At 46.2% G+C, this 62,215-nt stretch overlaps 10 protein-coding genes across 10 annotated transcripts; 4 read left to right on the top strand and 6 right to left on the bottom strand.

Moving 5' to 3' along the window:
• Positions 1 to 6,592: 6,592 nt before the first annotated feature.
• Positions 6,593 to 8,952, bottom strand: DEU56DRAFT_762044 (uncharacterized protein; the record flags this gene model as incomplete). The annotated part of the gene is made up of 10 exons (XM_041350630.1): positions 6,593 to 6,769; positions 6,833 to 6,963; positions 7,067 to 7,169; positions 7,235 to 7,394; positions 7,826 to 7,860; positions 7,918 to 8,152; positions 8,208 to 8,248; positions 8,325 to 8,396; positions 8,435 to 8,698; positions 8,845 to 8,952. 10 exons carry the CDS (start codon positions 8,950 to 8,952, stop codon positions 6,593 to 6,595), a joined length of 1,326 nt encoding a protein of 441 aa, XP_041201176.1.
• Positions 8,953 to 10,135: 1,183 nt separating this feature from the next.
• On the top strand, positions 10,136 to 10,360 carry DEU56DRAFT_692561 (uncharacterized protein; the record flags this gene model as incomplete). Its single annotated transcript, XM_041347163.1, has 1 exon — positions 10,136 to 10,360. A coding segment is annotated over one exon (225 nt), but the record flags the coding sequence as incomplete, so codon positions are not given.
• Positions 10,361 to 10,691: 331 nt separating this feature from the next.
• DEU56DRAFT_762043 (uncharacterized protein) lies at positions 10,692 to 12,270 on the bottom strand (the record flags this gene model as incomplete). The annotated part of the gene is made up of 8 exons (XM_041350629.1): positions 10,692 to 11,028; positions 11,188 to 11,244; positions 11,289 to 11,359; positions 11,448 to 11,495; positions 11,771 to 11,791; positions 11,827 to 11,865; positions 11,940 to 12,043; positions 12,144 to 12,270. 8 exons carry the CDS (start codon positions 12,268 to 12,270, stop codon positions 10,692 to 10,694), a joined length of 804 nt encoding a protein of 267 aa, XP_041201174.1.
• A 5,788-nt stretch (positions 12,271 to 18,058) lies between these two features.
• DEU56DRAFT_762042 (uncharacterized protein) lies at positions 18,059 to 19,922 on the bottom strand (the record flags this gene model as incomplete). The annotated part of the gene is made up of 7 exons (XM_041350628.1): positions 18,059 to 18,532; positions 18,614 to 18,742; positions 18,804 to 18,856; positions 18,929 to 19,058; positions 19,127 to 19,489; positions 19,553 to 19,737; positions 19,898 to 19,922. 7 exons carry the CDS (start codon positions 19,920 to 19,922, stop codon positions 18,059 to 18,061), a joined length of 1,359 nt encoding a protein of 452 aa, XP_041201173.1.
• Positions 19,923 to 22,369: 2,447 nt separating this feature from the next.
• DEU56DRAFT_874374 (uncharacterized protein) lies at positions 22,370 to 26,609 on the bottom strand (the record flags this gene model as incomplete). The annotated part of the gene is made up of 16 exons (XM_041355952.1): positions 22,370 to 22,786; positions 22,855 to 23,205; positions 23,258 to 23,452; positions 23,505 to 23,684; positions 23,734 to 23,830; positions 23,885 to 24,024; positions 24,107 to 24,314; positions 24,375 to 24,571; positions 24,626 to 24,663; positions 24,732 to 24,804; positions 25,609 to 25,776; positions 25,831 to 25,989; positions 26,020 to 26,160; positions 26,348 to 26,421; positions 26,528 to 26,567; positions 26,601 to 26,609. 16 exons carry the CDS (start codon positions 26,607 to 26,609, stop codon positions 22,370 to 22,372), a joined length of 2,487 nt encoding a protein of 828 aa, XP_041201172.1.
• Positions 26,610 to 29,946: 3,337 nt separating this feature from the next.
• On the top strand, positions 29,947 to 30,507 carry DEU56DRAFT_749337 (uncharacterized protein; the record flags this gene model as incomplete). Its single annotated transcript, XM_041349431.1, has 1 exon — positions 29,947 to 30,507. A coding segment is annotated over one exon (561 nt), but the record flags the coding sequence as incomplete, so codon positions are not given.
• Positions 30,508 to 32,947: 2,440 nt separating this feature from the next.
• On the top strand, positions 32,948 to 33,205 carry DEU56DRAFT_749347 (uncharacterized protein; the record flags this gene model as incomplete). The annotated part of the gene is made up of 1 exon (XM_041349432.1): positions 32,948 to 33,205. A coding segment is annotated over one exon (258 nt), but the record flags the coding sequence as incomplete, so codon positions are not given.
• A 1,048-nt stretch (positions 33,206 to 34,253) lies between these two features.
• On the top strand, positions 34,254 to 36,104 carry DEU56DRAFT_919836 (uncharacterized protein; the record flags this gene model as incomplete). Its single annotated transcript, XM_041358340.1, has 6 exons — positions 34,254 to 34,289; positions 34,343 to 34,542; positions 34,592 to 34,991; positions 35,563 to 35,837; positions 35,884 to 35,980; positions 36,033 to 36,104. 6 exons carry the CDS (start codon positions 34,254 to 34,256, stop codon positions 36,102 to 36,104), a joined length of 1,080 nt encoding a protein of 359 aa, XP_041201169.1.
• Positions 36,105 to 44,223: 8,119 nt separating this feature from the next.
• DEU56DRAFT_749356 (uncharacterized protein) lies at positions 44,224 to 45,408 on the bottom strand (the record flags this gene model as incomplete). Its single annotated transcript, XM_041349433.1, has 1 exon — positions 44,224 to 45,408. The coding sequence occupies one exon, from the start codon at positions 45,406 to 45,408 to the stop codon at positions 44,224 to 44,226; it is 1,185 nt and encodes a 394-aa protein (XP_041201168.1).
• A 4,085-nt stretch (positions 45,409 to 49,493) lies between these two features.
• Positions 49,494 to 50,269, bottom strand: DEU56DRAFT_762038 (uncharacterized protein; the record flags this gene model as incomplete). Its single annotated transcript, XM_041350627.1, has 2 exons — positions 49,494 to 49,921; positions 49,990 to 50,269. 2 exons carry the CDS (start codon positions 50,267 to 50,269, stop codon positions 49,494 to 49,496), a joined length of 708 nt encoding a protein of 235 aa, XP_041201167.1.
• Between the last annotated feature and the right edge of the window lie 11,946 nt (positions 50,270 to 62,215).

Raw genomic sequence — 62,215 nt, 5'->3', positions numbered from 1 at the left:
GAGAACTCGACCTAGACAAGTCCTAGGGAGGTCAGGAAAGTGAGTGAATGGTCAGAGAAATATAGGTAATGAATATGTACGTATAGATACCATGAAAAGGATAGAAAAGCATACTGTAGAGGTGAATGATCATATAACTAACACTCCCCCCTGATTGTGCACCTCTCACAATCAAGAGCTCCCCCCTAAGCGCACAAGTCCCATCATACGACAGAACAAGTCCACTTTGACTCGAGGCAGGGCCTTGGTCAGAATGTCTGCAGGTTGCTCTGCAGTGGGGACAAAGACAGGCGAAATTACCTGTCTGTCCACCTCATCGCGCAGCCAGTAGAAGCACAAGTCCAGCTGCTTCATGCGTCCATGATGCTCTGGGTGCTTGGCTACAGAGATAGCGGACTGGTTGTCAATCCTAAGGACAGACGAAGCGCCCGCTGGGAAACCCATTTCCAACAGCAGCTTGCGCATCCACTTGATCTCCTTACCTGCCTCGACTGCAGCGATGTACTCTGCCTCAGTAGTGGACAGAGCAATGACCCCTTGAAGCTTGGAGCTCCAAGAGACGGCACCAGTGCCAATCTTGACGATATAACCACCAGTAGAGCGACCAGTATCCTTGCAACCACCATGGTCAGCATCAGAGAAGGTAGAGAACAACTCAGTGGAGTCTGGGTCAGGCTGATAGACAAGGGAGTGGTCGACGGATCCCTTGATGTAGCGAAGGAGGTGCTTGACAGCCTGCCAGTGCACTATGCCAGGGTTCGAGTTGAATCTGGCAAGGACGCCAACAGTATAGGAAATGTCAGGACGAGTGGTGGTGGCTAGATACATCAGAGCGCCAACAGCAGCAAGGTAGGGCACACCACGCATGAAAGAGACCTCATCAGTGGTCTGGGGCGCTTGGGAGCGAGTGAGACGAAGGTTGGGTTCCATAGGAGTGGTGACAGGCTTGCAATCAGCCATGCCAAAGCGCTCCAGGATGTCAAGTGAGTACTGACGCTGGGAGAGGGATATGGAGCGCTTGGAACGGTCTCTATCGATCTTGATGCCCAGCAACTGAGTGGTGGGGCCCAGGTCACGAAGTTTGAAGTGCTGAGAGAGCTGGGAGATGATCTGGTCGATGGCAGTGAGGGATTTCGATGCAAAGGTCATATCGTCGACAAAGACAGGGAGAATGATGCGGTCATCACCTCGAGAGTAGACATAGATAGCTGCATCAGAGTATGTCTGCCTGAACCCAAGAGACTCGAGCACAGCTCTCATCTTCTTGTTCCAGCGATTGCCCCCTTGCTTGGTGCCATAGATGGACTTGTCAAGAAGACATACCAGTCTCTTAGGATCGCCCTCAGCAAAGCCTTCGGGTTGCTGCCATGTAGACTTCACAGTCCATCTCTCCATTGAGATAAGCATGAGACACTTCCACAGGAGCGAAGATGGAGATCGTGAATGGCAAGCCATAGCAAGGACAATGCGGATGGTGGGCATACGTACAGTGGAGCGAAGATCTCGAAGGTAGTCAAAGCCAGGGCGCGGGTTGTAGCCCTTGGCCACAAGGCGTCCCTTTGTGGCGCTCTATGGAGCCATCAGCATTGCGCTTGACTTTGAACACCCACCTCGACCCTATGACCTTACGGTCTTTGGGTCTTTCGACGAGTCTCCAAGTCCCATTGCTCTGGTGAGCAGCCCAACTCCTCAAGCGCGGCTTGGCGCCCACTGCTCGGCATCAGGGACGACGCAGGGCCTCTGCAAAGGACATTGGCTCAGCAGGGGTAGCCACAGAGTGACATACCTCAAAGCCCACATCAGCTTCCTCCTCATCATCATCGACTTCATCATCTAACTGCGCATTAGAAAGCTTCCACCACTCACGAGGAGGGCGTCTGGCTCGAGTGGGCAGTCTGGCACCAATGCCAACAGGAGAAGCGGGAGGAGGAGCAGCTGGGGCTGCTGGCACAACTGGTACGTGGGCAGGGGGCTGAGGAGGCGCTGGATCAGGCCTCAGAACGCCAGGTCTATCACCAGGATGGACATCTGGGACAGCTGGGTCAACTGCAGGCATAATAGCCAATGCAGGGGGCACTGGAGCGATGGCAGGTGGGACTGGTGGACCTGGTGGACGCCTCTTCCCCCCATGAGTCAGTGCCTCGTCAGAATCATCATCATCAGAGTCTGGAATCACCCTAGACTCGACAGAGGGCAATGGAGGAGGGGGCTGAAGCGCACCAGAAGGCCTCTTTGAGAGAAGTAAATACCTTTCGTCGAAGTCAGCACGCTCTGAGATGACAGTGCGCTTGGAGGTGGGGTTATAGAATTTCCAGCCCTTGTAACCATCTGGATAACCAATGAATACGCACTTTTCCATATGGGACTCGAGCGCAGAGCGCTTGTCCTTCTGCACATGCACATAGGCAGTGCACCCCCACACCCTTAGGTGGGAGACATCAGGTTTCCGCCCGTGCCACAGCTCATAAGGCGTGGCATTATCCACTGCATCAGTGGGGCACCTGTTCCAGACATGGACCAAAGCTGCAAGACACTCACCCCAGAAGGCCTTTGGAAGGCCAGACTCGTCCAGCATCGTCGTGATGCGCTCAGCTAAGACCCTATTGGCTCGCTCTGCAACACCATTCTGCTGCGGACGAGCCCTGACTGTGTGCTGACGCACAATGCCACTCTGGGTAGTGAAGTCAAGGAAAGCATTGGACATGTACTCACCACCCTTATCATCCCTCAGAGTCTTGAGTTTTCGCTCAGATTGGTTCTCAGCATAAGCCTTGAACGTCTTGAACGCCTCAAAGACATCTGACTTGGCCTTGACAGGCAGGACAAAGCGATAACGCGAATAGTCATCAATGAAGGTGACCCAGTAGCGATAGCCACTGAAGGTGCGGTAGGGGAGCTGGTGGACATCAGTGTGCACAAGCTCCAAAGGACGGCTCGCCCTCCACTCACTAGGAGGGAAGGGATTGGCATGCATCTTACCAGCAAGGCAAGGCTCACAGACAGGGTCTGGCGACGCCCTAGAGTCCAGCCTAAGTCCAGTGACCAACTTGTGGTCGATAAGCGTCCTAACACCAGCTATATGGTGATGAGCTAGTCTCCGATGCCAGAGAGCGATGTCCAAAGGACAGGTGGAGGCAGGAGAAGCGAACTCGGTGATAGGAGAGGTGGTACCGTCCAGAAATGCGGCGTTGTGGGCGTTGATAGATGCATAGAAGAGTGGGGAGCCCTTAGGTCGACAGAAGGTCATATGAGAGGCAGATATATCGACGTAGAAGCCGCAATTTCGAGTTAGATACAGAACTGAGAGGAGATTGTTACGAAGATCAGGTACATGCAAGACTCGAGTGAACTCGACCGCTCTAAGACTCTTTACCTCGCCCACAGACACAGGATTAAAGACCACTGACCCCACACCAGCTGAGTAGACTATGGTCGAGTCGGCAAGTCGAATTGGCACGCGTTTTGGGGTATAATTGCGAAGCCAGTGGCGATGGGGGGTCATATGAGAAGTGGCCCCTGTGTCTGCATTCCAATCAGCGTCAGCATCGAGCTGGAGAGGGCATAGAGGACTAGAGGAGTCAAAAGAGCGAAGACTTGCATTACCAGCGAACTCGGACACATTCTGGACGGTAGAGGACACGTGTGCAGAGGCAGGGACAATGGAGGACGATGGGGGAGGGCTGAGATGTGGTAGAGGACGCCTCAGAGGCCTTGTTAGCGTTCCTAGGCCGCCTACCTTGCTGTCCAGACTGATTGGGCGCCTGCCTAGTCTTATGTGCATCCCTAGCACGCTGCATAGCGAAGCACTTGTGCACACAATGACCTGGCTTACCACAGAAGTCGCAGACAGCATTAGCATCGCACTTACAGCTACTAGCAGGCGCCCCAGTGGCAGAGGCAAGGGCAGAATCGCTAGAGGACACTCCAAGAGCATCAGCACGTCGACGGCGCTGAGTCTCCTCAGCGAGGAAAGCAGCCTTGAGCTCCTTCTTGTCCAAGGACTTGAGTAGGATGAGGCTCGACGCAAACTGGGCATAGTCTTCGCCCAGAGCACGGATCATGGCCATAGAGACGAGCTCAGCATCAAGATCAGGGAGACTGTAGGGCTTACTAGAGTCCTGGGGGCGAAGTCTTTGAATCTTGGCCATGCCCTCCTCAATCCTGGCAATAAGGGTGCTCAAGGATTCATCAGGGCGCTTCCTAATGGTGAAGAAGTCGTCCCAGGCGTTAAAGCGAGTGGCAGGGAGCTGCTGGACATGGGTCGATTCGAGGGTAGTCCAGATCAAGGCAGGGTCGTCCTGGACGTCCTCAAAGTGCAGCCTCTGGTCTGCAGAACAGTGGAGGAAGAGTTCACCTGCAGCCTTGTCCTGCTTCTGATCCCACTTGGCCTGCTCCTCAGCCTGAGAGTCTGGAGGGCGAGTCTCCTTGCCAGAGACAAGCAGCCAAAGCCCCTTAGTGCGAAGATAAGCCTTCATCTCACCCTTCCAGGTAGAGTAGTTGGCCTCTGTCAACACAGAAGGTGACTTGGTATAGGTGGTCTCAGTAGACATGGAGTAGGGGCGATGCAAGGCTCAGAGATGGTGGGGATGGGTTGCAGACGATGAAAGGAGGTGCAGAAACGCAGCAGAGGACGAGGGGATGAATGGATAGTGGATAGGGGACCCTTAGATAGGGGACTGATAAGAGATCTGATTGCTGATATGGGATGGATAGCAAGATGGGTGTACTGGGAGCGATAGGCTCGACCAATAGACGATACAGGGATGTGGATGGGGGCTTCCGAAGGCGCAGAATGCGATGGGCAACACCCCGAGTCAGATATGTGATGAATAGACCTCAATATGAGGCAAAGATGTGGAAAGGGGCGCACTAAGGGCCCAAAATTGACTGATCTGCTACTGATCTCCTTATCCCTGATGATCCAGACGCTCTACAACACCTCAGACTCTCTCCAGGGGGTTTTTGAGGTCGCAGAAGACGATGGTGAAGACCGATAAGCCGGCGGGTCAAAGGGTGGAGAGATATGAGGGCAGGAAGTCGAAATTGATAGGGGATATGTGTCAGATCTAAAGAAGGGAGATAAACTCGACCTCCTGAGAGCTGATTAGAGTAGGGAAGACGTAGATGGGGGTAATCGAGGGCAAGGAATCGATTGGTGAAGGAATCAAGTCGATATCTTCAGTAGATCTTGAGCTATGACAATTTTGAAGCGGCTATAGCGCAGGGCTCATAACCTGTTGCAATGGGAGCTGAATGGGCCGCTTCTAGAGGCTCCTGAGTGACCAAAGATGATCAGGACTAGAGTCCAGAGTAAGTTGCCAATGTATTCAAGTATAGTAAAGGTATACAGTACCTAGAGTCCAGAGTAAGTTGCCAAAGAGGCAGGGAGCACTGGACTCTGGGATATGGGCGATGTATGGTAAACAAATGTAAACAGACAAGCCATAACACAAAGGTAAGGGATGACTCGACCTAGACAAGTCCTAGGGAGGTCAGGAAAGTGAGTGAATGGTCAGAGAAATATAGGTAATGAATATGTACGTATAGATACCATGAAAAGGATAGAAAAGCATACTGTAGAGGTGAATGATCATATAACTAACAGGCCTTTACTTCCATTTCCTTGATGTTCCCATAGACCTCCATCCCTGACCTCATGGACTCCTGCCTTGATCCCGCCTGCCTGATATACCTTTCTTGACCCTTGTACAATTAGCAGACCTGCCCTGAAAACTGTAGTCATTCACTATATATAGTCGATCCACTTGTACTATCATTCCTTGAATTGATTCTACTGGGTTTTACCTGAACTATATTCTCTTGAGTTAAGTCTCTTGAGAGTCTGATCACGAAACCTCTATACTCTTGGATCGCTATCCTTGAGTCAATACCTCTTTTCTCTTCACATACTGCAGTCACTTTGCCCTGATAACAGACAGCTGAGGGTGACAATTTCCTCCCACATCAAGTGTTTACCTGATACAATCAAGTGGGCCCATGGTATGTGGTGTAGTAGATGAGCATAGACTTTTCTATTGGCTTTGGTAGATAGTGTATGGTAGGTAGATATGCAGTGTAGTAGATAAGTATGTCAGTCAAGACACGGCCTTCAGAAATCCAAACATCAGTCAAGATGTTCCATTGGCATATACACATATGTCTGGCTTGACATTGAATGTGAATGACTAGCAGTTCTTCGTGTCTGCATGATTGGACGTGTTGACAAATGACAATTGGGGAGTGAAAGGCTGTGTATGCCATTAATCTGGAGTAAGACTGTCAACGATCTTAATATCATAGATGCAGGGTCACTCACGAAAAGATTGTAAGAATCCTCCTCTTTCCTAACAGATTGCATGTTGAATACTTCAGCTTTGGTGGCTGAAGTGAAGAGCGAGGTGAAGTCCAAGGGGTCATGATTTTTAGAGTTTGGTAGGAACTAGTTGAGAAACTCCTCCACTGGCATGGGCTAACAACATGGCCTTTTATCTCCTTGCCCATGGCGCTAAGAGTGTTGATTCGGCATCACACAAGAGTGGTATTGCCAGCCGTGAAGGTCGGGTTAGGAACCAGGTTTTGGCCACTCTCATCATCAATGGCTGATGACCGTCAGACTCCAGATGGTATTTGAGAAGCGTTCCAACTTCATACTTTTGGTGTCAGGGCTGGTGTCCCATTCTTCCCATGATTTTGGTTTTGTCCACGACCATTCCTTAGTTGAGTTCATATGCAGATGAAGGTTGGATCGCCTGAACTCAACATAGAAATTCTGTGCATAAACAGTTCAGGAGCTCGGATGACAAGTCAACAGAGCGAGAACAATTGACCTCACCTTGCTCATCCCCACAATGGGACAGTCATCCAAGTATCCACACGCAATATTCCTCAGATTCTCCATTTCCCAGTCAAGCAGCTTGATTTTTAGGCTGTGGTCATAGGGAGGGAGGCCCAGGATCTTATTGCCTGTGTAATCAGTGGAGTCCACGGTGCGAAGAATGATAGCAGGGGCGAACCACTCCCGTATCTGCCCCTCCAGTTTTTCATTACAGGCAGGTATTTGCCTTACGATCCCTTCGCTGGGCAGCTGACAATTCTCTATTCATGGTCTTGAGCTGCGCTGTATCCTTGAATGTCTGGAGGCCAAGCAGCAGACCCATATTCCAAAGGTCCTGGCGTCCATCCAAAGCATCATCAGTTAAAAGGTGATACCGAGCCAAGTTCAAGTCTAGCTTACCGCAGGTTTTGTAGTGACCGGTGTTGCAGTCATAATCGCAATTGAATGAGATTTCCCTTGAAGTGCTCGGGCTGCAGTGTGGGCCGTGTTGATATTGCATAAGATGTGACCTTCATGGACGGTATTCATGATGTCTTCATGACCAAAGAGGGTATTAGGACTAGTGCGTTCAAAGCGAGGACTAGGCATCAACTGCTTATAGCTGTCCCTGTCGCCTTGAATGTGTTGCAATGGGAATTGAATGGGCCGCTTCTAGAGGCTCCTGAGTGACCAAAGATGATCAGGACTAGAGTCCAGAGTAAGTTGCCAATGTATTCAAGTATAGTAAAGGTATACAGTACCTAGAGTCCAGAGTAAGTTGCCAAAGAGGCAGGGAGCACTGGACTCTGGGATATGGGCGATGTATGGTAAACAAATGTAAACAGACAAGCCATAACACAAAGGTAAGGGATAACTCGACCTAGACAAGTCCTAGGGAGGTCAGGAAAGTGAGTGAATGGTCAGAGAAATATAGGTGATGAATATGTACGTATAGAGACCATGAAAAGGATAGAAAAGCATACTGTAGAGGTGAATGATCATAAAACTAACAGAATGACAATTGTCCCTGCATCGTCTTGAACTGCCTGCCAAATGTAGCAGTTAATTTCATATACCACTAACAACCCACAGCAGTTACTCACATTTGTTGTGGCCAAGATGATGTGTCGTATCGGAGGTTGCTGGCATTGACTCCAAGCCATCGTCCACCACTGTACCTGTGTCACATACTTGCCCGTGTAGGGAAGAACATCAAATGTCGCTCGCCTTAGATACTGTTGTATTTCACTCATCCACTGATGTTGCAAGTTGGGGGGCACATGATCACAATGGGCAAGTCTGGAATGTTGCCGCCAGTCTTTTTGTGATGGCGTTGAGCTGTGGAGAAGCTGTCAGTGCATTCAGCTCTTCAGACACCTGTCATATTGCTTACCAAATTTTCCAGGGAACTTGCCATGCTTCCTGCAGTGTTCCCTGTAGTGCGCAAGGCATGCAATCAATCCGACAGCCTGCATAGTTTTTCCAACCCCGACACCATCCATGAGCATACCGGTTCACAGTCCAATGCCCTGTCGATCATCCTCAGAATGCTAACCAGCTGGTGCCACCGAGGCGCCAGTTTCTGGGTCAGACTTGTTGGATTGTCAAGCCATTGCTGACCATCTTCGCTCCATGGGTCAATGATGGCATTGGGATCAGATTGCACCTGGAAAAAGGGAGTTTCTTCTCCAATAGGCCCAGGTGCTCCCAAAGGTCGTCCTCGCTGTACCTGTTGTATTCTTCTACACCACTCTTCCAGTTGTTCACATCTATATTCTCCTCGAAGTCTACCGCTACCTCATCACCTCCGAGTGGCACCATCGCAGCCAGCGTTGTCTCAATCAGAAGTTCAAGTTCCTTGACCTCCTCCTCAGTGGCCAACCTCTCAAGTGCATCTCAAAGAGATTTAGGTAGCCCTAGAAAACCATGTTCAGCCATTGCATATATGCCAGTCAAGTGCTGGACTACTAATGTGCTATGGGTTCTGCCTTGCTGGGATCTTTCTTGGCCGTGGCCAGCATGGCACTGACCTGTTCACGACATGCTTCGAGCGTTTTGACTGTCTCCTTATCCTTAAACACGCTAAGAAGGATGACCAAGGATTCCAACTTCTTCAGGTAGGCGCGGATGCTGGCCATCGTAGGATTTGCATTTACGATTGTTATAGTTGCACTGGGATTAGCCCCCTGCCCTGAGCGGACAGCACATTCAACTTACCTCACCATTGCTCTTCAGCTTCCTGAGTTTCTTTGTCAATACTGTTGGCCTGTCTTTTTATGACCTTCCGATACCTACTTCAAGTCAATACCAACACGGTGGTAACAAATGTCATGATAGATGGCACAACAAACGATCCATCAGCAAATGAATCATCGCTGAACAATTTAATCGAAACAGCCTGCCTTATCTGCGCAGCATCCATAGTCGGAAACTGAGTGAATGGCTATGTCATGTTGTGAGATAAATATGTCGATAAATGACTCACTTCATCTGCAGTCTTGCAATTCAACCTTGCCATGACCTCATAGGGCTCGCAACCTTTTTCTTACAAGATTTTGTCGACCAGTTTGTTAATCTTCCACTTGTCCCATGACATCTTTACCCAGGTTGTACGATCGTCATATCATATTTGAGATTATTTAGGAAACAAAGGGCACATTCTGCTCTCGTCTGGTTTCTCACGCCCTTGCGCTCTAGCATTCCACGAGGAACGACCTTCATGGTCGTTATCTTTCTGTTTGGAAGCATAGTGTTCAGCTGGATCCAGAGCTATTTTGCAGTTGTTCATGAAGACTTCGATTGCACAAGCCTTGCCCATCATCCATCCAGGGACATGGGTGTTAGTTATATGATCATTCACCTCTACAGTATGCTTTTCTATCCTTTTCATGGTATCTATACGTACATATTCATTACCTATATTTCTCTGACCATTCACTCACTTTCCTGACCTCCCTAGGACTTGTCTAGGTCGAGTTATCCCTTACCTTTGTGTTATGGCTTGTCTGTTTACATTTGTTTACCATACATCGCCCATATCCCAGAGTCCAGTGCTCCCTGCCTCTTTGGCAACTTACTCTGGACTCTAGGTACTGTATACCTTTACTATACTTGAATACATTGGCAACTTACTCTGGACTCTAGTCCTGATCATCTTTGGTCACTCAGGAGCCTCTAGAAGCGGCCCATTCAGTTCCCATTGCAACACATCCTCCTAAACAGCATGTTCAGTGAGCTCATGAGATGTTTAGACACATGAACATTGACTATTCAATATGCAATGCTTTGAATTATCATTCGGCTGGTATAGACTCCTCTCTCATTATTTATGATGTGGGGTGTCAGTGGAGTATTAATTTTTTACAGAGAGTTGCTGAGAGCCAAGGCTTATCCATACCAGAAAATATGCAGATCATCCCTGCGGTTGGAAAATTCCATCTCAGTGCTCACAAATTGGCTTGCTTTGCAAGGTACAGCCTCAACTTTGTTCAAGGGGCTGGACATGTTGATGGGGAGATTTTGGAGACCTTATGGGCACCATTCAATAAGCTGTGCAGCGGGGCTAGGGGTATTGGGAGCAAGCTGTGAATCCTGTGCGTCAATGTCTATCACAATCCCATCGGTTATGGATACCATAGCAAAACAATATGGTTGTTTGTCTGGAATGACATTTCTAGTTTCATCAGAAATATAGTCGCAGGACTCCACCAGCACACAAGCCACTTGTACACTTCCAGCTCGTTCAAAAGGACCTAAATTTCTGTGCCCCTGTGTTTAAGACGGTCCTTTTGAAAGACCTTCAGACATATCAAGCGATCAGTGGCTAGGTCTTGAGCTCCCAGAGCCTTTGCAAAACACGGAAAGGGCCATGTATGTATTACAGCGAATAGATTCGCGGGATGGACTTCTCTGCCGTATCTGGGGATGTGGAGGATTGAATGAGGCCTGGAGGGTTGGGCGACTCCTGGTCAGAACAGTACAAACACTCTGTGTTCATGTTTCCCCAGATATCAGACTGTGGCGGTATGGGAGAGAGGGTGGTGCGCATGTATGGCAGCAGATTCCCAAAAGAGTCCAGGTAACGAGACACAAAAGTAGGAAGATCAGAAGCAGAAGCAACATCTGATGCCAGGTCCGGACTGTGGTTATCCCCAAAGATCTTGGACTGCATAGTTATGGGAGTGATGGGGATGAGGATGGGGTTGAGAGGGGACCTGAAGTGAAGGAGCACTTCGATAAACATACTTAATATGGTAGGGCGACAGCACACCTTTATATAATGAGCTTGAGTTGTGGATGCACCAATTTATAATTGCCTTGTGGACGCACCCTTAAGATGACAGTGTACTGGTACACACTGGTTTGTCACTCACTCAACGGCCTCTACCAATTTGTGAACAAGGAGAACATTGACTCTGTGCTCGCTGGGGCTGCATCGCACAATGTGCTCAGTAGTTTCAGAAATGGAACTTACTCAAACATTAGCACGTCTACAGAACAGTTCTGTAAGCCGTCCAGCAGGGTCATCTCATGTTTCTGATGAGTCTGCAGGATCAGCAGCTATTGGAGCTGTGGCATGCTAATATTAGCTTTACCAGATCTGAGTGTGAGACATTGACATACATCCACTCACAGTTCTGAAGAATAAAGCGGACTCCTGTCCCTGCTGTGCACCTATGACCTGGGCTGATAAGTATAAGTACAATGAGTGAATGGAAATCAGCAATGGTGGATGCCACACTGTCTACAGATGATTCCATGAGTACTTGCAGCTAGCGGTTGAGGCATTCACAAATCCTTATTATGTGCCTAGGTGACAGGACAATTGACACTGGACAATGTAAGTGCCAAAATTCTGTCTGACGCGTGCCACAAGGCTGATTTCACTTGTGTAACTCAGTTGAGTTTCTTGTTCAGAGTGCGTCCAGTTTTCTTGACTTGTCCAGTTTCGCTGACCTTTTGTCTGCCAACAGTAGCCTATATTGTTGATGAACGTACTGTACAATACACACCTGCCCTTTACCAGGCAGTAGAATGATATGTTGTTGTTTCTGATTTCACACGGAATACATCTGTCTACCATGAGCATAGTGTGACCACCGAGCACCAACAATGTTCAGCCTACCTTTCCACATGGATTGATGAAGGTTTGCGTGCCGACGGCCCATCCCATGCACAAAATCATCCCTGAAGGAGGGAGAGAACACTTCCTGGGCACAACAGGAAGGCCTGTCAGACCCGAAAGCGGTCGTAGAGAACCATTTTCACATCAATCAAGCAGAGTAGTCATATCACCTTTTTGGTTGGAAACCCCCCAGGAAAGGCACACATTGTCCAAAACCAAACTCATCAAGCGTATCTCCAGCATTTCTGCCATATCCAATCTCCCCAACCTCAAGGGCCACAGCATCCACATTGGTGGCACCCTGGAATATCTCCTTTGTGGTGTCCTGCATCACATGCGTGCATCTTTGCACGCCTTTGCATATCTTCGGCTTCCGGCTGCTCCTTGATCCCTCTCATTATCAAAGAAATTTGCCTCAGTACCATCCATCCCCTAAGGGACGATTCTACTAGCTCGCCTCTCGAGGTTTATATCCTTGTGACTCCCCAGAGTTTGCATTACTATTTCCTCACCCTCTACAGTTGATGGTTCCTTCATGGCACTCTCTTACCTCTCGGGCATGTTTTACAGCCCCATTATTAATCTTCTTATTAGCCCGCAGTTTAGGACTGCCATTCCCTTTTCTCAACTTGGATACTTTCTAAAGACCAAGAAGAAAGGCCCTTTGAAATTTGCTTTATTATCCAATAATATCACATTGGATTTGCTGCTGGCACATTTTTCTAGTGTTTTTCAAATCAATCTAGAACCAACGGCAGAGAGCTCTGAACAAAAAATATCAGATCTAGAACTCCATCATCCAATTCCCACTCTAGCAGAGACAGTGCAATCTCAGCTGGTTGTTAAGACTGTGTTCAATGGGTCGGACCGGAGGGGCTTGGCTTCAGCTCGTGCGCTGTGCCCTTTACCCAAGTACATGCCCCTAATTTATGAGGGATAGATATCGTCGGCCGAGGGGTAATGGATAGGCCGGATGAGAGAGGGAAGACTACCGGGACTAATGTCTGGGTAGAAACTAACAGGGTACGGACTACCCGAAGGTAGAGACAGAGGGATTTAGCCTCAGGGATATAATCCCGAGGCTCGGAGGATTGGACTAGGATGATAATCCTAAGAGCCGAGAGGACACAGGGAATGAACAGAGTCTAAGTTAATATTCGAACTAAGGAAATACTATGGGTTACAGAGGGTTTATATACTGTAGTGTACCCGATGGATATCTGGCCGAAGCACAGTCTTCGGAACATAGGGCTATGTAGGAAATGTACTAACGGAACATGAAACTACTGTGGACGATTGAGAATGGAGCTGGATATTAAATGAAACAAAGGGAATGAGTTAAATGAAAAGGAAATGAATGGACTAACGGAAGGATCAGAATGAACCCGGACATTAACTGTCAGAAGGATCCTGGCATATAGGGGCAACAAGAAGCGTATACAAATGAGGACTCACATCAACAGAAAGTACTCTTTCCAGTCTTGTGCACAGACCATGTCAGAGTAATGATATTGAGCACATATATTCTATTGTCACTAATAAGTGTTTCCAGACATGAATATAGTGACTTTTTATGATCAGACTATCAAAGGGTATACTATACATACCAACTAATACAGTCCTTAATTATAGAAGGATCTGTGAATAATTGACAGTAGGCAGGTTTAATAGATAAGAAAAAGTTTGTGGGAAAGTCAAAAAGTCCAAACATTGAAAAAATACAATACAAACATCCATGAATGGGTGGTCTCGATGGACGTAAGAGTATGTAACTAGCACAAAAAATAAACAATTACAAACTTACATGGTTGCTCACCAACTCCTATCTCTCATGCCTCGTCCTATCATACCTGATGCTACCTTTGTTTCTCAAGCAGTCATCGAACTCGAGCAGGAAGAAAAGTCCAAGCTGCATAAGTCCACTACTGAACCCCATCCCAAAACCCATCTTTTAAATCCTGTCGCTTGCTGTCAGAAGAAATGGAGTGTGCAGCCTATTGTTCGATACCTTACAGTGAACCAGAATACATATCAGCAACATATAATGAGACATGTTGAGCACAATGTTGCGCACTGGAAATGCAATATTCCACTGTTTTGTCTCAAAGATGTGAGTCTCTAGGCTCTTGAAAAGCAGAAACAAATACTGCCAAAGACTAAGCTTAGGCTGTCATCAATGACATGGTTTCATGGGAGAGCAATGGAACCTCTGGAGTTTTCTAGGACAAAGATGGAAATACCTTGGTAGCCTACTTTGCTTGACAACCGCAAGACAATCTCAGGGTAAGCAATTATTTTCCTTGAAAATTTGTTGACTGGACCAACGATTCCTTCTAGCATGGGACAGTCTCCCGCTTGTCTAGACCAGGCTGAGGCAACAAATTGAGACCACAACACTTCTATGTCACCTTCACCTTCACAGTATATATCAGTATATGATATTTAAGTAGTCTATAATGTATTCTATCTATTTTTAATGAAATCTTCACCCCATAGGTGAAATATGAAAATTGTATGATTGCAGGGTTTGCCACTATATCTTTGTCCTGTGCGAATGTTAACCTGATGGGCCGTTATACAATATCTTAACACCAACTATCATCAATCATTGATCATCAGTGATGCAAGCCACGGTCAGCACAAAGTCGTATTATAAACATCTCTATTCATCAGTCAGCACCAGCAATGTGCTACCCACATCTTGCAACCAGAACAAGATGAATGTAATGTTAGTTGAAGAACTTACCAGTAATGTTTTATGGGAAGAAGCTATACTCTCCATTGATGTCAGTACTCTGACATAGTTTTGAATTATAATGACCATGAGAGGGCTTCATATATGTACCATAAGTTATCTACAAGTAGTTTATATAGGCTGTCTAACGAAAATACAGAAAAAACATTAAAAAATGTGACAATATGCTATAGTGTAGATAGGAGGAGACTTTGGACTGTAGAGAGGGATATTGTCTAAATTTTCATAGGAATATGTCACCTACTATACTGGAAAACCAGAGCTGTAGGAAGATTTTTTTTCATGGAGTGTACTACTAGGAGACAGTACAAACATATTACCGTAGTGAAAGGTCCTGATGTACTTAGCTTCTAATATGTTATATATACATGAAAAGTCATTGTAGGAAGCATATTTACTAGACAATACATCAGATACATGGAAAATATGAACTAGTTTATGTTTTTGAGAGGTATGTATGAATACAACATATCTACTAGTGTAGGGTACTTCAGAGGCTCAACAAAATGATGTAATGTGTTCATTAACACTCTAATATATGATATATAAAGTCAGAATAGCTTCCCTGCTAAAGAAGCAAAAAATAAATAAATTTTTGTTTTTAAATATACATATTATAGTTAGCACTGCAGGTTACTGTATAAGCTCTTAGACAATGAAAAAGCAGTCTATTGTGTCATTATATATATATATGAGTGAGTAAGAGGACAGGCTGTAGTGAAGAAGTAGAGCCAGAAAGGTATGTGAGAATAATAAGAATCACAAAAAGACTCAGAAACCATTAAGCTTAATTGAGTAGGATCCATAGACTACAAACAAACTTACAAAATCACCACATTACTAACTAACTATGGTTAAGCATCATTCTCACAAGTACAGGTGGGTTACAATGATACAACAATATCTAATATGTTACACAGGAGTACAATGATACAAAAATAGCTACCAAGTTACTATAGAGGGATGGAATTCACAAGGAGAAGTTTTATATCCTCCTCATTTTGAGGAATAGAATGATTATTGATATAATCAAATAGTACCTCATACATCAGGGTCTTATACCTGGTCATGGTATAGCCTATCACCTCAAATATCATTGAATCCTCTGTTTGAAGACAGAAATAGAACCTCCTGCTATAAAGGTCCTCTGAATGATGCTAAAACCTCTTCAGTCTTGATTTGAGTAGAGCTTGAGGTTTGGTCTCATGATGGCTTCAAGAGACATGTGAAGCTGTTGTTGTCCATGATACTGGATGCCTCTGTGGGGACACTAGGAAGTGAATACTTGAGGCGGCTGAAATAGGTACTCAGGCTAAGGTAAATATATATGTGATAATAAAGAAATTACACACTGGAGCTCATGGTTCCTCTTCATAGTTTCTAACACGAGATCTTGTGGTTGTGATAGAATCTTGGAGTTGAGGAGACACATCAATTCTGCATAGGCTGTATGCATAATTGAGACTCAGCTACAAGGGGCCAATGTCAATTTGTGAAACATTATCCAATGATAACAAAACTTACTCGTCAAAATCCGTTGGGATCATGCTATACAACTCATCACACCAAGTCAGATATGAATTATAATTATCTGGTGTTAGTTCCCATAATTGACACTCTTTTACAATGACCAGAGACTAATGAAGATGTATCTATGCTGCTGGAAAGTGATAGGATCTGTGCGGAGAATATCTGATTGCTCAGTAACGATATCTTTATAGCAGAGCTAGGCTTAAACCACTTGTTCAACTTAGTGAGAATCAATAGTTGAAGATATGGTTGTAGGCTAGAATAGACTTGGTATGATTGAGAAAGAACAATGAGGCCAAAAGAAAACAATATATACATCACAGTCACATCCTTAGCAGCACTTTGACAAAGTTCTCACAGTATGCCAGACCCCCTCCTTTAGAGCTGAGTAGATCTCCCTTGAGAGGATATATACCGACCTTCCTAGATGTTTCTAATTAAGCCTTAACACAGCATCCTCTTTAAATTTTGCCTGTGTCATATACCATACACTGAGCCCCTGAATCATGTCCAAACTCTCCCGACAAACAATGTTCGGACCTCCGAAACGTAACCAAGCTATACCTTAACCCTATCCATACCCCTCAGCAGGATCTGCCCTGCTTCCCCTAACCTGTTCGACACAAAGTCCGGATCCCCTATACATCGGATCTCCTATTTGTCGGACATTCTATACATCGGACCTCCTCCTCCTCCTGCATACCTTGGATGTCCTAAACGTCGGACCCACTCAGGTCCACTTACCCCCTATTCATCGGACCTCCTATTTTGTTGGATCCCACCCATGTCATCTGCTTGTCCACTTGTCCGCTGGAATGGGCCATGGGGGGACGAGCCATGGGACTCTAACCAGATGCTGGGGACAAACAGGTGGAATAGGGTGAGAACTAGCTACTGACATGCACGAAGTATATCTACTGAGTGCCTCGAGGCCCGGGCAAGACCCCTGGCACCTCTGGCAGACCCCCAAATGAGCCCCTGGCCCAAACCCCCTAACACACCGCTTGTCCACTCCTCCTGCATACCTGAGATCTCCTATACGTCGGACCTCCTAAAATGTCGGACCCACTCGGGTCCACTTAACCCATAAGTGTCGGACCCTAAACATTGGACCTGCTCAGATCCTGAGCCTCAGACCCGTTTAACCCCTCAAAACATCGGACCCACTTCACAGTTCATCTCCGTCCCCATTTCCCGTGATCTGCTTGACAGTTCATTTCCGGTCCTGCTCCTATTCTGTTACCCCATTTTTATAGTCCCCTTGTCCTAACCCCTATATGCCCGGATCTGCTTGACAGTTAATATCCGACTTCATTCTCGATCATATCTCATATGCCCGGATCCATTTGATACTTCATCTCCGCCTCCATTCTCAGTCGTTCCTGTATTATTTTCCTTGCGCCTGTCAGTTTAACCTTTGCGTATGTTCCTCTTGTTGACCCGGATCTCCGCTGACTCCTTCCCCGTCGCACATGTCCATAGTATATAATGTCAGAAATTCCCAAAACCTATTTTAAGGTATTATAATCAATTGAAATAGACATATCCGAGAGTTATCTTGTAATGTCAATGCCATAAAGGAGTCGTATGGCAACTGCAATGCAATGAATTTCATAATGGCGCTGGCAATAGAAGCTCTAATGAAGCGAGCGTGTCCATAATCAGCATTATATTCTCCATTTAGACGTGCATTTCAACTTCTCACAACTTGGCGAACATCTGTCACCATGTTCCTTGCAATAAACATTACAATCCATGTCGTAACAATTGGAGCGCAATGAAAATAATATTTGTATGCTAATTATCAGGACTACAATGAACTAGCGTTGTAATACTATTGCTGAATCTTCTGACGGACAGACTTGCGAGGGACTGCTGCCTGGCCAGACTTCTTCTTCCTCCGTCCTTGAGTATGACTCTCAGGCTCTGCATGATCCTCTGCATGTATAGTCCCAGTCACCCTTTCATTGAGCTCGACGTCACCTGTGTCATCGAAAACAGGCAAGTTCTGATCAACCACAGTAACTGCAGGAGCAAGTGGCAGTATGAGAGGAGTACTGGAGCCGCTGGAAGGTATTTCAGGAACTACGGACAACCTTGGAGTCAATAGCGGAGAATTCAGCGGAGACTGAGTGATTTCGATACCCTGAGCGGAGTCACCTGGACCCGGTGTAGAATCCAAATCCTTGTTGGCATCGTTGGATTGCAAGCCAGCCATTGCAAGTGCAATCTGTGCAGTAAAGTCTTCCCCATCAGGTGCATCGACTGGTAGCTTCATGGCTCCAAAGATATTGAGAGAATACCGTATCTGGTGATAGAAGAAAGATGGCCTGCAATGAAGAATGCTCAGCTCTCAGCGACGATGGGAGCAATAAAATGAACCACTTACAATAGTGGCGCTCCATGCAATTGCTCCAGGTGTTATGGTAGATACTCCCCAAATCTTGTGGTTTCTAGGTGGCCCGCCCTTCTTGACAGATGTAAGGGATGCTTCGCCCATCAAAACTGCTTTCAAGATCTGTTTTGGTGACATTGTCATTGTCAGTAAGCTGTATATAAACAAAGAAATAGCAACATACCTGAGCCAAGGGCTTCCAGTTACCAAAGACAGTTGAATTACTAGTGTCAACGACTGTATTTGGAAAGAGAATGGGAGGAAATAGTGGGTAGGTACAGCTTCTGGGTGTAGTACCTAGCAGCCTACAAAGCTCATCGATGGTGTCTTGTTTTGCGGATGTGACAAAGTAATCAGAGCTTAATCTAAAAATGTGACCACCAACTCGTTGCAACTTGATGAGTTCAGAAGACCGACCAGCTTCAAGTGCTTGTTGCAGCTGGACAAATATTAGTAATCAAAATAGAAGTCAATTACATAATAATACTTATTATAATGTACACGTACAGTCTTATGGAAATGATTTGAGGATATGAGATGGTGCAGGTGATCTGGGAGCACACTACGTAGTTCAGACAATAATGTGTCTGCTTCTGCAGCTGAGTTTGCATAGCGTGCTGGCCGGTCAAATGACAAGCCAATTGAAGGCAGAGTCTTCTTTAGTAGCTCGGTGCTGGGTGGGTACATCTCGTACATGACACCATACTTCTTAGCAAACATCTTCACTTCCTCGTCAAATGCTACAAGTTGGGAGGGCACCTTGGAGGTTTTGTGAGAGGGTTTGTTGGCCTCCAAAATGGTGTTCTGTTCTTCCAAAAGTCGATTGCGCTGCTTGACAGCTTCTAACTGGAGCTGAGCCTCCTTCAAAGTCTATTTAAAGAGATCTGAATGAGTCACTCGAGTATGACAACTGTTTTGATATATCTAACTCACCGTACTAATACGAGAATCTTCATGAGTAGCTGTACAATGACTTGGATTCGAGATAGAAGGTTCAGGAGCATGACGTCGCAAGCTTGCAGCAGCATCAGAGTCTGAATCCTCAGACCTAATATGGCTGTATGGTCCAGGTGCACTCTGAATCATCTTGAATAGTGTGGGACACGATGGAATTTCGACTGTAATGTCGATGCAGATCAAGCTGATGGAAGACGCAGATGATTGGTAGACGGGCATTGAAATAATGCTGGGGGTTAATATATTGTCATTCAAAGTGGGCTAACAAGCAATCAAAAAATGTGTCCTGATGATTCAGATGCACAGCAAGGACTTACTCACTTGAGTGCTCATTTACGTGGGTCATGATGGGAACATGATGGTGACAATGCATGAGGATCTGAATCAGATGAAGTGAGGCACTTGACTAATCGCCTCGCAGCCGCCAGCACTTGACTTGACATGAATTTAATTCTCCTATGTAATATAACATGAGACATGTTACATCAACACTGCCAGATTCTGTCACCTTTCTGAGTCTGCGTTGACTTGAAATTTGCTGTTGCAATCTGATTTGTGGCTGTCAGCCTCGAGTGTTCCAAATCTGATTCAGAATCAATCAAAACACACCACTGAGGTGTGTATTATTATGCTTCAAGGTTGGTTGACGACACATCATGGAAAAGGTGTTCCCTATGATTCAGATGCCAAGCACGGATGATTCAGAGGATTCGGTTGAGCCTTTAAATAACATTCAAGTAATAGATTGTTGACATACCTAATAGGTCATAACCATGATTCAGAATGGAGCGCTCGTGAGCTTCTCCAGCACACCGGGTCCTGGACCAGGCATATTAACAATGATAAGAGGCAGGTAAGCTTCCCAGTCATAACTATGAATGGAGCGCTTAGACTCACCTGATGATTGCCCATGAGCTTCTGAATCTCCAGCGCACCTTGCATATGAGGAAGCAGGAGGATCCATTGATTCCGAATCCAACAACAGAGTTGGGTTCACGTCGTGACTAACAGTCACTTCAGACAACTGTGACTAATAGCAATAAATGTGAGATCATGCATATGAATTGGCGAGTATATGAGATAAGAGAGTGACTATCATGAAAGACTATCGTGAAAGACTAATAAATTGTCACTGCTGCCAGTACATCAACAACACATCTGAATCCGAGTCGCTGGCAGAAACATTGATTCTGACAGGACATTCACCAACATAGTATCATGCTCGCCCCTTGTTGAGACGATAATCATCCACAGCTGCTCACTTGCTTCGAAATGACTTGTAGTTTCCCCCTGCGGCACCACGTGCAAACATAACAGCCGCCAATCTATAATTTGTCAAAATTAACGATACATCAGGAAACCATTTGAAGGAGATAATTTTAAATACCTTGAGGTGAATACACCAATGCACCAGCCACGTCGGACTGAGTAGAACTTCTCAACAACACCAGAGCCTGTGGTAGTAACCGAGGCAATGGTTTCTGAGGACAGTTGTCGTTGTAGTGTGGGCAGCCTTGCATTTTGGTGCAGTTGTTTTGCGAGATCGACAACCGGGGCACGTTCACGATGCTGATTGACAGTCGGGACTTGTTGACGCTGTCGATTTGTCACATTATTAGCGACATCAGAGGGTCCAGGGTTGATACATGGTTGGTCTGTCTGGGCGTGTTGAAGCCTATGATCGGCATTTCAGATATGGCCAGGTAAAAGGTCTGCACACTGTTGCTGTTGGTTTGTCGTGCTACCGACAATGTGGGCAGGGGCACGCTGTGATCAATGATGAAAAATAAGCTATCAACATCAAGTGTGACTACAATATCTGCTGCTGCACACTTGCAGTCTGTTGACTAATGTTAGGTCTCACAGGCTTTTCAGAATCTGATTCGGACGAAGTGTCTACTTCAACACGAATTTTTCCAGAATATGGCTTATCCTGGTGACTTGATGAGAGGCGTCATTGATAGTGGAAAGGTGGTACTGTCAGAGAGTGTATGGGGGATTCAGAAGCGCTGATTACATTAATGGAATTGTGTGCAGAATTCAGAGTCGAGTCGGAACTAACATCATTAGGGACTTGTTGAATGACAGCTGCAGCAGCTAATATGGTTGCCTGAACTGTTCAGTGGTTAATAGTAATAAAATTGACAGTGGATCATTTGAAATTCACCATTGACATGAGGTTGGGACGATTCAGAAACCCCATGTTGCAACAACATGTCTCTTGTTCTGAGGACCATTGTGGTTTAGGGAGATTAAGATGTCTTGAGAAAGCTGAATCTGATTCAGAACATGTTATTTAAATCAATTTTGAAGCGATTATTACAACAAACGTAATAATAATTCTCACATACCGCTAGACTCTGAATCTGACTCGTCATTACAAGTTGAATGCAGACTCAATGTCAAGGCCTCTGAATCTGGGTTTCAGTGTTAGATGAGCAATGGCCGATCGAGTACAGAAGGTAAACGTACTATTATGGCTTCACAGATTCAACCAATAGCTTGCAAAGTGGCGATCCTTCTGAATCTGGGTTTCAGTGTTAGATGAGCAATGGCCGATTGAGTACAGAAGGTAAATGTACTATGGTTTCGCAGATATAACCAATAGCTTGCAAAGTGGCGATCTTTGTACACAAGCAGCAAGGTTTGTTTTTGCGGAAAGACCAGCTGTAGCATCGCGGGTATGGAACATCAAATGTATGTAGTAAATACATAATAATACACTGGCTGTGGGAGATTCAGATCTAGAGGCAAATGCACAAGACCGGACTATTGAACACTACACTGGTGCAATCAGTATATATGAGAGTCTTTGTGAAGTTTCATGCAAAGGAACATATCAGTGTCGACAGAATCGACAACAAAGAAGTCACCAGGCTGCGAGCAATCCTCAAGCAACAGTGCCTCCCTGATAATCGAATCAGCGAAGACAAACTCACTCTTACGCCAAGGTTGAGCTCTAACTTGCCATAACCCTAGGTGCCTGTCCTTCAAAGGCCGATTTTGAATGGGGGCGTCGCAAGGATGAATGAGAGCCATGGGGTAACTTGCATCTCCAACCAAGCACATGAACACGAAGATCAAGTGACTAATGACGGAGTCATATCTTGGCGCATTGTGGAACATCGGGGAGTAGCGGAGGTAGTCTTTTGACGTCCGAAAATCAACCGTCGACTCGAAGTTTGCTTTCAAGTAACAGAATTCTGTCACCTGTTGGTACAGTGCAAATCAAAGTATTAAAGTTGTGGCCGACTCATCAAGAAGAACGAAAATCTCACTGTATCAGCATCCAATTCAAGTGCAACACATCCATTCCGTGTAATGATGGGTATCGTGTTAAGAAAGCGGTTAAGTTTGGTATGAAACTGATGAAATGCTGGGTCTTCGAGGTGTGCTTGCTGAATGGCATTTATCGAGGATATACACTGACGTGAACCAAGCTTGATATGAAAACTGGATTCCGATCTAGGCATATTAACTGTCTCGTCCGGGGCTGTGTCATCTGCATCCAAATCCAAATCTGAACCGCCAAGAGCGCTTGCTTCTTTTCTTGCATTATAGTCGTCAAGATCATTGAGGCGATAGCAAATCCATGCCGATACAAGGCTCCAATGGTCTGCGCATAAGATCTAGTATTCTCGGTAATCAATGTAAGTTTAGAAGTGGTAGCAGATGCCCGACCTGGTCTGCAACTTGTTTGAAATTTGTTCGGAGCTGGTAAGATTTTTTCAGGGGTCTATGTGCTTTCTCGTTAGGTTTGGTGTTGAAATTCCGAGTAACGCCTTTGGCCTTGATATCCTCAAAAAGGTGAACAGATAAGTGATGCTTTGGAAAATTCCAATTTTTCACTTCCGATCCACATTTAGACATATATTTCTATGGATGATCCATCAGCGACTCAACAGCGCTAGCGTAAAGCACAACTTACATCCATGAGTCTTGAAAACTCGCCAAGAGCGCCTCGACCAGCCGCAAGGGTCTCCATGGTGTGCACTTCAAGAGCCGGGAACATGTCTACATCTAAATGGGCTCGAATACATCGAAGGAGGAGATATCCGAGCTCATGTACTTCAGGATCAAGTACGTCATGAGCAACAAACACGATCAACTGCATGTAAAGGGTGAACATCAATTATAATTGAAATTTCGAGAGTCACCTTTAGTATGTCCTCGTACTTTGTCCCATCAGCGAAGCTAATTCCCATTACTCCGTTGAAATGGTTGAGATTCCGCCACCTTGGCGCTGCTGCGAACCTGAGAAACACTTATAATGGATTCAGATGTCTGTGATGAAACGAAAAAACAGACCCTTCATCTATCATAGTCACAGCTTGTCTACTGGCTTCATGAATCCGTTTTTGCAGCTCGATCCACAAGTGTTTCCCCCACAGTCCTTCATGGTGGGTATGGGGGCGGTCGAAACAAAGGGCACGAAAGACGTCCAGAAGCTTTGATAGATAGATTGAGAGAGTTCTGTTTAGTGACACTGTGAACTTGATTCCAGCAATATAATAAGATTCAAATGCTTACTTCAACATCTCTGAGCAACTGAGACTTCAATTTCTTCTCTCGCTTTGCCTTCATGGACTTCCCTCTTGCCTTCCTGAGCAGGCGAACTGAACTGCGGCATGTGCGAAGTGGCCAGGTGTTCAACAGACTATGCAACTCGTCACGGGGAACCAAGCAAATGGGACACAGAAATTTTCCCATGACTCCACGGATCAGGGACATAACACATCTGTACATAATATTAATACACCTTAGCAGCATGATACATGATGCTCTAGACTGTATGCACTGCTCCTCGTAGTCTGCAGACAAGATCGGGACAAAAGGAAAGGAAAGGCATTGAGATTTATCCCAACACTCGACCCATCCACCACGCTTCCTCTTCGATTTAAGACACTTGAGTATTTGCTTGAAGGACTTGTGCCAAACTGTTGCTTTAAAATCTGCGAATTTCTGTTTTCCCGACTTCGAGGCATCATCTTTGACCTTGAAAAATCAGTGTTAGTTAAATGATAGTCAAGCAGGTTGGAGTCACGATACAATGGGGAGCCATGCGACAACTAGACCACCACCAACCCCTTTGCCATTTCAGATGGATGCTGGGAGGTTTGCAATACGGGCAATCACGGGTATCCTTTTTCGCGACCAAAGGAAGACAACTTTGCCTTAACTGCATAGAGGATAAAGGCAAGCGGCTTTGCATGGCCAGGCATAGACGACTGGTTGTATTAAACTTGGGTGAGTTGCTGAAACTAATGTTGTGCTACTTGACACTCACCTGAGCTGTCATATTCCATACCTGAAGCTTCTCGTCCAGTCCAGTCCGTCCGTTCTCTCGGGTCCGTGCTAGAATTCATTTCCCTGAGTCCCCATTTGTATATGCTTCTTGCTGCCCCTATATGCCCGGATCCTTCTGACAGTTAATATCCGGATTCATTCTGATCCTTCCATTAGTCTCTTCATTTCCTTTTCATTTAACTTGTTCCCTTTGTTCCATTTAATATCCGGCTCCATTCTCGATCGTCCGCAGCAGTTCATGTCTGTTAGTACATTTTCTACATAGCCTTATGATCCGAAGACTGCGCTTCGGCCGGATACCCATCGGATACACTATAGTATATAAAACCTTTGTAACCTGTAGTATTTCCTCAGTTCTAATATCATCTTAGACTCAGTTCATTCCTCGTGTTCCCTCGGCTCTTAGGACTGTCATCCTAGTCCGATCCTCCGAGCCTCGGGATTATATCTCCAAGGCTAAACCCCTCTGCCTCTACCTTCAGGTAGTCCGTCCCGTGTTAGTTTCTACCCGGACGAAGTCTCAGGTAGCCTTCCCTCTTTCGTCCGGCCCATCCATACCCCTCAGCCGACGATATCTACCCCCCTGTAAATTAGGGGCACGTACTCGGGTAAAGAGTGCAGCGCACGAGCTGAAGCTAAGCCTCTCCGGTCCGACCCGTTGAACACGGTCTTAACAGAGCCTCCCAAAACCTATCTGCAGTCCAAGGCTCATCAATCAATCTCACAAATGTATTCCCATCAAACTTCGACAGGCGTTGAGTGTCAAAGGTAAATTGGGGGCCAATATAAGGGTCTCGAAGAAGGTCGCATGCCCAGTCCCATAAGTCCCGGTAGTAAAGGGTGAATTGTTGATCAACCCCATCGTAAGGCACTTGGATGGTTTGCTTTTTAAACTATAAAAACATCCTTGTTAAATAAATTAAATCAAAACACCGAGAGGAACTTACTGGAGTTAGACGATGGGAGATAGCACTCCACGCGTTCCGAACATCTTTGTAGTTGCGGAGGGTGAAAGACTCTGAATCCTGCTTCGAGCAATGCAAAAGGTTGATCAGCCGGTCAATTTGAGGCTGGCTAAGGGCAGCTTCATGAGCAAGTTCAGCTGCCTCGAAGTCCAGGCGAGATCAAAATGGCACCCAAGGTTGTGTATCGGGAATTGGTGGGTCTTCCAAAATGTTGCGCTGAAACGTCGAGAATGTTCGTGTTTGCGCCGGGATTCCAGAGTTGGGGTGATATTCAGTCTGAATATCATCAACATTGTGCCGAGTTGCTTGATGCTCTGAGCCATCTACAGATGGTTCATATGGTCAAGGCACACGATAAATATCTATAAAACAGCTGCTGCTAGTTATAACGTCAATGGCAAAGATTTATTCACTCACCTTCATCCTCGACATCCATCCACTGGTCATCCTTGACATCCACGGCAGGCTCGTTGGCGATGCATCCATTCAAACTCTCCACCTGTTGATTCAGATTGTCAGCTTGCTCAGCTGCACGATGTGCATCGATTGGGACATTAACTGCAATTGAGTGTACTGTCACATTAATGTTTGGCATCTCAAGAAAAAATCAGAAACGCACCTGAAGGTTGGTAATAAGTGTTTGCAATGTGATGCTGGTCCTCCTCAAAATCCCTCGCACATTTTGCGCAGGCAGTGCAATGCGTCCTGAAACCATGCGGCTTGAATTATTTACTACAGAGGTCACAGGTCACCTCTGCCATGTTGGTCCCGATGGTTTGATGAATCACGCATCAAAAGCAATAACAGCAGAATCTGATTCAGAAATCTATATTGGTCTGATCCGATTCAATAACATTATAATAGACTCTATCACCGACATTTGTTGTCGCTTGTGTATTGTCAGAACTTGTGCAAACATTACAATATCTTGTAATAATATCACGTGGAATGAGGTACCATTACAATTTTAATGTTATATATATCTCAATGACCTGCCATTACAATGGAGGTGGGAAATTTCCGACAAATACCTTGTAAACTCATAGTAGTTGCCTCAGTTCGAATATCACCTTAGATTATCCTCATTGCTGTTTCCTGGGACCCGGACCTATTTCCATGGGCCCAGGTCCACTTCCCTGTCCAACCTCTGAGTCCTTGGATTGATTCCTTGTGCTATATCTCTGCCTCTCTACCTTAGGGTAGTCTACCTCCGTCAGTTTCTACTCTAGACATTGTCTAGTGTAGTCTTACCCCTAGCTTCCGCATTCTCAGACTTCCTGTTGTCCCATCCCCTCGGACTTCCTGTTACTCCTGTCCTCTTGGACTTCCTGTCTTTCTGTCCTTACACCTGTCTGTTCTGTCCGCCATGTCTGCTGGACCAAAGCCCCTATTATCCGGCAGACTAATCCTTTATGTCAGCTGGACTAACCCTATGATCGGCCGACAAACCCTCCTTACGTCGGCCAACAAACCCCCTTTACGTCGGCCGGACAAACCCCTTTACGTCGGCCGGACTAATCCTCTTATGTCAGCCGGACTAAGCCCCTATTGTCTGGCGGACTAATCCTCTTATGTCAGCCGGACTAATCTCCTTATGTCAGCCGGACGAATCCCCTTTAAGTCGGCCGACAAACCCCTGAACATCAGCCCAACTCTTCCTCAGAAAAGCTTACCAGACTTGTCCCCTCGAAGTCCACCGGGATTCATCATCCTCCCTCGGACTTTGTTTCTAGCCCTTGGAAATTAAGGGCACATACTCAGGTAAGGGGTGCAGCGCATGAGCTGAAGCCAAGCCCTTTGGATCTGCCCCTTGAGCACGGTCTTAACAGCCTGAGATAGATACAAATTCACTTCCCACTTGCTCTTTGTGTGCATTAACTGGTGTAAATCATAATAATATCCCCAGAGCATGGTGCGGCATGTGAGAAATTGTATGTTTTTTCTAAGTGTGGTGAGAGCGGTGCACAATTTGATGATCTCTCGTTCGCTAGCTTTTGTGGTGGCCCAGGCAGTAAGTTCAACTGTACTTAGTGAGCAACAGACAGTCTATGGTGAAGTTCAGGAACACTGTCCTTGGCCATATAAGCTCTGAAGGATGAGAGCACCCTCTTCATCAGGAAGGTCTCGATTGAATTCTAGTAATTTCTGCCAAAGATCACAAAACCACATTATCCGGTGAGCCATGGGACTTGTAAGCTGTGAGGGGCTTCTAGCATACATTTGATCATCAGTCTCTGAATTATGGAAGCCGGGGGTGGCTTCTAGCATACATTCAATCACCAGTCTCCTGCTTGCTGCCCACCAGGTCCTCGCCAGCCCCACTCAGATCAGGTACTGACATATATGGCACTGGAGGAGAATCTACTGATGATGTCAATGGTATTGCCATTCCATATGTTATCACTAACTTGCATGAAAAAACATTGAAATCAGCCGCATCAGGGCAAATGCTCTGCGAGTCAATTGCATTACCAGCTTCAGTGAATTAGCCTTGCATATAACACATATGTCAGTGCCATGAAACATGTATCACCGGAGTATGTACCAACTGCTTCTCCTTTGTCAAGCCAGACCAGTAAATCATGAAATCTGCCAACAAGCCATTCTTCAACCACTAGTACACAGAGAGTGACCTAAATCCAAGTCAACTCTTGCTGTAGCCTTTTGACACATTACACACCTTCCATTCTTTGATGTACCAGGTTGAAAATTTTTACCACTTGCAGACTCGATAGTGGCTGATGGAGGGGATGTAGGGACATTGCTAGGTGGCAGCGTGGATGTGGATAATGAAGTGGTGTAGTGACCACTTACTTACTTTACCCCTATCTCCTTGCTCATGTTGGCATTTGGACTGCTTATATAATAATGTTGGTCTTACCTTTACTATCACTGGAGTGACTTTCATCAGGAAAACCTGTTCTGCGATATATATCTTTATAGACAGTGGCCTAAAAGGGCCCAACAATAACAGTTTTTTGGGCTATAATAGTTCTATAAAGAGCTCTATAGCAACCACACATTCTATTCCTGGCTTTAACAACTTTAATAAATATAACAGTAGCTACTAGTGGCTATGATATTGAGTGACCCTGGTAGACTGTGGGAATATGACTTCAATAGGTTAAGATCCTAGTGAGTTATAAGGAAAAATTCAAAATTGAGGTATTCAAGAAAGCAACTTGACCATGGGAAATTTTTCAATGAAAATCAAAGTTGTAGTCCTTGTCAGGGGCAGTCTATCCATAGTCTAATGACTTCAATAGTTCAAAATCTTAGTGAGTTATAAGGAAAATATTTGGAATTTGAGGGTTTAAGAGTGACAGTGAGGTCCAGCGAGTCGGAGTAGAAAGCCAAATATAAAAGAGGCAGATATAGCTGCAGAGAGAAAATGGAAAGTGTAAGGAAAGAAATTATAACACTTTGTAACATTTTGCAAAATATTTCCTGGCCCGATTTGGCGTGTTGAAACAGCCCAAAACAAATTAAAGCAGTCGAAACATATGTTGCAATCAGAGTTAATTCTAACCTTGTCCCAATCTCATCCATATGGCCCGCACCTATACTTGTGACTGTTTGCGCATATGCAGGGGTACTCTACAAGATGTAACATGTTCACAATGGCGCTATCACACCAATTTCCGTGGTCCCAACACATGGGCACATATATCAGTCCAGCAGCTCTGACAAACCATAGATATACCACACGGGCCCACCGGTGGGGTGGACGACACCTCACATGGTACTTACTCGTCAAGACAGTCCTGTTTCCCCAGACCCTGGAGCTGTCCATCAGCCAGATCTATTCCAGGCACTTCCGCTGGTAAGGCAGATTGTATCTTTCTCATGCATGGTATACTCACAACAATATGTGTACTACTTAGAATGAAAATGAACTGCAACCTGATGCAGGCAATACTTCTGAGCACAGAGAGCTTGTGGTATGACACTATTTTAATCATTGTGTACAGAATAATAATCCCACCATGTACTGATTAGAACAAGAACAAACCACAACCTGACGTGGACAATACAAATGAAAATGGTGATGATTTTGAACATCCTCCTCCTCCCCTTGATGTCGACAAGGACATGCTCATGAATGACATCTACAGCAAAATACAGCTTAATGATCTCTGTACCTCGCTGGCTATGATCTTGGACCTTCAAAGTGCCAAGCTGGATGATCCTGGCATTGGCCTTGGTGAAGATGCTCTTCAACATCTTCGAAATCCTCCCCAATACACTCTGTCATTACATGATCCCATCACAAGGGCTGCCATCAAGACATATATCAACCTTACACACTCAGATCATGACTACGAGTCACAGGGCGAAACTATCATGGAGCTCATGGGCAAGGACTTTCCCTCTCTTTATCTTATTGAAAAACTCGTTGCTGAACTGAGCAGGGTTGAGTCCTTGATGCACAATATGTGTATTGACTCTTGTTACACATTCATAGGTCCCTTCGCAAACTGCGACAACTGCCCAGGGTGTGGCAAGCCACGCTACAAAGATGGACCCAGGAAAGAACCTCAGTGCCAATTTCCAACAATTCCCATTGGACCGCAGATTCAAGCTCTCATTTGTGACCCAAAAAGTGCCGAGGAGATGTGGTATCATGACCTCTACACCCAGAACATATTCACGGAGCTCGCAGAAACTAACAGTCACAAAGAACAATGGGACGGTTTTCTAGACAGATCTGATTACCTGGAGTCTGTTGCAGATGGGAGGATTAAGCCCAAGGACACTGTCCTCATGATGTCCATCGATGGCGCGCAGTTGTATGAAAGCAAAATGTCAGACTGCTGGGTTGGGATCTGGGTAATTTTTGACCGTTCACCCGAGATGCGCTACAAGAAGCGCTATGTTCTCCCAGCCATTATTGTCCACAGCCCTTGTAAACCCCAAAATCTTGACTCGTTCTTATTCCCTAGCTTCCACCATCTTTTAGCACTCATGCACAAAGGTTTTACAATCTGGGACGCTCATCGCAACTTGATGTATATCTCGCACCCCTTCCTAGCCCTTGGCACCACTGATGGCCCTGGCCTTGCTTACTTAAATGGTCTGGTAGGGCATTATGGCAAGAACGGCTGCCGACTATACTGTGGCCTCAAAGGGCAACACAAAGCTGGCGCACCACACTACTACCCCGTCCTTACAAGACCGGACAATTTTGACGTTGATGGTTCAGATCACCCAGACGTAGATACTGCGAAGCTTGGAAGCTGCTCTAGCGAAATATATTGGTGAAACCTTGTCCATGTCCTTCTCTCCCCCACCAAGGCACAGTACCATAAACAATGGTTGGAGACGGGGATTTTGAAACCGACTATCTTTCTTGGGTTCCCCAAAAATCACATCATTTGTGTCCCCAGATGCTTTGTATCTGATATAATGCACTTGGCATCTCTTAATCTGCCTGACCTGCTTATTCCTCTTTGGTGTGGAACCTTCGATTGGGACTCAGAAGATGACAAGAACTCATGGAAATGGGCTGTTCTTACCGGAGATGTATGGACCGACCACAGGAAGGAGGTCACTGAAACCACACCACATCTCCCCGGCTCCTTCAACTGTCCCCCTCAACATCCCGCAGAAAAAATTAACAGTCACTATAAAGCCTGGGAGTTCACATTGTAACTATGGGGTCTATGTCCTGCACTATTACACAACATCCTTCCAGACCCTTATTGGCACAATTTCTGCAAGCTTGTACATGCTATTCGACTTTTATCACAGCACTTGACTAGTTGAGTTGAACTTCGCACGGCTCAGTGGTGCATTGTCAAGTTTAGGAAGGAGTTCAAGGTGCTATACTATCGGTGTCGTCCTGACCAAATTCACGTGGTCTGTCAAAGCATCCATGCTATTGGCCACTATCCCCGAGAGGTTGAGAGAAAAGCTCCTCTAATTTGCGCATCACAATGGACATGGAATGTGCTCTAGGATACCTCATGTCTCAGATACGCCAACCTTCAAACCCCTATGCAAATCTTGCCGAGTGAGTCTTCCATCAAGCAATTCACAATGCCCTACTTGTAATCTTCCCTTGCCTGGTGTTAAGACCATGTTCAACGGGTCGGACCAGAGGGGCTTGGCTTCAGCTCATGCACTGCACCCTTTACCTGAGTACATGCCCCTCATTTACGGGGATAGATATCGCCAGCCGAGGCAATATGGTTAGGCCGGATGAGAGAAGTAAAACTACCAAGAACTAAGTCCAGGTAGAAACTAACAAGGTACGGACCACCCGAAGGTAGAGGCAGAGTGATTTAGCCTTAGGGATATAATCCTGAGGCTCGGAGGATCGGACTAGGATGATAATCCCAAGAGCCAAGAGAACACAAGGAATGAACAGAGTCTAAGATAAGATTCGAACTGAGGAAATACTACAGGTTACAGAGGGTTTATATACTGTAGTACTTCCAATGGGTATCCGGCCAAAGCGCTGTCTCTGGAACATAAGGCTATGTAAGAAATGTACTTAGGGAAATGAACATACTGTGGATGATCAAGAATGGAGCCGGATATTAAATGGAACAAAGGGAACAGGTTAAATGAATCGGAAATGAATAGACTAACAGAAGGATCCGGGCATATAGGGGCAGAATAAGTGCGTATGAATGGGGACTCAGGGGAAATGAATTCTAGACCGGGCTTGAAGAACCGGGTGGACCAGACTGGACGAGAAGGTTCAGGTACGGGATATGACACCTGGACCATGCATCAAGCAACCCACTCTCTAAGTCATCTTGTGATACGGGTAGCAGGTACATCCTCAAAAGCAAACATGAACGGTCTCATCATGACAGCACAGTCTTGGAGGGTTGGGCAATTCAAGAGTACCTGGAAATTGCTGCATCCCCCCGATCTCTAGAATTTACATATTTTCGTGCTGATGGCTGCTTTCATGATTGTTGCTGGGCACGATTACAACTTCCAAATGGTCAAATTAACTGTTCAGTTTGGTGCCTCAGAGAAACTTGCCCCAATGCACAATGATCACGCAATGTAAAGGTACAGATACACGCAGATTTGTTTCGTCAAAATAACATTTTATTAGCTCAACATTGATGGTAGTCTGTGCTTTACTGCAGTACTCTACTTCTTCGAAGCCCATCTGGAATCTGGTCAACCACCTGTAGCTCTTGCAGTAGTTTCCGTCTACGGTCCCCCTGATCCTGCACTCCTGGAATCTTCATCATTCACTGTGTGGTCATGTGAGTATCACGGCGAGGGTGCACTTGCAGTCATTCCAGTCAGATGTATCAAAGCCGTTGTCGCAATGGTCCCACATTCACTTCGAGGACAAAACCAATATTTCGTTGTTGAGAAACCTGGTTGAGATGTGGCAGACATGGGAGGTTATGTTCACGATCCTGAAGATGGTCTTGAGGACAATGATTCAAATACAGACAGCAATAATGTACATGTTCGGGAGCAACAGGTATAAAGAAACTTGCAATGCATAGTAATACATGTGCGCAGCACGACAAAGTCCACAAAAAAGCAAAAAGCATGAGGAAAAGCACCTACTCAATCAGTCACTCTTCCCTTGCATTGATGACACAATGCAGCAGGACTTGTCATATAATAGGTGGTAGTCTATTTCGTCATCCCTGGCTGTTGAAGAGGCTGGGATCATTGCGAACAGTGAGAATTCTGACTTTCTCAGTACAGTATACCCTGCCAGCTACCTCTGGATTGTCTGTGCACAAAGACCTAATAAAAGTAAGCTGATTTTGAATGCATATATCCAGCAGTCTGGCAATAAAGGTATTTTAATTGAAGCTGGTGCAGGAAAATGAAGTTCTTACCTGTTCCTTGAGTGAGTTCAGAGTAAACCAAACTGTGTACATATTGTGATCTGGTGTGACCCCAAAGATATCCATCAGGGTGATATTTCCAACACTGGTAGTATTGCGAGTAATGTCGACAGCTGTCTGATCCAAATGCTGTTCTCAAAAGTGCTCTCAGAGGTGCAAGGCAACTCGAAGACAGGAAGTTGAGTGTTGCCAGTGTCAGTATGTGTGCTGCAGTTGCAGTCAAAAACGTTGGCATCAAGATTGCTCATTCTGTTGGTGATTGTAGTGCACCGTGTGGTCCAATGTGAGTGTTGGTGTCAAGCTTGTGTATGCATGCGGCAGAGAAAGGGAAGGACTTAGATCGAGGCGCTGATGTAAGCTACTGCATGGTATACTTCATGCCCGACCACAATGTCCTCTGAGTCAAGGCACTACAACAACGAAAGGCAGCCCTTGCTGCATATGCCCACCAACTATACTTCTTCGCAACCCTCCTATACATTTGATGAGAATAATATCAAGTCTTACTGACAAGGAGAATATGAATATGACTATTCATCAGAGTCATCAGGGTATGCCTCAGGTTGAATGAGCCTAGACGTTGGGCTGGGATCATTCTGTGATGTATGTAGTCATTTTGTATGTTCCTCAAGCTCAAATACTGACTTGCTAGACAGGACTACTATTCTCACAACAAGTGTTCCATGACCGGAGATAGTTCATCATCGCAAAGTTCTGATTCTTACTACCAGCCTTCGCATACTGCTTATATGTGTGAACTTCGAGTGCAAAAAGAGAATAATGCACTGTTAGAATCTCAAAACCAGCAGCTCGAGGCAAAAATCAACCAACTGGAAGGAGAAGTTGCAAATTCAAAGTAGGTGCTTTGTCATCTCAATTTGATATGTACGATTTAATCCTTTTAGAATTATGTACGATAAACTTCTTGATCGCCTCAACTCTTCTTCCGCTGTAATGAGAACCCCTTCGCCACCTGTTTCAGTCTCAGACCCCTTTTTCATGGTTGTCCAAGTAGCAGTTAACACCGACACTTATGCTATCCTCAACCAAGATGATTATCCTAGTGTTGTGTACTGGGATCATGCCAAATACACTAATGACTATGATAATGGTTGTGGTACCTTGCAGACCGAGTCTAACAATGACTCTAGGAAACACGGAAGGCATGGTTTGCTCCCAAAAGCTCCAGCAGGAGATGCAGGAATACCAGCACCAACTCTGGCATACACTCCGACATTATGGCCATGCTCCGGTGACCTGGACGAAGATCAATTCTCTTGCTGCAGACAATTTCTTCCATTTGATGTGCACAAAATTTATTGAACTTTGCTTGTGCCATGGTCACTGGAAAGCAAACCTCCTCGCCATCCAGCACTATTCACAATGGAGTGACCGCCCACGAATCCCAGAAGCAACTACGCACGTGAAGCAGGAAGTAGTGGATATGTTAGTTAAGCAAGAAGTTGCCCCATCATCCAATAAATGCCCTTGTCGTTGACAGCACCGAAGCCTCTGCTCATGGAGAAAAAGCTGCATGCTTCCTTTGTTAACTCAAAGGTGAAATTGCCACGGTTAATATCTTCAACGTCTTTGCCTCCTCGACCAACATTATTCAGTGCACCCATCATCAAACACAACACATTCAACAATGATCACACTACTCACTCGTCATCAGTGGACAAGCGAGGACCTAACCATGATGTGAATGTCAAAGAATTGATAACAAGCAGTACTAGTATCCTTCCACCTCTCAGGGTAAGTGGATCCGAGTCTACATTTGATGAAATTTAAGTTTCTGACTTGAGTTAATCAACTTGTTAGTGCGCTCGACAATAGATTTGGACAGGACACTTGCACCCCACTGACAGTCTCCCAGGCCTCGTCATCTGCTGATATCACCGAACACCTTGAGAAGACCAGCGTGTCCGACAACAATGAAGATATTGTCCCTCATTCATCGGCATCCCAGCTCATGTTTCTCCACCAACTCTGTGCAACAATGACAGCAACAGATGCCACAGAACTCGACTCCATGCCGTCAACTCAGGCTGCTGTCGCAAACACACTGCTGGTCACCAAAAATGGACAGAATGGAACCAATCTTCAAGCTGAATGCTGTCCGAATAAATTTCACACTGCATGGTGGGTTGTGTCTTCATTACTCACTCAATTACTGACTCGGAATATCTTTCCACAGAAATTTATGTGGCATCGAATGGAAGAAGACTCACAAAAAGATAACTGTGGGCGAGTTTTCTATATATTGGACTTTGTTGGCAGGTGGGGATAGACAAGTAAGTTCCTGTTGTCCTACTACTGTGTAGCTTGCTTATCCACATCTATTAGGACTACAAAGATCATTCTAAGAAGGCTAAGGGGGCATGGGCAGGTGTTTTTATTTCTAAAGCAGCTATCTAATATGGTTTCATAGGCTAAATCAAGCGCATCCACTTCCCTCGGTCCCATTGTGGCCACAATGTTAGCAGATGATGACACCATCGAGTAGTCTCCTTCCCGTTGAAATTTGTGTTATTGTGTTTGTTCCAATAGTTCCTGCTGCCTTTCCTCGCTCGCATTCATCATATTGTTATCCTCACTCGCATCCTCACTGCTATTCTCACTCGCATCCTCGCTGCTATTCTCACTCGCATTCATATTGTTATTCTTGCTTGCATCCATGTAGTCATAGTACTAGCTAGGAACAGATACATACTGCTATGAATACATTTTGTACTTGCTCTATGCCACTCTCTCCAGTTAGTTTGCTAATCTAGGACTAGAGAGCCCTAGTGAACCTCAGAATTGCTTCCAATCCGAGCTCTCTGAGGCTCTTTCTGACAATATCAAAGATCTGCAAATATAGGGTGAGCGAGAAAATGGCTACTATATAGAGCCCCAGCGAGCCAAATTCAAGGAGCGCTCAGACTCGCTGGTCCTCACTGTCGCTCTTGTGACTTTTCACTGGGAATGATGACTTATGCAAATGACACCCTGGGTCTCAACACCAAACCGTGGTGTTATTTACCCTTCATAAACTATTGACCAGTAGCATTTTTGGTTTGTTGGTTTGTTGAAGTTTTCAACAGACACTGTCCACTTAGCATTCCCCTTCGAACTCATTACCAGCTGCATACCTTTTTAGGCTTGGCTTATGCCTCCTTTACATCCACAGTAAGCTTGCTGTTTAGTGCATGTAGGAGCTCATATTTCTTCTCTGCATGTATCAAGTGCTCTGAAAAATCTTGTATCTAGCTGTCTGCATTGCATGTCAGAGTAAATATGGTGGTGAGTGTCCTCTTGCCTAGTTTATTAGTGGCTATGATATGTAGTCAGTGAGCGCTAGTGGTCATTATTACTTAGCTGGTCATTGTTGTTTAGCCAAGAATGGACTTGTAGGCTCTAGGTTAGAAGTAAACATTTCCAGTGATTTTATCTCTAGCTTCTCCTTCTTATCCTAATGGTGAGAGTCAGTGATCACCAATGCTAGACTTGGTTTAACAAATTCTATTGCTTGTTTTATAGTAGTAGTTCCAAGGACTTAGAGTGCCTTTGATGTGTCAAATGTGACTGTTTCAGCACAGTTGGAAAATGTAGCTTTGATTTATCCTATTGAAGAACTAGCACTGGCCATGATCAGGGCAGACAGTAAAAGACACAGATAAGGTTGATGTAGTGAGTATGGCATGCATTGAACTGAACTACATTAGAATACTGTATTCCAAACTTAACTGCTCAATTCATAACTACAAGATACAACATCAAATTTGATAAGCAAGTGTTAAGACCGTGCTCAAAGGGCGGATCCGAAGGGCTTGGCTTCAGCTCGTGCGCTGCGCCCCTTACCCGAGTACGTGCCCTTAATTTCCGAAGGCTAGAAACAAAGTCCGAGGGAGGATGATGAATCCCGGTGGACTTCAAGGGGACAAGTCTGGTAGGCTTTTCGAGGAAGAGTCAGGCCGATGTTCAGGGGGTTAGTCCGGCCGACGTAAGGAGGGTTCGTCGGCCGACGTAGGGGGGGTTAGTCCGGCTGACATAAGAGGATTAGTCCAGCCGACATAAAGGGGGTTCGTCGGCCGACGTAAGGAGGGTTAGTCCGGCCGACATAAGAGGATTAGTCCGGCCGATCATAGGGTTAGTCCGGCTGACATAAGAGGATTAGTCCGGCCGACACAAAGGGGGTTCGTCGGCCGACGTAAGGAGGGTTAGTCCGGCCGACATAAGAGGATTAGTCCGCCGGACAATAGGGGCTTAGTACACCCGGAGAATAGGGGCTTTAGTCCGGCGGACATGGGGGACAGAAACAGACAGGTGTAAGGATGGAAAGACAGGAAGTCCGAGGGGACAGAAGGACAGGAAGTCTGAGAGGACAGGATGTCCGAAAGGACAGAAGGACAGGAAGTCCGAGAGGACAGGATGTCCAAAGGGACAGAAGCTAGAGGTAAGACTACACTAGACAATGTCCAGAGTAGAAACTGACAGAGGTAGACTACCCGAAGGTAGAGGCGGAGTATAGCCCGAGGAATCAATCCCAGGACGCAGAGGTTGGACAGGGAAGTGGACCCGGGCCCATGGAAATGGATCCGGGTCCGAGGAAACAGGAATGAGGATAATCTAAGGTGATATTCGAACTGAGGAAACTACTACGAGTTTACAAGGTATTATATACTATGGACACGTGCGACGGGGACAGAGTCGGCGGAGATCCGGGTCAACAAGAGGGACATACGGAAAGGTTAAACTGACAGGCGCAAGGAAAATAATACAGGAACAGAGACGGAGATGAAGTATCGAATGGATCTGGGCATAGGAGGTGTGATCGAGAATGAAGTCGGATATTAACTGTCAAACAGATCCGGGCATATAGGGGTTAGGACAAGGGGACTATACAAATGGGGTAACAGAATAGGAGCAGGACCGGAAATGAACTGTCAAGCGGATCACAGGAAATGGGGACGGAGATGAACTGTGAAGTGGATCTGATGTTTTAGGGGTTAAGTGGACCTGGGTCCGAAACTCAGGATCTGAGTAGGTCCGATGTTTAGGGTCCGATGCTTAGGGGTTAAGTGGACCCGAGCGGGTCTGACATATAGGATGTCTGACGAATACAGGAGGAGCGGACGAGTGGACAAGCGGACGAGTGGACGAGCGGACGAGTGGATGAGCGGACGACATGAGTGGGATCCGACGAATAGGACGTCCGACGAAAAGGAGATCCGAGGTATACAGGAGGAGGACCGATGCATAGGACGTCCGACGTATAGGATGTCCGATGTATATGGGAAACAGGGCAGATCCTGCTGAGGGGTATGTCCGGTGGAGACTGGGATGCGGAGTTATCCTGCCGAGGGGTAGGGATAGGGTTAAGGTATAGCTTGGCTACATTTCGGAGGTCCGGACATTGTTTGTTGGGAGAGATGGGATATGATTCAGGGGCTCAGTGTACGGTATATGACAGCAAGTCAAGGAATGGGCATATAGTAATTAGTCCCTAAATATATATATGAGATTTACCACTCTGTTTCCCATCATGCTGGGTATGCTTTAGCATCAGAACAAGTCATAACTAATGAAAACATCAGGAAAACATCACAGGCCACACTGTATCAATGATATATTACATACTTATAGTTGTAGAACAAGTGTGATACATTAATTGCTATAGTACATAGATATCTATCGCCCATAGGGCTGATATATCAGTAAATGATCCTGTCAAGAAATTTCCATAACCAGCTTACACCTCTGATAACTGTATTTTTGGCCACCTACTGTGGGAATATCATATTAGGGCCTTGCTATATTATTCTCCCACTCCATATATTTGCACTTTTAACCACCTACTGTGGGAATTACCCCACAACACCTAAAATATCACCCATTTTAGGAATCTCTGCAATATCAATTATTTCCACACTCTTCCCACCTTACTGCAGCTTCACCACTACACTACAATAAATCCCCCTTTGTATCAGAAGATAATGATCATAGGACAAGATCTTCTTGTGTAATGTATCCCTTTCTTCTGGTGGTCTTCCCCCTGTGAAAAGTGTTTCTCTAGAACTGAACCTTAAGGAGTATGGAGGGTCTATTCCTATACATATTTATAGTATATCTATCAAATTTTGATATGTTAATAATATAAGCTTCTTATCAGTAAAAATAGCAAATATACCCATTGGCTCAAACCTCTGGCCTATTCTAAACTGATTGTTGGTATAATATATATATGTATGTACAAGTGATGATATATCAGCATGTTGGACCATGTGTGCAAGGGTAAGATATTAAAAATGTCAAAAATATGAATTTTCCTATTTCTATTTCTATTGAAGGAGCCTATAGGTTTACTGTAGTACCTAGGTGATAAATATACTATAAATATGCATAAAAATATATTCCATACACTCCTGAAGGTCCAGTTCTAGAGGAAAACTTTTAATATAGGGTAAATAATCAGAAGAGAGAGATACATTACACAAGAAGATCTTGTCCTATGGTCATTATCTCCTAATACATTGCTCCTACTGTTGAATTGATGATGTAAATAATTTTTCCAAGTCTATCCACTTTGAAATAGACATGAAATTATCAGGCCTGTACTATTGTAGAAACTACTTCTCTGCTGAGTGCAAAGAAAATATTATCACAATGAAGAAATATAAGGTTACTATAAAATAGCAACTTTTTCTATGTGGGTCTTGCTAAGCCTAGGATAGTTTGACCCTACAGGGGTCTGCTGTTTTAATTAAGAATGCTTGTTAGTGTCTTTAGGCTAGAAGAAAGATACCTTGAAGGTCAAAACATTGGGTCCAAAGGAAATCAGGTAGTTCGATGTGTGGAAAAGTGCAGGTCTGATGCACAAGAACTGCAGGTTTGATGAGTGATGATGGTAAGACCCCAGCATTTTCTACCAAACAAACTTCATTCAAGATGTTTTGGAGATCCAGGGAAGATCATGGTCTTATCATCGAGTCACAATGAAAGGCAGGTGCATAAAGACAATACTATGTGAGCGACAGCTAGTAATCACCATCAATGGCGCTCAGTTTTTTACATGTCCATGCCCTAACATTATTCCCCTATAGCCAAGTTTTTGGTAAGCTTCCCTAGCAATCATTAACCAGCATTCGGAACTCCATCACTGCAATCTCATTAATATGACTAATTACAATAGTATTTTCTGCAAGGCCATGCACAAAAGCATCAACAGCACTATTCAAAGACCTTTCACCATCCTATGGAATGTTCATGTGACAACGAGGCTCTCCAGGACATCTGGATCGGCATCCCTTATCTCATCTTGTGCATCTGTGCAACATATCATATTTTGAGTTCTTCGCAAGCACAATTACCACACCATTGTTCAGAATTTCATCCTCTGGCTCTTCAAGGCATTGCCTCTCATGGCTCTCCCCACCAGAGCTACCCCGAACATCTATGACCTCTTGATTGCTTTTGCATTGTATCTTCAAGAGTTTTTTGGATATCAAATGGGCAGATGCGCTGGCGGAGGCAAACAAGAAGATGGGCTTATAGTGTACTCATCATGGACTCGCATGGCTCTCATGAACCTTCAGTTGTCAGTATGTACTTTATGATTGTTGTCGGATAGGCCCCAGTCAGACACTCTGTATGCAATAGTTAGATGGACTCCTGTGTTGTACTTTTAGAGTAGATCAGTTTACATGCAGTAATTTTCATGTAATGCATAATGCTTTATTGTGTCCTAATTTTTCATAGTGTGTTGTGCCCTTGGTTTCTCATTGTTATTAAATCTGATTCAAAGAATAAGGTCATCACATTGTAAAGGAATATCACCATTATTATGCCAATACATTTGTCCTAAATAATCTGTGCATCCAGAATCTAGTTGCTGACCTAGCCCACCTTTCCTGATCTTTCAAGATAATAACCAGGACATGAGGTGAGAGGATACCTCGTCAATGCAGACCTGCCCCATCTCAACTTCTTGCTTCCTTATGACAGCTGTGGTATGGTAGTCAACATCACATGATAAATTCCCATGACATGTTATTCTCACGGATTATGGTACATGCAACACTGATCCCTACACACAAGTATTGTCTGACATTATGTAATTTTCTCCTCTTCCTCAACCACCATCCTCAAAGTTGTTGCCCATGCTGAAGTCGACGTCACTGTCATGACAGTCTCAATTGGTTGGGTGCACTTGCGCATCTACCTAGTCACTTACAGCCTGGGGATGCGGATAATATGTTCAGACCAACATCTTTGAGAACCACTACACACCTCATGGTCCTGTCACCGTCCAATTGGATAACAAACAAATGTGTAATACTAGGTAAACAACCTAATTGGACAACATCTAGCAGTTTCGCTCCATGAAGGTCACTGATGGCTAAGGATGCACTGGCAAGGAGATAATGTGTATGTCTGAATTGCAGGTGAGTTGGTACTGTAGGTATCTGTACCATGTCTACTTCAGTTTCCTTTACCCTACATGACAAATTACATCATCACTACCCCTAGTATATGCGCTCTTTCTAGTCTCTCAGAGCAGTACCATACTATATGTGCTTGATTTCATCTTTCTTGGCCACTATTATACCCAAACACTCATTAAACGACCTTTATGACTCCTGCGTGTCAGCCTCTTGGTCACTATCCAACTGGCCAAGCACCAATAGCACAGTATCTACATTGTGCAAACCTCAACCTTCTACAGGCCAATATCTCTACTCTAAACTCTGAGCAGAAAAAAATATTCACCACAGTCATGGATGGCACAGGGGCCTTCATCACTAGTGGGGCTAGTATGTACTGTTTCTGAGATGTTATAATTATATTCAAGCAGTCAAAGGCACTGGCAAGACATATCTTATCAGGGCTGCAAATCAAATATAATACCATTGATGATGTAGGTGTCACCTCTAGCACCAGTGTTTCATCCTTGAAGATTAGAGGTGAGTTCCTTGCAGTGTTCTGCCAGTCAATGAACATTTATTAGAGTTAGCGTACATTCAGCAATAAATTTCCCATGAATGCAAGTAAACTGAACCTGTTCAGTGCCAGAAGTCCTGTCTGGATATTATATAATCACTTATGATTGGATGATGAAGAAAGAGTGAATGAACATTGAAAGACTTGCAACATATTCCCTTCTACATATCATCTGCTACAACATATTCGCTATTGGTATTCTCAGTACGGTACACGATGTACATTGTATGGCACATGAAATCAGTAATAAATCTATTCAGCGAGGACATCATCAACTTGAGGCAACTCCAGAACTTCAATTCCTTGAATTTCCTTCCGCATCTTAAGCCGCTTCTTGACAACATTGTTTTGTGCATGCTATTCGTGAACATACATATTGAGTTCTGCGATGAGTGTGAGGGTTTCTGTTGAGAGTCGATTCACGCAGGTGACATAACAGTGTTGTCAGCCAACTGATCAACCAGACACACTGGGAATCATTCTGGCCAGTGGCCCACACTCACCCCTGGTTGTAAGGTTTGACCTAATTATATGGTAAGTACCTCGGATGAATTGACAGATTCATTGGATCTTTGAACACCCTAATTTCGCACTTTGAGCCACCTACTGTAGGAATTTCCTCTACATTATTCCCACACCTAATACTTTTGCATTTTCTGTATTTTCAGCCCCTTACTGTGGGAATTACCTCTACATTATTCCCACACCTGATATTTTCGCATTTTGAGCCACCTACTGTGGGAATTTCTTCTTCATTATTCCCACATTCTGATATTTTCGCATTTTGAGCCACCTACCGTGGGAACTTCCCCACAGCCCTCAATTTGGTCATCAGAATTTCGCAGCTTTGTATGTATGCTACGTTAATGTGACAGCGTGAGAAGTGATGGGATCGTGTATGTGAGGTGGGAGACCGAGTGATTGAGATGTTGCACTTGCGCGGGAATGAGTGTTGAGTGAGATGGGTTTGGGTGTGGAAGATGAGGTCAGTAGGAGCGGGATTGGAGACGACGTTAGAGGAACATTGGGTTTGGACTACGAAGGCTTCGCCTTCGTAGTCGGTGGGGAAGGTCTGGCTTGCCAGACCGCGGCTGAGGACGCGATCTGAAAGGGTTTGGCCCGGCGTTAGGAACGATGAATGATTTTCAGAAAAAGCCGGGCGTGTGGAAAAACCAAACCTTCTGAGCGTGCAAAGGTTAGTCTCGAGATGCGATATGAGGGGAAGTTCAGACAGTGAAGAGGAAAAAACGAGACCACACCATGATACGAGCACGGCTCGAATACGAGTCGAGTTCCTCTTCAAGGAACCCGAACCCCACACAACACGAGACGTGAACGGACAAGAACAAATGTTATTGGCAAAGGCATGAGTACAAAGTGGAAAGTTATACATGAGATAATGCAGTGGAAGGGATGGAATGGGCGCGTTGGTAGTCCTGCATGGATGATCGTAAACGGGCTATAGCAAGCAGAGAATTGATGGCATCGGATATGTAAATTGGGAGAATGGAGTCAACTTCACACCAGTAGTCATGAATGCGCGTGATTTCCAACGTCACTGCATGGCGACCATGTCAGGTGGGATACCTTCTAATAGCAGCTCTGTGGTGCCTCCGATGCAGAAGGCATGACCGGGCATACTGGGATGTCCCACAGTGACCCACACTTCGTTGCAACACTTGAGAAACCATGGCTTGGTGAGAGGGGACCAGGGGCCCATGGCCGTTTCAAATGAAAATAACGGGGCGTGCGACGGGATGTCGAGGTTGCTTTGCAGATGGTGCACGAGAGCATTGAGAGGACATGTGAGATGGTTGCGTCCTGTAATGCTGATGGAGGCGCCTTCAATACCTGTGGTCTTAGACCAGGGGATGCGGAGTGTAGTATAACGTACGTTGTTGGATTCGTGCACTGCGATAGGTAAAATGGAACGAGTGACATGCTTGACAGAATCAAAGGCGTTGGGACCTGGGATGACAAGTTCACCAAGGCTGTGGAAAGACCTTAGGTGGGGAGTGGGGGGAGAAGGAGATACGTACCGACAGCATGCCCAAAAGGCTACGGCGGCAGTTGCGAATACTGCGATGTCCAAGGAGTTGCTGAGATCAAGCCCCCTCGCCAATTGTGTGAGGGCTGCCAGTGTGACGGGCGGACACTTGGTACACTTGGAACTGGGGGGAGTGAGCTTGGAGAGACCTCGACGGATGTGACGAAGAACGTCTGAGTCTGCCCCGTGCCAGTCTGCACCATTGATGGAGTGCCAGTAGTGAAGACCTGCCATCCACGTGTTGGCTGCACTGCTGGAGATAGTGCCCGCTGCATTGGCAAGGAAAGCCACAAGAAGGTCGGAGGAGGCAGGCATACATTCTGATTCTGGGACGCGATGTTGGTCGCAAAATTGAGTGAAGCAGAGGAGGCCAGCACCATAATTGCTGCGCGTGTCCTCGTCTAGGGATTGGATCATGACTAGAAAGATCTTGAGGACGACGGAATCGGGAAAACGGAGGATGAGGTCGTTTTGGAAGTTTAACCCGTGTGGAGTCGTCCAGAGAAGGACATGCTCGCTTGCGAGAACATGGGGACGGTGATGGGAGGGTGTGATACTGGTGTCTTTGCGAGGAGGACGTGGGATACGGACACGTCCGTCTGGACGTATGACTGCCGTCTCATGTATACCATGGAGAGAGAGTCGTGAGAGTTCTGTCGCTGCCTCGTCAGGAGTGTTATGCGGATTGGACATGAGTGAGGAAGGGTTCAAGGTCTTTTGGGAGGGGGGTGCAGAAAGGAATGCGTTGTGAGGGTGGAGGGAGTATGTGCCGTGAAATTGGATCTGCGAGGTTGATACTCGTGTTGACATATATGAGGGAGATGGAGATATTGGTGGATCTGAGGATCTCTTCTGAACGTCTGATGGACATGTTGGATGCAAGGTTGGAACAGCGACCTTTATTGAAGGCGCCAATGACACCCTCGTTATCGCTACGTATGAGAATGTTGGCATCAGAGATGCCGAATAAAGAGGAGACGTGGATCGCGAGTTCAATGGCAACAGTTTCCAACCACCTGATATCATGACCAATGGGTTCACGCCATCCTGCAAGGGTGGGCCACATGTCCCAAAGGCCATTCCAAAGAACACCAACGCCAGACCCGGTGGAGGCATCCACCCAGATGTTGTAATCACGGGTGGGAGGGTGAGGACGGAGGGAACGGGGAGGGTGTTGGGAATTGAGCAGATGGAGCCACCATTCCAGGTCTGATCTGACCGCAGAACACATGAAGCGTGGAGTGAATTCGTTGGGGTAATCGGCGATCCAATGGTAGAGGTTTGATAGGTATGAGCGACCGTGGAGGAAAACAAATGCACAATGGGTGAGCGTGCCCGCGATCTTCTCTGCCTCGCGTTTGGGAACTTGTTTGTTGCGAAAGGATTCGAGGAAGGTGTGGAGACGAAATGCGTATTTGAGACGCTTAGGTTCGGGAAGTGTGACAGATCGGTTGGGGAAGTTGAAGGTGTAACCAATGTAGTCACGTATGTCACCGAAGTCGGCGCCCTTGCTAGGATGCCAAGGGATATTGATAGGGCCGATGTATGCTTTGGCGGAATGGAGATCGTAACGATAGCGATATGTAGTGCCGTTGGAGATACCAATGAAGGAGCCATTGGGGTCAGGAGTGTGAATGACGAAGAAGTCGTCCACCCATTTCCAGGATGGACCGATGTGTGCGTGTTCCCAGATGTCTTGAGTGGCATCGGCGACTTCGCCTTGGAGGCCAGCTGCTGAGGCAGCACCGAAAGGTAGGTTATGATCTATGAAAAATAGATCGTGATAACGTACCACGAGATAGTGTTTGTGGTCTGGGAGGATGGGAATGGTGCGGTAGGCACCTTCGACGTCAAGCGAAGCAGCTTGCGTGCCAGGAGGGGCGGTGGAGACCTGGGAGAGGTGGTGAGTATGGAGACTCGGAGGAGTGAGGAGAAAGACCTCGGATTGGGTCTAGGGAGAAAGGAGGACCGAAGAAGGGAGAATGGAGGAGGGGAGGTATAAAAGGACCTCCCCATGAGGGAGACATGTGTTTGGCTGCCCCCAACGTGCGAATTCCTCAGCGGTGGGTGCCATGAGGTCATAAGCCCGATGGGGTAGCAGGAGGGGGAACGCGGAAATGGAGAGGGTGCAGGAGAGCACGAGGGAAGGACTTACGAAGTCGGCGACTAGTTGGGCTGTGCCCCATCGGGTAGGAAAGTCTTTGGCGTCGATCTCATCATTGATCGAGCGGCCTGAAGGGCCTTTGAAGGAGAGATTGTGACATACGTGGAATTTTTTGGGTTGACCAGGAGCTTCTTCTTTGACAGCAACTTGGAGGGGGGAAGAGCGAAAGGGACCGATTTTAGCCTCTAAGGTGGCTTGGGTGTAGGGACCCAAAAAACGTCCAAGGGAAAGTTCGGCATTAATGTAATCTTGAATAAGTTGATTGTGCTCGAGTGCGCTAGGCAGATTAGGAGGGGCGTAAGTTACATCAATGGGTTTGAGATTGCCAAGAGGGAAGCCGTATTTGATTTTATCGGGGAGCTGTGGATATGCATCAAGAAGGTTGGCATTGTGAAGAAAGAGTTCGAGTTGGTCAGCAACGTAAGGCATGAGAATCTTTGAGAAGTTGGCGTCGAGATCATATGCAGTGGGAATGATGCGAAGGTTGTCTAAATATACATGTCGTAGAGGTACAGGAATAGAAATGGGGTCCATTTCCCAATGAGAGTAAGGAATGAGGAGGGGGTTAATTCCCCAGGCACTTGCGACTGCAAGCGCCGTGGTCTGTGGATCCGCAGAGGGAACATGCGTGGATTTCGCCACCTCGGTGGACACGTCTGGTGCAGACTCGTTTCCCGTTGCAGTAGATGTTGAAGTCGACACAGAATTTGGTGTCGGGAGAGGCACAGGAGGTGAGTTGTTTGTTGACGACCTTCGAGTGTGGTGTCGCACCCGATGGCGTTGTATTGGAGGTGCAATTGGGAAAAGTGTGACCGAGGTTTCCACAGCAGAGACAGATTGGGGGAAGGCGGTCGTTGTCGAGTTTTGGGGAGCTTTGAAAGGACTTGTCTGTGGAAGGGGGTTTGCGAGAAGAGGAGTCGCGGGAGGGGTAAGGCTCGTAACAGTGAGATTTGAGTTGGGATGTGGCAGCGTCCCGAACCTCCTTGAGACATTCTTCTCTGAGGACGCGAGTTTTAATGCTCTCGAACTGACGGTGGTACTTAGCTTCGTCAAGTGGTTGGGGGTCTGCAATGTAGGAAGCGTGCTGTTCAATGTTGAAGGCCAGAATGGCCAACCAATGGCCCTCGAAGTCAGGGTGTTCACAGAGTTCTTTGTAGTGGTTAGACTACCAGTCGTGGATTTTGGGGGAGGCATAGTCTGCGAGCAGCTTGAGGAAGCGTGCCCAGGCCTCGTGCCACTCTGCAATGGAGATGGATGTTTCTGCAGGGAATTGTGAGACATCAATGATGTGGCACTTTGTGGGTGCGGAGTTGTGATGTGAGGTATAATGCGTAAGGAACTTGAGAGAGGATGATTCGAGGAAGAGACATGAGGTAATCTTTGTAGTTAGTATGGACAGGGGGATGTGCTGGTGGTTCTTGGCTAGTTCTACAATGTACGTGTGGATTCTGTAAGTGTCTGAGATGGAGTTGGAAGAAATGTGTTCGTTGTTGATGTCAAACAGGAGGTTCTGAGAGGTATTGGTGGTAGACGTGGAGGTATTAGTGGCGGAAGACGTGGAGGTTGTGCTAGGGGTGACTGGAGGTATTGCAGTGTTGGTGATTGGGGGGGTGGGATTAAAAATGGCAGCATGTAGGTTAGCGAGTTTGGTAGGCGACAGGTTGGAGAATGCAGCCATGATGGAATTCACATTAATATTAGGGGGTGGGTTATGTTGGACTGGTGTGAGGGGACATGTTCCTGGTTGTGCGGAGGATGAAGCAAGGTTGGCTGCGGTGGGAGTGCTTTGGTTAGTGGGGGGAACATTGGAAAACGTAACTGTAGGGATGACGGGCAGAGGTAATAAGGCCTCATCGCTTTCAATGTCGGTCTTGCCTTTGTCACGATGAGCGAGGCGTAAGACATTTCTCGCGGTGATGGCCGCGTTATCCGCGATGATCTGATCACGGGTGCATATAGATCTGCCTGCAGGAGGATTAGAAGTAGTCATTTGATGAGAAGACTGAAACAATTGGTGATCGGTGAAAATTATGAACAAAGACTCGTGCTGAGAGCTGGGAGATGAGGGCACGAGGCAAAAAGGAATTGATGATCTTATCGAAGGATGCGCACTTATGTATGAGTGCGCACAGACCAGATCTATGCAAGTGCGAGAGCTGTCAAGAACACGTGCGCTTACAAAGCCCTAGCTCAATGTTCGTTGGCTCGCGAGCTCGCCTACTCGTGGAGCGTCCATTTTCAGCCACCTACTGTGGGAATTTCCCCACAACACCCAAAACATTGCTCAATTTGGTCACCCCACAATATCAATCAATTATTCCCACACCCTTCCCGCCACATTTCTGCTTCACCACCACACCACAATAGCTCCCCCTTTATATATAAGTAGTGTGGGGGGCAGAACTGTTTCAAGTTTGTTTTGCTGGGTAGAACCGGCAGAACCGGCAAAACTGCCAGTTCTGCCGGATGGCAGAACTTCTGAGTCAACAAGCAGTCCATTACACATGTAGCGCTACTCAAATGACAACCCCAATGACTCTATCATCATTTGCTCGTCCCAACTGTCTTCACCATCACCATCATGGTCCACAACATTGATCTCGTCTGCGGCTGCTCATGGTATGATCCCTTGGTCAACACGGAGCAGCTCCTTGAAATCAAAGGCACGCCCTTCCAACACTTCCTTTCCATCAACACTTTCGAATGTTTCCTCCCTTGCTCGCCCCTCGAAGGCAGCAAATTCAGCAGCCACATCATCAGGTAAGATACTTTCTGGACCAGCTAAGCTGTCGTCTAAATGTGCAGGCTTGGCAGCAAGCGGTGGCACCCAGGCAAAGTTTTCCTCAAGGTCACGCGCGACTTTGAGATCAATGCCAGTCTCTTCACGGGTGTGCATATGGGCATGGCGACAACGAGTGGACTTATTGGCTTCGGTAGCTTTCTTGTCACGGAGATAACGAAGGTTTGCACGAATTTTTCCTAGAGTTTCGAACGTTTCGACTGACAGATTGCAGCGCTTCGCAGACTGTGTTGTCCCGAGATCTGAAAAAAGTCGTCCGGAATGACAGTGCTAGTGATGACATCACTTGCGGCGGTAGACTGGGAACTACCTGCGAGGATGGTGTCTGATGTTGCAGTATTGCCTGTCTTTTTTATGATGAAAGAACATGCTTGTTGGCGAAGAGCAGAATTGACTTTTGTGCACTTGTTTGCGATATGGTTGGGAAGGAGGTTGTCACAGCCTTGGATATGTCCACCGGGAGAGTCGTCACTATCACCACAGTGCTTACACTTCCAAAAATAATGATTGGAGTTGTTAGAAACTTTTCCTAAGCGCTCAAAGTTGTTGGCGATGAATGAAGCAACAGGGCGGCCCCCAATGTTCGACATAATTTGGGACAAGCAATAACACAAGTTCCAATGGCATGATTTAACTTTATTCGGGTCAAACAACTGCACAGTTAATGTTAACTTTAAAAGATCACTCTCCACGACTGTTGTGGTTCTGCCAGGTTCTGCCAGGTTCTGCCAGTACACTATTGAGAACCTTCTGCCATCTGCCTGGCAAAACTGGTATTGCCAAAGCCGTTGGCAGAACTCTGCCATTCTGCCCACAACACTATATATAAGTAGTAGTTTAGTATATATATGTTTAATATAATATAATAGACCACTTTTTTTGTTTGTTTGTGTGCCTGCTCCTCCTCCAGGGGCAATTCAAAATAGGGTAGGGTACAGGACATTTTCGCACTTTTGCCCCTTTGATAGGGGTGTGTTCTATTATATTCAGAACATGTTTATGAGCATATATGAGTAGATTCCCATCTTTATTTGACCCTCTGAAGTGTCCTACATCAATAGATATAGCACATATGCAATAAAACACAGAATATGCTCCCATTTAATTATTTCTAGGTGAACAGACTTGTAAAAATGATTCCCAGCATCTATTAAACAATAGGAACAATGTATCAGGAGCCCAGGACCATAGGATGATATCCTGTTGCATGGTGCTCCCCCCCGCTCCTGGTGGTTTACCCCCTGTGAAATTTTTTCCTGTAGGACCGGACCTCAATTGAGGTAGGGGGTCTATTTCTATGTATATTTTGAGTAGTTCTATCATATAGCTGGCCAAGAACACACATAGGATCTGTTGGAATCCGATCATATGATGGAGACAGGGGGAGATGAGACAGGTATGAGCGCAAAGTGACGTCGGCTGTTCCTCCTCCCAAGTGTTGTGTCTTGGGCTTGTGTCTTGCGTTTCTATTCCACCCATACAAGATAAAGTATCGAGTCACAATGACGTAGCATCTCAGTCTTCATCCTGAAACTGAGATGTGAGTACATATACCATTTATTTCAACTGTCATATACCGTACACTGAGCCCCTGAATCATATCCCATCTCTCGCAACACACAATGTCCGGACCTCCAAAATGTAGCCAAGCTATACCTTAACCCTATCCCTACCCCTCGGCAGGATAACTCCGCATCCCAGTCTCCACTGGACATACCCCTCAGCAGGATCTGCCCTGCTTTCCTATACGTCGGACGCCCTATTCATCGGTCCTCCTCCTGCATACCTCGGATCTCCTTTTCGTCGGACGTCCTATTCATCGGATCCCACTCATGTCATCCGCTCGTCCACTCGTCCGCTCCTCCTGTATTCGTCGGACATCCTATATGTCAGACCCGCTCGGGTCCACTCAACCCCTAAGCATCGGACCCTAAACATCGGACCTACTCAGATCCTGAGCTTCGGACCCGGGTCCACTTAACCCCTAAGCATCGGACCCTAAACATCGGACCTACTCAGATCCTGAGCTTCGGACCCAGGTCCACTTAACCCCTAAAACATCGGATCCACTTCACAGTTCATCTCCGTCCCCATTTCCCATGATCCGCTTGACAGTTCATTTCCGGTCCTGCTCCTATTCTGTTACCCCATTTGTATAGTCCCCTTGTCCTAACCCCTATATGCCCGGATCTGTTTGACAGTTAATATCCGACTTCATTCTCGATCACACCTCCTATGCCCGGATCCATTTGATACTTCATCTCCGTCTCCATTCTCGATTGTTCCTGTATTATTTTCCTTGCGCCTGTCAGTTTAACCTTTCCATATGTTCCTCTTGTTGACCTGGATCTCCGCTGACTCTGTCCCCGTCGCACATGTCCATAGTATATAATACCTTGTAAACTCGTAGTAGTTTCCTCAGTTTGAATATCACCTTAGATTATCCTCATTCCTGTTTCCTCGGACCCGGATCCACTTCCATGGGCCTGGGTCCACTTCCCTGTCCAACCTCTGTGTCCTGGGATTGATTCCTTGGGCTATACTCCGCCTCTACCTTCGGGTAGTCTACCTCTGTCAGTTTCTACTCTGGACATTGTCTAGTGTAGTCTTACCTCTAGCTTATGTCCTCTCGGACTTCCTGTCCTTCTGTCCCCTTGGACTTCCTGTCTTTCCGTCCACTCGGACTTCCTGTCTTTCCGTCCTTACACCTGTCTGTTCTGTCCCCAACGTCCGCCGGACTAAAGCCCCTATTCTCCGGGTGTACTAAGCCCCTATTGTCCGGCGGACTAATCCTCTTATGTCAGCCGGACTAATCCCCTTATGTTGGCCGGACTAACCCTCCTTACGTCGGCCGACAAACCCCCTTTATGTCGGCCGGACTAATCCTCTTATGTCGGCCGGACTAACCCTCCTTACGTCGGCCGACAAACCCCCTTTATGTCGGCCGGACTAATCCTCTTATGTCAGCCGGACTAATCCCCTTATGTCGGCCGGACTAACCCTCCTTACGTCGGCTGGACTAACCCTCCTTACGTCGGCCGGACTAACCCTCCTTACGTCGGCCGGACTAACCCTCCTTACGTCGGCCGGACTAACCCTCCTTACGTCGGCCGGACTAACCCTCCTTACGTCGGCCGGACTAACCCTCCTTACGTTGGCCGGACTAACCCCCTGAACATCGGCCTGACTCTTCCTTGAAAAGCCTACCAGACTTGTCCCCTTGAAATCCACCGGGATTCATCATCCTCCCTCGGACTTTGTTTCTAGCCTTCGGAAATTAAGGGCACGTACTCGGGTAAGGGGCGCAGCGCACGAGCTGAAGCCAAGCCCTTCGGATCTGCCCCTTGAGCATGGTCTTAACAACGAGCTAACAAGTACTTTAGTCTATTCTACTAGGTACATACTTGTGTATGCACGAGTCTTCATCCTGAAACTGAGATTCTATTCTACTAGCCTTGACTCCGCGTGCGCTCTCATCCTCTGATCACCAGAGGTTATGAGCCCTGCCTCCACCATGGATACGATGCTCCCCGGCACCAACTCTGCATTGTTTAATGTCCCCAAATTGGCTGAAGACGGCTCAAATTGGATTACCTATAAGGAGAGAACATTAACGGTGTTAGGTGCGTGAGGTCTGATGCGCTATACCGATGGTTGAGCAGTCAAACTGATCCCATTCGACGTGAATGAGACCACGCTAGCTGTCATGAAGCCTGACAGCTCAACAGCCACAGAGACAGAGATCGAAGAGCTAGATAAGAAGATTGACGAGTTCTATCAGAAAGACTCACTCGTCAAGCAGCAGATATTTAGTACTATCACAGATAGACTCCTGCTGCGAGTCCAATGGCTGGACTGTGCATCCAGCATCTGGAACAAAATCTGCTTGATCCACGAAGGCAAGACAGAATTAGTGCAAGTCGATTTACGACGACGCCTACAAGACATACGCTGTGAGGAGAATGGCGATGTCAAGGCACATTTTTCGGAGCTCCTAAGGCTGCGCAAGACACTCGCCGGCATGGGGTCCATCATCGAGGACCGCGATTTTCACGCGATGCTCCTCGGATCGCTCCCAGAGTCATACAGACCCATCCTATTCTCTATTAGTGCTGCTGCCAGAATCACCCAGACCCCACTCACCTCTAACGAGCTTTTCACCATTATAACGGAGGAATATGAGCACCATCTCTTGACGGAACGACAAGGGTCGAAGAAAGGTGGTAATTTGGCCTTAATGGCCAAGTCTGGTCCTGGAAGGAATAAGAGGGGCGCACCTGCCACGAGCAGAGAGAACGCAGACATTATCTGCTTCAATTGTGAGCGCAAGGGCCACTACCAGTCTGATTGCTGGAGGCCTGGTGGTGGAAAGGAGGGTCAAGGTCCCAGACAGAAGAGAAGGGGCACACGCACACCTAAGGAAGGCGCTAATTCAACCGCATCTAACCCATCCCCCAACAACTACGCTTTCACAACCTCTAATCTTCGAAATATAGCCGCCCAGCTTACTGTCCCGGTGGAACATCAAGGAGCGATCGTCGATTCCAGGGCAACTTCGCATTTTTGCCCGGATAGGTCCAAGTTCCTCAACTATGAGGCCATAGACCCCCAGAACGTCCATACCGCGGACGGATTTGCCCTTAGTGCCATTGGCAAAGGGGATGTGAGGCTAGAGCTGCCAAACGGCAAGGAAAAGATGTCAGTGACACTGAAGGACGCGTTATACGCACCTAGTATGGTGTTTATGCTCATCTCCACCGCTCACATCACAGCTTCTGGACTCGCTGTGCACTTCAAGGACAGAATGTGCAAGATACTGTCCCCTACGCCCCAACGTAGCATTATCACCACGATCCCACAAATCGATCGCCTGTATAGCGTTGCAGGTGACATCAAACAGCAAGTGCACCTAGCAATGGGAAAATGCACCGTACATGAGCTTCACAAGGCCCTTGGACATATCACCCAGAACACAGTCAAACATGCTGTAATGAAGGGGTTAGTAGAAGGCCTAAGCCTTGATCCCACGTCCACTGAGGAGTTCTGCAATGTTTGCGTCAAGGCTAAGTCAGCCCATAAGCCTTTCCCAAGGAGGCGACTAGGCGAGCAACGGTGTACGGTGACGTTGTGCACACGGATCTGTGGGGACCATCCCAGACAGTTAGTCTAGCAGGATTGAGCTACTACATGAGCTTTACCGACGACTATATGCGGGAGACCCAAGTAGTGTTCCTGCGGCATAAGAGTGAAGCGTTAGAGGCGTTCAAGCAGTATGAGGTGAGGCTTACCAATCAGAAGCGTGGAGCTCGCATCAAAACCCTTAGATCTGATAGGGGCGGAGAGTATCTTAGTGCGGATTTTGATGCACACCTGAAGGTCAATGGTATCACTCGTGAACTGACTGTTCATGACTCACCTCAACAGAACAGGGTGGTGGAGAGACTTAACCGTACCCTGGTTGAGCACACATGTGCCATGCTACTCGGACGTAGTCTGCTGAAGTTCCTGTGGGCGGAAGCAGTGAGTTATGCCATCTGGTTGAAGAATAGATTACCTTCCAGATCGATACCGGGTGCCACACCATATACCTTGGTGCATAACACACGCCCAGACCTCTCCTCAGCCCACAAATTCGGTAGTGCCATCCTCATCCACATCGAGCATGCTGGTAAACTCGAGGTGAAGGCTGAAGAAGGAATCTTCGTGGGAGTTGATGCCAAGAGTAACATAATGTTCGTACCTTCCATGGTCGTTGTTGCTGATGGTGTCCAGGCCGAGGGGGAGTACAACCCTATTAGCGTCCAGGAATCAGTTAGCGTCCAGGAACCACAGCAAACGAATCCAACTACCCCCAAAAAACCCCCATCTACTCCACCCAGACCAGTCCAACACCCAGAGACTCCACCTGCGCCTAGAATCATCAGAGTGAGGCCACCTATAGGATACTACTCTGCCCTCAATGAAGGACAGGTAGCCGGACTAGCTGCAGAGCACCTATTCCAGCCAGTAGAAGTGGACATGGAGGATGAGAACATCCACACTCACCTGTATGCAGCAGCAGCCATAGAACCTGAGGTAACGCTCCAACAAGCGCTAAACAGTCCAGATGCCGTCGAATGGCAAGAAGCTATTGACTACAAGATAAGTCAGCTCGAGAAGCTTGGTACCTGGACAATCGTGGACCCACCTCGTGGTGCAAATCTAATTCTGCGCCACTACGTACTGGCAACGAAACACGGACCAGATGGTGAGAAGCTCAAGTTGCGAGCTCGCCTAGTGGCAAATGGTATAGACTACTACGACATGTTTGCTCCCACAACAAACATGTCGTCCATCAGAGCAGTTCTTGCCATGGCTGCCCAACGAGACTGGCATATCCACCAGGTCGATGTCAAAAATGCTTACCTCTACGCAGAACTCAACAAAGACATCTACATGCGCACCCCGCCAGGATACCTGAAGCAGGGAGATGAGAGGAAGGTGCTGAAGTTGTTGAGGAGCTTACCGGGTTTGAAGCAAGCGGGTTTCGAGTGGTTGGAAGAGCTGGCAGGAGCATTCACTGACATGGGTTTTGTCAGGTCCAAGGTCGATCAAGCCATCTACTACAAGCACCAGATCGACAAACACACCGTCATCACCGTGTTGGTGGATGATATGGCTGTTACATCTCAGGATCTCCACCACATTCAGCGCTTCAAGGACGAACTCAGCAAGCACTTCGAGATATCGGATCTTGGCGAGCTCACCTGGCTCCTTGGACTTAAGGTCAAATGAAACCGAACTGCACGCACCATTACCATATCCCAGAAGGCCTATATCAATACTATCATCGAAATATTCCACCTCACCAACACAAAATCAGTACCTACCCCCATGGAAGTTGGCACAATCCTATCTGATGCCCAGTCCCCTGCTACACACGCACAGAGCGAGGCCATGCAAGACATCCCGTACCAGAGAGCCATTGGGTCTCTGATGTACGCAGGAATGAGCACCAGGCCTGACATGGTGTTTGCCATCGCGACATTGTTGCAGTTTATGTGAAACCCGGGCAGAGAGCACTGGGAAGCGGTGAAGAGAGTCTTGAGGTATCTGAAAGGTACTAGAGGATATGGACTGACCTTGGGAGGGACAGACACGGGCTTGGAAGCCTACGTGGATGCAGATTGGGTGTCACAAGCTCATCGCCACTCAGTATCGGGCTACGTCGTCATGTTGAATGGCGGCCCTGTGACCTGGAGCGCGAGGAAGCAGCCCCTCATTGCATTGTCAACAGCGGAAGCTGAGTATATTGCCCTTACCACAGTCACACACGAGGTCATCTACTTGCAGCTCCTCCTCGGAGAGCTGTACAGTATTGAACACGAACCCACTCCCATCTATTGCGACAACCAGTCAGCAATCGCACTCGCTTCAAACGGCAAATTCCAATCACGCACCAAGTACATCGACCTCAGGTATCACTTTGTTCGCTCCCATGTCAAGAATGGCACATTCACACTAGTCTACTATCCAACGGAGGATAATGTCGCTGATGCGTTTACTAAAGTGCTAGCACGTCCCCGCATCCAGAAACTTCACATGCTGATGAACCTCGAGGATTGCACTCAAGGGGGAGTGTTGGAATCCGATCATCCGATGGAGACAGGGGGAGACGAGACAGGTACGAGCGCAAAGTGACGTCGGCTGTTCCTCCTCCCAAGTGTTATGTCTTAGACTTATATCTTACATTCCTATTCCACCTGTACAAGATAGAGTATCGAGTCGCAACGACGTAGCATCTCAGTCTTCATCCTGAAACTGGGATGTGAGTACATATACCATTTATTTCAACTACGAGCTAACAAGTACTTTAGTCTATTCTACTAGGTACATACTTGTGTATGCACGAGTCTTCATCCTGAAACTGAGATTCTATTCTACTAGCCTTGACTCCGCGTGTGCTCTCATCCTCTGATCACCAGAGGATCCTGCTACAGGAACAAAAACATAGAAAATCACATTTTTGACACTTTTACTGTTTTCAAGTCCCTTACACTTGTACAAATGACCAGCCCTGCTCATACATAATCAGTAGTACATTCACACATATGTTCTATGCCAATGATCAGCCCTACATAGGGTGAAGATGTGATATATGATGTGCAGGGGGTATTTCTACTGATAAGGAGCCTACATAGTAATCAAGCCTGTGATAAGTAATAAAAGACCTGGGATACGTCCTATATATGCCCCTAATAATAGATTTGAAGTTTTAGAAAGATCCATAAAGGACCGACTGAATGACAAGTAAAATCACATATGTGTGAAAAGTGACAATTGTCATCTTTTCACACAAAGTTACATTTATACATGGTACAGCTCAATTATTCATTAAAAACATGTGGGATATATGGTAGACTACTGAAGGAACCTATACTACACACTGCCCTGAGGTTAGAGGGTGGTGGAAGGAATGTGGTGTATATCTGAGTTGACCCAGCATTAAAGTCCAACTACTGCCCAACTGACCCACCTATTGTTCCCACCTTTCTTACTTAATAAAGTGGTACCTAAGATGTTTATGTGCCACTACATTAGCTTAAAAAGGCCTATTTGTGAGGACCGGTGGTCCAGACCAGCATCCTAAGGGGACTTAGAGCCTGCAATATTGTACTGTGGTATAGGGAGCACGTGTGCAAGCAAGTAATGTCTAAATATGGTAGTACCACACCACCGCCATTGTCGTCAACAACATACTTGCTGTCTCCCACAACAAGCTCACTATCTGCCTCAATTTTAGTCATTTAAGGGCATGTTTTTTTCCATCCTCCTCCTTCCACTCCCAACTGATATGAAATTTATCTTTCTTCACAGCACAGATGCCAAATACAGAGCTGTATATGGTATGTATTTTATGTCACATGGTTTGACTGTGGGAAACTTCTTACTCATCTTTGCCATGGGTGGCAAAGATGAGCAACTATGGGTGACATGTGTCACACACCAACCTCAATGTTTCAACCACCTTCCACACATCACACCACCCATTCTTTAGCCTCCTTTCACCCTGTGTTAGTGATGACCAAAGGACTTTACAGCGCACCCGGTGTGTCTCAAGCAGCACAGATATCCATTGGAGGGAGGAGAAGCAAGGTGATTCGCAACCAAGATCGTGCTAAGCAGGCAATGGTAGCATCCTCAGAACGTGCAGTGCAGCTCTGTAGTGCGTACTTCCTACTCTTTTCACTGTTGCCCTACATAACTGATCATTAGAGATGAACTTGCACCAGCGGGAACACTTTTTGCAAGCAGAAATAGATGTCACTACAGCCAAACCTTCCTCAGATCTGCCTTATGACCCCACAAACGACAGCTTCAACCACGACTTCAATTTTTCAACAATGATCCCTCCAGTACACACTGTCAGAGAGAGCTCTTCCAGGCGCAGTGGGAGATTTTACTGGATGCAGAGTTTTTGGAGGTGTATAAACATGGTATCATTATTTTGTGTTGCAATGGAGTTATGCATAGGTTCTACCCAAGGATATTCACTTACTTGGCAGATTACCCAGAGAAGTGAGTCATTTTTAATGATAAAGTCAGAAGCTAACGAGACCAGAGCTCTTATCGCAACTATCTGTCAACAAGGTGGATGTCCCTGTCCAAGATGTTTGATTCCAAAGAGTTGACTGCACAATCTTGGTATGACTCGAGATAGACAGCAGCGCACTACACACCAGCGCTCAGATGGCGATCAGGAACAATTGGTTATCACCGCTAGGAAACTTATATATGAAAAGAATTATGGAGTAGACAGCACTGCAGTAGAAAATCTACTGAAACCTTGCTCTTGGGTGCCAACCTATGTAAGCAACTTGATTGATTCTTTCGGCCAAGCTGACAGGTTGTCAGAACACCTTTTCTAAGTGTCTTAGTTGTTGAGGCTTCAATATATTTGAAGGGCTAGTGGTGGATCTTCTTCATGAAGTGGAACTTGGAGTTTGGTGTTCACTCCTAATACATTTACTTAGGATTATATGTTCTATTGATAAAGATCTAGTGCATGAGCTAGACAGGAGGTCTGGTAACTTTTTTATTCTCAATGAGATGAATGCTCATTTGTTATGTCCTCTCATAGATACTGACTGGTTCTATCATTTGCACAATATACTATAAGAAGATTTACCGCAAATACATCAGAGCTCTCCAACATGGTGGCGCATAATTTTGAAGATCTCCTCCAGGTACGTGCGACGTGTAGGCTAGATTAGCTCAGCTGATTTTCTGAAGTATGCTATACTGGTATTTGATGGTCTTTTTACGGCTCCTCAAAACCAAATAGTGCAGGACCTTCTTTTCATGCTGGCTCATTGGCACGGCCTATCAAAGCTCCGCATGCATTCAGATTTGACGTTGGATATCCTTGATGCAACTACTACTGATATCAGCAACCAGCTCCATGACTTCAAGGTCAAGGTATGCTCAGCCCACAATGCCAAAGAGCTTGACAAGGAAGTGAACACATGTTCACGCCGTCAAGCAAAAGAAGCAGTTCATCAGACCCAGGCTGGCAAGAACAACAAATCTGTTACCAATGGCCTCCTTACTACTACGACGGTAGAGGAACCAATGGATCGCAACAAACTTCATAGGACAGTTTCCTTCAACCTGCAGACTTACAAAATCCATGCTCTCGGAGACTATGTGTCTTGTATTTGACGCTTCAGAACAACCGACTCTTACAGTACTGAACCGGTAAGCTTTGACAATTGCAGCTGTACTGATTATCTGAAGCATCTGGACAGGGAGAATTGGAACACCACACTGGCAAGAGACAATATCTTAGAACAGATGAGAAATCCTTCATACGCCAGCTCACTCAAATTGAGCATCGCCAAACCCGTATTAGGTGTATCAAAAATCATCTTGAAGAACCAAGAGCTAGTGAAGCGGCAGATAGTATGACTTACAAACTCTGCATACACCACCACATTGGCCTGTGCGAGAAGTCAAATGACGACATTGGCTCTTACCTGCGGTTGGATGAAGGTGATCCAGCCATGAAGGTACATACTTCTCTACCAATGATTCATTGATAGCTGAACATGCTTTCATTATAGAATTACTTTTCACACCTAAAAGAGCATCTTCTTTTGCGCATCCTGACATCTCAACCAGGCGATTCATGTCAACAAGCAGAAGGAGGAACAGATCAAGTCCTCTTCAAATGCAATCGCATATATCACCATAACATCGCTCGCTTCAACTACACAACTTACGACATGCGACAAGATCAAGATGTCATCAATCCCAAGACCTTACACCGCGACATCATGCTTCTTAATAGCACTAGTGATAATAGTGATTGTGGTGGGTGCTATCGCTATGCCAGGGTGCCAGGAGTGCACCATGTTAACATTGTGTATACCGGCGGTCCCTATCATACTGCCCTTAGAATGGAGTTTCTTTTTGTACGATGGTATGAGCCAGTGGGGCATGCTAACCCTGGCAGGACCGCCTTGGATCGCCTTTATTTTCCTGCATTGGATAGTGAAGATGCCTTTGGATTTCTAAGTCCAGCTGATGTTATGAGAGCTGCTCACATCATCCCTTGTTTCTCCAAAGACATGTGACACAAGGATGGACAAGGCTTGTCAGGCATAGCCGGTGATAAAAGTGATTGGTGTCAATATTTGGTCAATCGGTGTGTATGATCAACCTTCTTAACCTTTGCTTTACTGATTTAAAACATAGATTTATAGATTGAGACATGCTGATGTGTTTTCATTATGGTCTAGGGGTAGGGCATGTATACTCTCATGAAGAGGCGCTCAACCCTCCTCCCAAAACTATCAGTCTCAATGAGGCCCCCTGCAATGAACACATTGGCGGAAATGAATATGAGCCAGAGGATGCATTGGAGGACGATCACACAGGTGTTGAAGAAGGAGATTTATTTGACCAGGAGAAAAACCAGAGTTCTGAATTGATTGTAGAGGAGTTAGATGATATGTTTGTTCGACATGAGTATGATTATGAACCCTGATAGCGGTACTATAGGGGAAGTCATTTGGAATGAACTATATACCAGCACCTCTCTAATGTCCAAGATCACTGTCATCTGATTTTGCCTACTACTACTAGTAATACCGTCCAACATCCGCGTCCAGCAGTATACTGAATCATGTGGCACAGCCACTACAACTACAGATAAACAAAATCTGTGCCACATCAACATCGACGAAAGCTTTGTGCGTTTTGGAAAGATTATGCGTGCCATGATCTCGTATCTATCTATCTTTTATTGTTGATTTTCCAATTCTCAAAATCTAAATCATAACATTAACAGCATTAATGCTGGTATGTCCATTGATAGCCTCTCATCCCTGCGCTTCAGACCGCGATCGATGCCTTTAACAGAAGAAGATTCCGCTGGACCACAGTACTCCTGCGCGGCTGACACAGTTGGGGCAGTATGCCCAAAAGGTAAGAAGGTGAGCACCCATTATTTTTGATATCATTATATCCATGCTAACTTTTACCATATACAAGGT

Source organism: Suillus clintonianus (assembly GCF_016758775.1).
Source record: "Suillus clintonianus strain FC179 chromosome Unknown DEU56scaffold_184, whole genome shotgun sequence".
Taxonomy (NCBI): Eukaryota; Fungi; Basidiomycota; class Agaricomycetes; order Boletales; family Suillaceae; genus Suillus; species Suillus clintonianus.
Note: the sequence above shows the minus strand (reverse complement) of the source record. Positions and strands in the feature narration are given on the sequence as shown.